Source organism: Dromiciops gliroides, chromosome 3 (assembly GCF_019393635.1).
Source record: "Dromiciops gliroides isolate mDroGli1 chromosome 3, mDroGli1.pri, whole genome shotgun sequence".
NCBI lineage: Eukaryota > Metazoa > Chordata > Mammalia > Microbiotheria > Microbiotheriidae > Dromiciops > Dromiciops gliroides.
In genome coordinates, this window is record NC_057863.1 from 635,741,520 (window position 1) to 635,813,351 (window position 71,832).

General features: G+C 42.8%; 4 protein-coding genes across 5 annotated transcripts; 1 reads left to right on the forward strand and 3 right to left on the reverse strand.

Annotated features, from left to right (window-relative positions):
- Positions 1–22,969: 22,969 nt before the first annotated feature.
- On the reverse strand, positions 22,970–24,103 carry LOC122746585 (actin, clone 302-like). Its single transcript, XM_043992318.1, has one exon. The coding sequence runs from the start codon at positions 24,101–24,103 to the stop codon at positions 22,970–22,972; it is 1,134 nt and encodes a 377-aa protein (XP_043848253.1).
- A 1,840-nt stretch (positions 24,104–25,943) lies between these two features.
- Positions 25,944–28,959, forward strand: LOC122748173 (tubulin alpha chain-like). Its single transcript, XM_043993858.1, is given in 3 exon segments — positions 25,944–25,958; positions 28,488–28,913; positions 28,915–28,959. Coding segments are annotated over 3 exon segments (486 nt in total).
- Positions 28,960–32,964: 4,005 nt separating this feature from the next.
- On the reverse strand, positions 32,965–34,098 carry LOC122745284 (actin-related protein T2-like). The gene has a single exon (XM_043990465.1). The coding sequence runs from the start codon at positions 34,096–34,098 to the stop codon at positions 32,965–32,967; it is 1,134 nt and encodes a 377-aa protein (XP_043846400.1).
- Positions 34,099–35,753: 1,655 nt separating this feature from the next.
- Positions 35,754–45,118, reverse strand: LOC122748917 (actin-85C-like). 2 transcript variants are annotated; one of them, XM_043994975.1, is made up of 2 exons: positions 45,103–45,118; positions 35,754–36,862 (listed from the first exon to the last, which is right to left on the reverse strand). In XM_043994975.1, exons 1-2 carry the CDS (start codon positions 45,116–45,118, stop codon positions 35,754–35,756), a joined length of 1,125 nt encoding a protein of 374 aa, XP_043850910.1. The 2 variants fall into 2 exon arrangements, with proteins under 2 accessions (XP_043850910.1, XP_043850909.1); XM_043994974.1 differs by lacking the exon at positions 45,103–45,118 and having other exon boundaries at positions 35,754–36,887.
- Between the last annotated feature and the right edge of the window lie 26,714 nt (positions 45,119–71,832).

Consider the following 71,832-nt stretch of genomic DNA (forward strand, 5'->3'; position numbering starts at 1 on the left):
AAAGCATGCCCTAGCTGTGGGCTCATGACTCAGAGGAGAGAGCTTCTTTTCAACTGCAGGCACCAGGACCATCCCTAGACATGGGGTCAGGCAAGAGAAGTATAAAGAATCCTACAGTAAGGGAGGGATCATAGAGAAACCATAGCCCATGAGGAAGAAATCAGTATGGGGGACTGCAGAAAGTTGGGGGGCACAGAAGGGGGTGTAGTGGGCTCTAGGAGAGTAGTAGCATCCTGTGGGGGTGGCAATTAATGACATGACAACACTGGGACACTCAAAGGCAAGGGAATGGTAGACTGCTAGAGTGCCCTGCCCCATGTCAGTAACGTGAGGCAAAGCCCCAGTTTCCCAAGTCTAGTTGTTCCTCTGCCAGGCAGGCTGCTGTTCAGTAATGACTGATGGCCTGATGGCTCGTTCTCCTTCTTGAATTAAAGCATTCTGTTCTTGAAGGCCAACTTATTCTACTGTGTTAAATATTTTTTTAGATCTTCTGTTTTTATATCACCTATACTTCCCAATGTATTTTCCCCTTCACTCCTCCCAGAGAACCATCTCTTCTGGCAAAGATAAAGAGGAGAGAAAAAAATCTATCAAAAGCAACTTAACACATTGGAAAAAAACAAAACAAAACCTCTGACATCCCACGCAACGTTCCACACCCATTGTCTCCCGTCTCTGTAAGGAAGAGGGGTGGGCATCTTCTCACATTTCATCTTTGTGCTCAGGCTTAGACTAACCCCTTTTGTTTTTAATACTTTTTTTTTTTAATTTCAAGAAATAAATTACATTGACTTCTCTTGTTTCTTAACTTCTCTATTTCCCAATGCAACTCTCCCTCCACTCCTTCCCAGAGAACTGTTTCTTATAACAAAGAGGGAAAGAAAACAAGTTGGCAAAACTAACTAAAATATACAAAAACCCTGGCATTAGTCAGGAAGACCTGGCTTCTAGTGCCACCTCTGATACAGACTGGCTTTGTGACCCTGAGAAGTCATTTAATGTCACAGGGCTATTGGTAATTCTCTAGGACCCTAAGTTACAGAGAAGGCAGAGGGAATTTTCTCACCTCAGTTTCCAACACAAATAAGATCACAGGTGCGGTCCCTGTCCCAACCCCCCACCCCCACCCCATTCCTGACAATATATGCACTGTTCTACAGGTGTCTACTCAAAACTGTTTTTATTGGGAGGGGGAAAAGTTTAGACCAACTCATTTTAAAAGACAAGGAGGGAAAAGCTTGAGCTATTTGTAAATGGACAATTTGGAGAGTCAGCCAGTTAAAGAGAGATGTGCTAGTGCTGAGCTCTTAACCAAAGCAGCAATGTAGTTCAAAAGGCAGACCCGTTCTGAATAGCAATGCTCCCATCTCTAGTTTAAAAAAAAATAAAGCTTGCCAGAAAGATGTGGATGAACATTATTTGTGGGAGAATCAGGAGAGGGGGGATGTGTCTGTGTGTGTGCAAATGGCCAAGTACCCCTGGAGGTTGCAGAGAGAGCCCACCCTCCCTTCTCCTCCGCCTCACTCTGCCTTCCCAGTTTTGCTGACTCTGGATCTGTGCTGTGTCATTCAGCACATTTCCATCCCACCCATTTGAAAAAGAAAACTACACGGCCAAGCATAAGACAGATGGGGAAAGAGTTTGTCAGGGAGAGATGTGTCAGCATATGCAGTCCTGGTACCCCCAGCTCCAGGAGAATAGTCATGGGCTTCCAGTTTGAGAGAGAGAGAGAGAGAGAGAGAGAGAGAGAGAGAGAGAGAGAGAGAGAGAGAGATAGAGAGAGAGAGACAGAGACAGAGAGAGATAGAGAGAGACAGAGAGAGAGACAGAGAGAGAGACAGAGAGAGAAACAGAGACAGAGAGAGACAGAGACAGAGAGAGACAGAGACAGAGACAGAGAGACAGAGACAGAGACAGAGACAGAGAGACAGAGATAGAGAGACAGAGAGACAGAGACAGAGACAGAGAGACAGAGAGAGACAGAGAGAGACAGAGAGACAGAGAAAGAGAGAGACAGAGAAAGACAAGGACAGAGAGAGAGAGACAGAGACAGAGAGAGAGACAGAGAGACAGAGACACAGAAAGACAGACACAGAGAGACAGAGACACAGAGAAAGACAGAGAGACAGAGACAGAGATAGAGACACAGAGAGATATAGAGAGACACAGAGAGAGACAGAGACACACAGAGAGAGACAGAGACACACAGAGAGAGACAGAGACAGGGAGACAGAGATATGTAGACAGAGAGACAGAGACAGTGACACAGAGACAGAAACAGATACTGAAAGACAGAGCAAGACAGAGGGATAGAGATGAGACAGAGACAGAGAGAGACAGAGGAGAGAGAAACAGAGACAGACACAGAAAGAGACACACAGAGAGAGAAATGGAGAAAGACAGACAGAGACACGGATAGAAAGAGGAGAGACAAAAATGGAGAAGAAACAGAGATAGAAGAGAAAGCCAGAGACAAAAAGAACCAGCCAGAGACAGAGGGATCTCTCTGAAACCATAGAATCCAGGGTTTGAAGGTATCTCAGAAGAGCTCTAGTCCAGCCTCCTAGATGAACAGAAGACAGCTCACTGTAGAGAAAAAGGAATAAAAATTGGAATCGGAAGAGTTGGATTCAAATCCTGGCACTGCTACTTTTCACAGGACCTTGGATTTAGAGCTGGTAGGAACCTCAAAAGTGACTGGCCCAAGGTCCTCCAGATAGCCATAGATGTATGAAGCCTTTCCTGATCCCCCCAATTGCTAGGTCCCTCTTTCCCAAACTACCTCATATTTAACTGATTTGAATTTGTTTATACTTATTAACTATAGATCTATGCTGCATAGATAAACACTTGTTAAGTGCCTACTATATCCCAGGCATCTTCCTAGGTACTGGAGATAAAGCACAAACAATGAAACAGTCTATACTCACAAGGAGCTCCTTCTATCTCCAGTGATTGAATGATCCTGGGTGACTAATTTCCCTTCTCCAGGCCTCAATTTTCTCAAGTCTATAATGAGGGAGTTGAATTACATGGTGTCCTTTCCATCTCTGGGTCTATGCTCATAAGAAAGAACACTGGCTCTGGAGTCAGAAGACCTGGGTTCATAACCCACTGTCTGAGAGGCCTTGGGCAAGTCCCATAATTTTATTTCCTTGGGCCTCAATTTCCTCTTCTGTAAAAATAAAGGGACTGAACAACATGATCTTTGAGTTCCTTTGAGCTCTAGCCTGAGGATCTGAGGATCCCCCATATCATGTGCCCAGATTTTGCCTAAAGCCTTCTGGTGAAGGGGATGGATGCCCAAGGAGTCTGAATTTCATATTCTCAGAAGCTAAGGGCCCCCAGAGGACAGACAGCAAGAGAGTTTCTTGCCACCTACATATCCAGTGCCCCATCAGATAGGGGATGGACTTTGATCTTTGAGACAGGTGAACAGGCCACTCTGGCTGTCAGGTGGCTGGGCCCAGAGGCCAGGCCCTCAGCCCTGATAGGCTCATTAGTTTATTCAAAAATGTTGAAGATATAAAGAAGACCTTCGTCTACCTATGGGGGGGGGCCTCTCCCCCTCCTTTCCCCCACCCCATGAACTTTCCACTCCAATGCCTTGCCTGGAGCAGACAAGCTGCTGCTGGGTAACATGGGTAACAACCCTTGCCTCTTGCCCCAAATTAGTCTCTGTTGGAAGAGGCTGAGATAGGGCATCTATAGTGTCCTTATATCTTCTGGAAGCATCATTAAAATGGTTCAATTGGTTGATATTAGACCTTGAAAAAAATACTGCAAAATACTGCACAGTAAGGCCAGGGAAGCAACCCACAGGGCTGTCCTGAAAGCTGAGGGGAGACATTGTTGGGACCCGAGAAAACTGTGACCCAAGGAGATGGCTGTGTGGGGCCAATTATTTTCCCCACTTAGAATTGTAGTGACTCTGCTCCCAGCCCCCCAACCTTTACAGCTAGGAAAGTGAGCATCAGACAGGTCAGCGGTCTGGCCACAGCACCACTGATGGGGCACATTTCTGGAGGGTGGCTACATGGATAAAATGGTGGCCCCTTGATGGCAGGAATGATTTAACTTTTACTCTGGAGAGGCAGTGACCAATCAGGAGATTAGAGAGTTCTCCAGGATAGGAAAGTGGTGATGGTGGTGGAGGAGGGGGTGGAGGAGGGAGAGGAGGGGGGAGGAGGTGAAGAAAGAAGAGGAAGAGGAGTGGGGCGGAAGAAGAAAAGGAGGAGGAGGAGGGGGGGAGGGGGAAGAGGAGAGGAAGAATAAGTGGGTGAAGTATGGCTGGGCCCTTTTAACCAACATGGTCGTCACACATCTCGATTCACTCTTGGGGCTTCTACTCAGCAGCCACTTTGCCCTCTAGCAAGTACTCCCCATCCCCTTTCTGGGTTCCATTCATACACTGTTTTCTCCCATTAGAAAGTCAGTTCCTTGAGGGTAGGGACTGTCTTGTTTGTTAATACTTGCATCTCCAGCTAAGAGCAGTGCTCAGCACATCGTAGACTCTTGTACAATTCGGTATGTATTTTTTGGCTTTTCATCCCTAGCTCCTCAAAGAGTGCCTGGCACATCATAGGTGCTTAATAAATGTTTCTTGGTTAATTGGTTGATTAATTGTGGGGTCAGTGTGACTCATTTGCAAAGTCTCTGACCACTCAGGATGCTCCTCTTCCTCTGACAGCACCCAGTAAGGATAAACAGCTTAGAATGTGCTCTGGGTATCAGTGTATAAGATCAGCCCTGTCTGTTTCCTTCCACCTATCATTCCTTCACAGAAAAACCCAACTGGGAGAGCCCAGTCAGGAGCAGTGTCAGCCTCTAATAGGGAGAGTTGTTCAGTTGCTGAGTCTTACAGTCCCTGAGTCCTGCCTCTCCACCGCCCCCCCCCTCGCCCCTACTCTCTGCCTGGAGTAGGAGGGGGCAGGGAAGGGCTCTGATCTCAAATTCAAAGCTTAGAATGCCCTTCCCCCTTGCCATCTAAGATAGGAACTTAATTATGGTCTCTGAATTTGATACTATGATACTATGTATACACAACTATATACTATCTATCTATTTATCTATCTTTCTTTTTTCTATCTTCCTTCCTTCCTTCCATACATCCATCTATCTGTTTCTGATATTATAAATAATATCAAATAGGTATCATATATTCACACCTGCATATGTGTATATTTCAATCTAATAGATTTCCTTTATACTCCTATATAGTTTATTACATGCATCAAAAAGTGATTCTGAGAAGGGGGTCTCTGGACTTTGTCAGAGATGGACAAAGAGCTCTATGACATAACAAAGGTCAAGAATCCTCTGGACTAGTAGAATCTCAGGCTTTCTTTAAAACCCAGTTAAGGGGCCACCTAGGTGGCGCAGTGGATAGAGCACTGGCTCTGGAGTCAGGAGGAACTGAGTTCAAATCTGACCTCAGACACTTGATACATACTAGTTGTATGACCCTGGGCAAGTCACTTAACCCCAATTGCCTCACCAAAAAACCTCAAAACAAACAAACAAACAAACCAATTCAGGGACCATTGCCTCCACAATGCTTTTCACCATGTTCCCCAGCTGTCTGTTTCCTCTCTCTTGAAATTCGTTTTTATTACTTTGTACCTACTTATCAATATACATGTTTATGTCTCCCCTAGCCCCAGGAGAAGGTAAACTACCTGAGGGCAGGTATTGTTCCCTTTTTTCCCCTTTATCTCTCTATGGGCTAGTACAATGCCTGACACATAATAAGTGCCTAGTAAATGCTTGCTGAATTCGATTGACTCTAATATTGGTGATGAGGGTCACTAGCTCCTCAAAACATAGAATGTATAGTGGGTAGAATGGTGAATGTGGGACCAGGATAGACCCAATTCAAAACCTGCCTCAGACCTTTACTAGCTGTGTGACCCCTCTGGTTAAGTCAGTTAACATCTCTGGGTCTCGTTTTCCTTATCCATAAAGTGAGCATAATATCACCTACCTAACAGGGTGTGAGATCAAATGAGATAACCTCTATAAGGTGCTTTGCAAACTTTAAAGCACCATATAAATGCTAACTCCTCCTCCTCCTAGTAGTTTTTAGTAGCAAAAAGTGATTGACCCTTTCCAACACATCAACCATCATATCCCTAGTGGTAGAGATATGCAATGGCTCACTGTCATCAAAGGCTTGAGTAATAGGACTGTGATGGGCTCACATGTTTTTCTAGTAAAATCTCCAACCTGTGGGAGGTAGAGAATGGATTTTAAGTTCTTTCTCAAAGTCTTTGATTTATGATCCTTGGGATAAGATTTATGGGATATGCTTTCCAAAGCTCTCTTTGCTATGGTAGAAACATAATCCAAAGTGGGTAGGCCTGGATGGAATTTGTCATTCTTTTCCTCATCGATCTTCATCAGTTTCTGCTCCCCTCATTTAGAATGCTCAGTGGGAGCTCAGTGGGAGACTTACAGCCCACTCTCTTCTCCATTGGCCTTGTCCCCCTCCCCAGGAATGCAGCGACATCGTCAACACGAGCAGGGTTGTTGGTGAGGTTGGTCCTATTAGTGTTTGACCTTGAGGCCTGCCCTTCTCAGTGAGACCTAATGCTTTTGGAGCTCCCCTTTTGGGGGCAGAGAAGAGTCAATGATAGAATCAATGGACTGGATTGGAGCCTTATAGATCATCTAATCTGTTCCACTCATTTTACAGATAAGGGACTTTAGACCTAGATTGGAGATTTGAATTGCCCCAGGGGACACAGCCATTAAACAGCAGAATCAGGACATAGACTATAAACTCCTTGAGGGCTGGGACCATTGCATTTGGGCACATAGTAGGTTTGGCACACAGTAGGTGCTTTTATAGCTGCTTGTTGGTTGTTTGATTTGGATTTCAAGATCAGTGATTTAGAGGTCACCTAGTCTAACCAGCCCCCTCTATTTTACAGATGGAGAAAGTCAAAGAGGTAAGTTAGTATGGCAAGTTTATATAGACAGATAGACAGATTTTAGAGAAAGATAGATGGGTAGATAGACATATAGAAAGAGCTAGACTAGATAGCTGGATAGATAGGTAGATAAAGAGACATACTAGATACAGTAACAGATAAGTGGAATAAATTAAAGAGACAGATGGATATATAGTAGATAGACATACAGAGGCAGATAGATTAGATAGATGGATAAACAGACAAATAGACTAGACAGAACAATAGATAAGTAGACTAGATAGATAGATAGATAGATAGATAGATAGATAGATAGATGGATAGATGGATAGATGGATAGATGGATAGATAGATGGATAGATGGATAGATGGATAGATGGATAGATGGATAGATGGATGGATAGATAGATAGATAGATAGATAGATAGATAGATAGATAGATAGATAGATAGATAGATAGGTAGGTAGATAGATAGTCATACAGAAATAGATGAAGGCTGGATAAAAAGATGGATGGATAGATAGATAGAAGATGATAGATCGATAGGGAGATAGTAGATGATAGATGATAAACATACAATAACATATAGATGATGGATGGATAAAAAGATAGGTGGAAAGATAGATGGATAGTAGAAGATACAGGCTATCAACTCAGCTTCTCTGCCCCCAAATCCAAGGTTCTTCTATAGAACTCCCTACCCCCAGCTGGACTGTGGGAATGGGGAATGTTCAGGGATCAGGAAGCCCTAATGGCAGAAGCAATATAGTCACCAAATGAGAGATTTCAGAGTTGGACCTTTGAGTTCATGCAGTCTGACCTCCTCTTTTTACAGATATAGAAACTGAGTCCCAGAACAGCCAAGTGACTTTCCCCAAGGTCACATAGATAGCAAAGCCAAGATCCCACCCAGGTCCTCCCCTGCCAATTGCATTGGGTTACCCTGAGACCTCTGCCCCCAAATGAGCAGAACTGGCCCAGCATGAGATTCACTTGCCAATCCTAGCTTTTGCTTTTTTTGGCTTCATTTTCCTCTGTCTCTGTTTCTTTGTAACTCTGTCACATAAACACACACACGAGCTTCGATAGAACATGTTCTGAATTCATCTAGAGGATTGTGGGTGGGGTGGGAGTGGGGGCTGGGAGACCCCAGTACCATCAGTCAGCCCGAATGGACGGTCCCACTTTGGCCCAGGGCATGGCTGCCTGCCGCTGGGGCCTAGGGGCGGTACCGCTGTTGGGCCTGCTGCTGTCCCTCTACCAGAGCTGGGTCTGGAACCTAGGACACATATTTTCCTTTATGGCAGGTTTAATAATGGCTTCCCCTTAATTGAATATGAATATTTTACACATTAGAATCAGGATCGACTCTTGTTTGCGCTGGCCGGGACCCAGTTCATCTTCACAGACCCTGAGGTTGCATAACTGTGAGGTGTCTGCTTACAGTCTAGGGGAAAGCAGGCTATTGAAACTGGGCAATAGTCCCTTTGCTGGGAGTGAAGTGGGGCCTCTTCCCTTCTAAATAATCCATACCACCTTTTGGAAGGGGGCCCGGCCTCCTCAGGTAGGCACGGCCCAAGCTGGGCTTGTGAGCGGGAGCCCCTCACTCAGTATGGTGTGTGGGCCTTGGGTGGGGTGGCTGAGTCAGAGAAGAGCCCTGGGGGAGCCCACTGGGGAGTCAGGGCCTGGCCAACTCTGACCACAGTTGGACAGGCCAGACTGCAGGCTGAAATACAGAGGCACAGGACGCTCCCTCCTCCCCACCCCATTCCTCTCAATTTCCTCTCTCTCCCTCTCTCTCTCTCCCTCTCTCTCTCTCTCTCTCCCTCTCTCTCCCTCTTTCTCCCCCCCCCCCCCTCTCTCTCTCTCTCTCTCTCTCTCTCTCTCTCTCTCTCTCTCTCCAGCCATAGTCTCAGCTGTCTCCCCTGGGGGTCATTTTGAGCCTCAGGGTCAGAACGTCACTAGAGAGGAGGGTCAGTGTGGTGGTGTAGAAAGAAAGACAACAGCATGTAGAGTCTAAGGATTTGGTATGGGATCCTAGGGGCCGTTTGGCATAGCAGAAAGACTAGGGCTGGGAGTCAAGAAGATGGGGCTTAGAACTGTGCCCACATACTCTTGCATGATTCTAAGGAAGCCATGTAACTTCCTCAGCTTCAGTTTCCTCAGCTGTGAAATGTGGATAAATAAGGGCACCTCACTCCCAGTGGTGTGGTGAGGATGAAGTGGGATCATTTGTAACAAGTGTCCTATAGGGCAGCCAGGTGGCGCAGTGGATAGAGCACCGGACCTGGATTCAGGAGGACCTGAGTTCAAATCTGGCCTCAAACACTTGACACTTACTAGCTGTGTGACCCTGGGCAAGTCACTTAACCCTCCTTGCCCCCCCCCCCAAATGATGATGATTATGGCTAACATTTACATAACACTTTCTATGTGCCAGGCACTGTGCTGTATGCTTCACAATTATCTTACTTGAATCTCAAGAAAACCCTAGGAGGGAGGGGCTGTTATTATCCCATAGTACTTAATACATTATTTGGCACATAGTAGGCTCCCTGCCTACCCAGTATGTAGTGAAATGCCATACACACAGTAGGTACTCAACAAATATTTATTTCCTGCCCACCCAGTAAAAAATATTAATAATGACTAATATTTATGTAACAGTTACTATATGCCAGGCACTAGGCTAAATATTTTACAATTATTATCTCATTTGATCCTCACAACAGCCCTGGGAGGTTGGAGCTATCATTATTCCCAATTTACAGATGAGGAAACTGATGTTAGAAGACTTACCTGGAGCTACACAGCTAGTCAGTGACCAAGGCCGTATCTGAACTCAGTTCTTGTTGACTGTGGGCCTAGTGCTCTGCCCACTGCGCTACCCAGCTGTCTCTGCTAGTTTTTGGCTGTTTTGCTTACTGTGCAAGTCTCTTTTCCTTCCTGGGCCTCAGTTTCCTCCTTTGTGAAATGAGAGGGTTGGACTAGATTGGGACTGTAGAGTCCAGCAAGCCCAATCTTCTTCCCAGTAAGCAGATGAGAAAACTGAGGCACAGGAGGGCTGCCTTTACTGATTCTTCAAAGATTTTTCTTGCAGGGTGGAAGCCTGTCACTTCACTTATCACCCACCTGGCCAGGTGATCAGTGAGTGATCAGTGTGTTCCCCCAGAGCCAGAGACTTCTCCCTTTCCTCTGTCTCCCTGGCCTTCCCTTGTAGCTTCCACCTGTCCACTGGGAGCCATAGCAAGCCAGGGATGGCTGTGGGACTCCTTTCTAGAAACCCCACTGTTTCCCTGGGGCTGAGAAGCCAGGGTTGGGGTGAGGGGGAGGAAAACAGGATATTTAAATAATGGGAGAAAATTATTATGTACTTGTGTGTATGAGTTGGACCCAACCCTTTTTATTGTGCATGTGATAACAGGGGATACTGTCGGCTTCCATTTCTCCGGAACTGGGAGCCAAAATCGGGAAGCAACAATACCGGTATTGTTCCCCTTAATCAGGAGCCATTGTCCCTGTCTCACATGGCCACATATACAAGGGCGATAAAACATTTAGATTAATAGAAAACGGGGGCCCGACTGATGGTGACTTGTTTGACATTTGGAAGAATGGGGAAAGCTAGCTGGGATTGGAAAACACATGAGAGGGAGGGGACCCGCCAGGGGTGGGTTGTCTTGTTTGCATATACTGCCTAGTGCCAGCCGGGGACCAACCGGCTCCTGGGCCCTGCTCCAGCAGAGGTACCTGGATATCTCAGTGGGCCGCAGCTCAGGGCCGGGAGGCTGGGGTTATCATTTTAAAATTTAAATTTCTAATCATGTTAGCCCCAATCGAGTAGGAGTAGATTTCAGGGACATAGAGCTGAAGGAGACATGTAGGTGTCTAATCTATACTCCATATATACTAAGTCCCAGAGAGGAGAATGGATTTGTGGGGGTGGGAGTGGGGAGCTGGTGGGGGGGGGGGTTGGTCACACAGCTGGTAACAGTAATGGGTGGAGATGGGATCCTGAGCTGAGTCTGCTGACTTTGGAGTTTCAGCCTCAATTGTTCCTCCCTCTGAACTGGTTCAGTCTTCCGTTGGTGGGGCTGGGTCTATCTCTCAGGAAATGGGAAGAACCACCCAGCTTCTATTTAGATATCATGGTAGAGGGGAAGGGGTGTTCTCCAAACCCCAGCTCGGCCACTTATTTCTTGTGTGTCCTTGGACAAGTCACTTCCTTTTTTGTTCCTCTCCTCAATGTCTCCCTGGGTAAAAATGAGGGAGGTGGATTAGACAGTCTCTCCAAAGACGATCTTACTCTCTGGGCCACCAAAAACCCTACTGGGGGTGGGCGGGGGAGAGGATTAAAACAGACTTCCTGCTTCCACCCTTGTTGAGAGAGTCCCTGCTTACAGTGTCCTCTGCTGGCCAGTAGAAATCCTACTGTAGTTCCGAGGGCTTCGAGGACAGGACCGAAGGCACTCGAGATGTCAGAGCTGAAGGGTCTTCTGAGGCCAGCCTCTTTATTTTATAAACGAGGAAGCCAATGCCCAGAAGGCTTCGCTTGAATACCCAAGATCACAGAGATAATAAGACAGACAAGTTAATAAATCAATAATATTACATAGCTCATTAAAGTGGGCAAAACATCTAATAGCCCGTATCTTGTCTGGGCCTTGCCACATCCCCCTTGCAAAGCAGGTTCTATGGGTATTATCCCCATTTCACTTCACCTCTGTTTGCCTCAGTTTCCTCATCTCTAAAATGGGGATACTTGTAGCACCTACCTCCCAGGGCTGTGGTGAAGATCAGATGAGATATTTGTGAAGAACTTAGCACAGTACCTGGCACGTAGGGAGACTTTTATAAATATTAATTATGATCGCAATCTGTGAATGTCAGAGGTTAGACACCAGCCCAGATATTCCTGACCCCTAGGATTTGGACACTGATCCTCCTCTCTGTTTCCTCCTTTGTAAAATGAGGGGGTGGGACTAGCAGGACTCTAAAGTTCCTTGCTCTAAGCCTGTGATTCCCCGGCTCCAAAACCAATGCTCTTTTCACCATACGACAAAATATTAAAGCAGGGAGTCCTACGGTTCTTGTTGTCCAAACGTTCTGTTAAAAGGTCACATAGTCAGTTGATGACAAAGGTAGACAAGGAGGTGGTCTCCTGAGTGGGGTTGAATTTGTATTCAGATCTTCCTGACTCCAAGTTGGGGACTCTGTGCACTATAGTGCCCCCTAGCTCTCTCCTTTTCTGAACTGTCAGGATTTGGTTGGTCATCAACCCATCCACCCTCAGGATCATCCTTGACTTCTCATTCTCATTCACCTTACATATTTTGTCAGTATTTAAGCACTTGTTGTCTCCCTCATTAAAATATAAATTTCTTGAGGGCAGGGACTGTTTCAGTTTTATTGGAAGGGAATATAGTAGGTGCTTAATAAATACTTGTTGACTAACTCATCAGTGGTTGGTTTGGAATTCTGCCACTGGTGTGCAGGAGCCAGCTCCTACAGGCTTTCAAAAGCTGATTGTTAAATGTTCAGTATGAAAATTTATACCTTGGAAATTCTTTCTTTCTTTCTTTCTTTCTTTCTTTCTTTCTTTCTTTCTTTCTTTCTTTCTTTCTTTCTTTCTTTCTTTCTTTCTTTCTTTCTTTCTTCCTTTCTTTCTTCCTTTCTTTCTTTCTCTTTCTTTCTTCTTTCTTCCTTCCTTCCTTTCTTTTTTCCTTCCTTTCTTTCTTCCCTCTTTTATTTATTTATCCATTCATTCATTTTTAATTAGCTAATTAAGTTGCCTTTTTAGGCTTTAGAGATAACTTTTTCTTAAATCTAATATCTAGTTTAATTGATCTTCATTTTTTTTTAATTAATTTTTTTTTTGTGGGGCAATAAGGGTTAAGTGACTTGCCCATGGTCACACAGCTAGTGTCAAGTGTCTGAGGCCAGACTTGAACTTAGATTCTCCTGAATCCAGGGCCAGTCCTTTATCCACTGTGACACCTAGCTGCCCTGCCTTTCTAGACTTTAGAAAGTGATGGAGTAAATGTTAATAAGACACATTAAACTTAAAGTGTGTCCTGCTATTTAGAGAGCTGGTTGTTAAAAATACATCTGTCCTGTGAACTGAATATAAAACTGTATTCTTTCTGTGTTTTAAGTCATCTCTAGTCTCCTTTCTAACATCAGCTCTGGGTGAAGTTAATTCCCTTTGTTTCCATTCCCTCCATTTCTTGATTCAGGAAAATAGAGAAGCATTTCATTCATTCTAGGTCATTAATTCAAAATGCAGGAAGAAAGCTACCTGTGATTCCCTTCTATGCCTTACCCCTAGCAAAAAAGTGACAAAAAGAGCTTCTTCAGCCCAATCTAAAGGAAAACAAGATTGCAGGAAACACTTCACTATGTAAGAGGCTCTACCTGCCCCTCTAAGGAGACATTGGACTGGTCATTAGTCATCCCGATAGGTCTCTTGCCCTCCTTGTTGGTCCTTTTAAATCCTCTGCTTACACAGTCTCTTTCAGCTGGTTAAAACCTGACAGCAGCTCCTTGTCATTGGAGGTATTCAAGTGGAGATTGTGAGAAAATCATTATTAATAATGGATTTCTTGGGGAATTTGAGATCAGTCCTTTCTCCCCCTCACACCAGAAAGATCTGTTCTTGTCTGGGACAGAACCAAGGGAACAAAGGTAATGGAGATAGACTTTTGTTTAGCTCAGTTGAAGGATTGATGGGATCAGATAGATAATGGACTTTGACTTAAGGAACTTGAGTGAGTCTTTCCCTGATGTCATATATAGAGTTCGTTTTTCAATTTAGACCACCCTCAAGTCATGGCAACCAATGGAATTGAATGATGCTAACCACTTCGTTTTGATCAATGTATAATGACCTGCCTCTATGGAAAGAGGATAAAAACTCTGAGGAAGGAGGCAGCTAGGTGGCACAGTGGATAAAGCACGGGCCTTGGACTCATGAGGACCTGAGTTCAAATCCAGCCTCAGACACTTAACACTTACTAGCTGTGTGACCCTGGGCAAGTCATGTAACCCTCATCGCCCTGCCCAAAAACCAAAACCAAACCAAACCAAAACTCTTACGAAAGGCCATGAGCTCTCTTGGCTGGTGCTTGGCTCTGGCTCTCTCTCTCTCTGCATGTACTCTTGGCTGGTGTAGATCTGGTAGGTTTTCTGAACTCTCTTAGGTCTCCTTGAGAAGTCCTGGAGACAGCGTGGGACATTTTGGACTTTTCTTCTGCTCTCTTCCTAACCCGCCATGCCGAAGCTCTCTCCTTGCTTTCTTTACCATGCAGCCTGAGACCATGAGAAGTTAGGGAGACTGGTCCATCCTTTACTGGTATATGTATGTATGTATGCACACATATATACCATTGCATTTATATATACACAAACCAGTATATATGTTATATATACATATATATATAAATGAATAGTAATATGAAAATAAATAAATTAATGATAAATTATAAATTACTGCTCAAACTGGTATCAACAGCAAATAGCAATTAATTTTTTAAAACCACAATGGTAGCTTAATTAAAAAAAACAAAACAAAACACAAGACTCGATGCCCCGTTGAAGGCTGGAGCTTCTAGAGAAGATTCTTGTTTTGGACATGAGGCTGAAATAGATGATGCCTGGGGCCCTGTGTAACATTTATTGTTAAGGCTCAGCTCGATGTCAGGAAGAACATTCTGCCTCCCTGTGACTACCCCCATCCATTGCCACCTTCCCCTCCTCCGCATGGATCCTAGTTCCATCTTCTAGCACCAAAAAGAATAACCTTGTCCATGTGTCATGAGAGGAAGCATATTGTATGTAGGGTATTGGATTGAGAGTCTACAAGACCAGGGTCCGAATCCTGCCCCAGACACTTGCTAGCCTGTGTGACCGTAGTTTCTTCATCTGTTGAACTTGATTGTCCTTATACCTTTAAATCTATGATTTCTTTTTTTTTCTTTTTCTTTTTCTTTTTTTTTTTTTTTTTTTAGTGAGGCAAGTGGGGTTAAGTGACTTGCCCAGGGTCACACAGCTAGTAAGTGTTAAGTGTCTGAGGCCGGATTTGAACTCAGGTACTCCTGACTCCAGGGCCGGTGCTCTATCCACTGTGCCACCTAGCCTCCCCTAAACCTATGATTTCTTAAATAATTTCAGTCTTGCCTTATTAAAAGGTGGAAGTCCCATGAATCCTTTAAAAAGCACCCCACAGCATCTCTTGTCAAAGGGATTTCTGATTCCTACTTTTGAGGACAAATGTACCTGAGCTTCCTCTGGGGGACTGGAGAGACTTTTTTGTGCTCACTCCCCAGTTCTTGGAGAACAGGATTCTTTTTTACTTTCGCTAGCAGTCTTACCCTGTACTGGTTTAGGGCTCTCTGTCTCTCTCTGTTGCTCTGTTGCTCTGTTTCTGTCTCTGTCTGTCTCTCTGTCTCTGCCTCTCTCCTTCCCTCTCCTCTTTTCCTGCCTGTCTCTCTCTGTCTCTGTGTTTTTTCCTCTTTCTTTCTGTCTCTTCCTCTTTCTCTCTCTCCCTCTCTCCACCTTTCTGTCTCTTTCTTCCTTTCCTCTCCCTTCTCTCTTCCTCCCTCTCTCTCTCCCTTTTTTCTTTCTTTCTCTCTCTGTTTCTGCCTCTTTCTCTCCCTCCCCCTTTCTCTCATGTCTCTGTTTCTCTCCTTTCTCTCTCTCTCTCCCTCTTTTTCTCCCCCCTCTCTGTGTCTCCCAATCCCCTCCTTCCTTCTGCTTTTAGATTTTTTTCTGCATTGGATTATAAGAACAGAGTCTAAACACTTAAGCAATGTAAATCCCCTCTCATATGGAAGTCAGTGAGCTGTAAAATATTTAAACTGTCTGCAGTTGTACCTCACTTGTTTACCAATTTCCAGCGCTTGGCTAAAAGGTCCCATGCAGGAAGAGAAATAGGATTGCAGGCCCCTGAATCAGGTTTCATAACAGTTCTTCCGGTGGGCTCCGGACCCACACCCACTTCCCCAGGGAGCCTGGATTCTCCAAGGACTCCATGCTCTGGGCTGGAAGGATGTCCCCTTCTATTATGGGGGTAGATGAAACAACTCGGACTTGCCATTTACAGGAGACACTCTCACCGGTGCTGTAGGAGCATCTTCTCTGTGTCTTCTTCTACTTGTCTGAGTAAGCTTTGGATGCCCCATCCTCCCCAAGTCGGCCTGGTGCACATATAGGTGGGCCCAATGTCTGGTGCTTCAGGCCACAACAACCAAATTCAAAGTAAGCCAGACAGTTACTATTCTCCCTATTTTTCCAATTAAGGAAATTGAGGCTCATAGAGAATAAGTGACTTGTCCAAGGTCATTAAGTATTAAAGTCAGTAACAGAAACACAGGATCATAGACCTATAGAGAAAAGAAACTTCATAGGCCACCTAGGTCCAGCACCTTCATTTTATGGCTCAAGAGACAGAAGTCCAGGGAGGGGAGTGACTTCTCCAAGGTTACAAGTTCTGGGGGCCACTTCTACGGGAGTACGTTAAAAGGATGAAGACTTCTCCCATATAATGGTGTAGATGGTGAAGGCCTTGAGATGGAAGGGACCTCAGAGATTATACCCACTTTATAGAGGAAGAAACTAAGTCTTAGGGGCATTGAGTGACTCAAAGCCGGGTCTTCTGACTTCCAAGTCTATTGTTTGTCCTGATGGCTTGCTCTGCCTCCAAGATTCCACATCACAGATTTGGAGTCTGAGAAGTAGGGGGGGGGCCTAATGGGAACTTTTTAATCCGCTCACCTCATTTTATAGATGAACAAATGGTAAACTTCTCAGAGAGGGGAAATGTTTAACCAAAAGCCACAGAATGACCTCACTGCAAAGCCAGGACTAGAACCAGCCTCCTGATTTCCAGGGCTGGGATGGAATCTGATATGATCTAACAAGCATTTATTTTTGTTGTTTTTTGTTTTTATATTTTTTTTTGGAGGGGCAATGAGGGTTAAGTGACTTTCCCAGGGTCACACAGCTAGTAACTCTCAAGTGTCTAAGGCTGGATTTGAACCCAGGTACTCCTGAATCCAAGGCCAGTGCTTTTTCCACTGTGCCACCTAGCTGCCCCATAACAAGCATTTATTAAGCACCAACCACATGTAGGTCACCATGCTGGGCAGGCACTGGAGAAACAGAGAAGAAGAAAACTAACCCTGGCCTTTGGTACAGGTTAGATACAAAATGCAAACAGATATCCATGTACAGGATAATTTAAAGAGTGGGAAGACACCTCTGATAACCAAGAGTTTCAGCAAAGCCTTCCCACAGGAAGTGGCATATGAGCTCATCTTTAAATGAAATAATGGTTTTGATGACGTGGAGATGAGGAAGGAATGCTTGCAGTGCAAAGCACGGGGCACAGGCTGGCCAAAGGCATGGAGGTGGGAGATGATATGGAGACAATGTGGCAGTGTAGAATGTGTGAGCGGGAGTATGCAATAAACCAGGACTGGAGATAGTCTGGGAAGAGTCTTAAATGCCCCATGGAGAAATTCGTATTGTATCAATGCAATAGGGAGTCTGAAATTTTGGGGGGAATTGATATGGTCAAGTCTGCGCTTTCAAAAGATTAGTTTGGCCGATGTGGAATGGATCAGAGAAGGATGCAGCTGGGAGCAGACTGTCCTTTTAGGAGATAATGGAAGTGGTCCAGGCAAGAAGTAATGAGGTCCTGAACTTGGGTGGTGAATGAGACAAGAAGGGGACAGATGTGGACCATGCAATGGAATAGGATGGACAAGACTTGGTAACTTATTGGTTCTGGGGTTGGCTGAGGGAGAATAAAGAGGATTCATGTTCTAGGAGATCCTTTGGCCCAAGCTATGCACTCTCCTTTTGTTGGTAAATATCTGGACATATCTGGATATGACTTCCTAGCGTGGGTGTCAGTATGAATTAATCAGGACTTTATGGGGAGGATCCTTTTTGAGTAGAAGACATCCAGCCAGTTGTGGATTCCCTTCAGGATTTTGTACTATACTTCAGGGGACTTTGTGAGACAGACAAAGATTGGTGATCTCCTTGGGATGGATGAATCCTCCTCTACCTCACCCATGGTTCCCTACCTCCCACATTTGGGAGTAGAGAGATTGTATTCTGGTAGCTCTTTCCAATGCACAGAACGTGCTGCTCCTTTATGTTACCACTTCCCTCCCCCAGCTCTTAGCTGCTCAGTCAAATAATTGTTTCTCAACACTAGATAAATCTGCTTTGGTTTAGATGGAGGTCTATGTGCCCCACTCCCTGTTGGGGATGGCTTGTGGGAACAGAACAGCCTCTCCTGCAGGTGGTGGAGAGGGAAAGGACTGAGGATTGTCAATGGCTTATACTGGGCAATGTGCACCAGGCAGCAGGAACAAGATTGGCTGGGGGTGGGGGAGAGGGGATATCAAAGGAAGCTATCTCCAACTGGTCAAGGCCAAAAGCAAGTCTTGGAGGCTGGCCAGGACGTTTGTCTTTTCTGTCTGCGTCTCCAACCCCTGTGCCCAAAGGAAGGAGAATGCCTCCATCCCTCCTGTCTCCATCAACCTTTTTCTTAGTGATAAAATGCTGAGAGCAACCTTCTACCCCCTTCCTTGCCTTCTGATTTCTCTGTCTCTGTTGTTCCTATCTCCATAGAATCTCTCTGTCTACCCTTTCTTCTCCTCTCCTCTCCTACCTCCCTCCCTCTCTTCTTCTCCTTCTTCTTCTTCTTCTTCTTCTTCTTCTTCTTCTTCTTCTTCTTCTTCTTCTTCTTCTTCTTCTTCTTCTCCTCTTCCTCCTCCTCTTTTTCTTCCTCTTCCTCCTCCTCCTCCTCTTCTTCTCTCACTTTTCTTCCTTTAAATTTAGGAATCTTGCTTTGTCTGTGTTTCTTTCTTCCTCCCTTCCCCTAGCTGTAGAATCTATGCCTCTTCCCGTCCCTCTCCATTTCTTTTTTTATCTGCCTCTTTCTCTTTGTTTCCTTCTTTCTGTACAATTTCTTTGTCTCCCTTGGTCTCTTTGCCTATCTGTTTCCCTCTGACTTTCTGTCTTTCCAAGGTCTCCCTGTCTTTGACTCTCTGTCTCTGTCTCTCTCTGTCTGTCTCTCTGTCTCTGTCTCTCTCTGTCTCTGTTTCTTTCTGTCTCTCTTTCTCTGTCTCTGTCTGTCTCTGTCTCTGTCTCTCTGTCTCTGTCTCTCTGTCTCTGTCTCTGTCTCTGTCTCTGTCTCTGTCTCTGTCTCTGTCTCTGTCTCTCCCTCTTTTCCCTCAGCTGTGGAACAGCAGTGAGACTTGTGTTTTTGTCTAAGAATCAGGGAAACAATACTGAAAAGCCAAATATTACCCTCTCCTCCCCTCCACCCTTTCCCAGCTGCAGGTTCCCACCCAGATCATCACTGCTTCTCCAAGTCAAATGAATAGCTTTATTGTCATCAGTTCTAGAATACGGCTGTTTTCCTGTCCTCTCCTTCCTATAATCTTGGACATCGCTCAGAAGCATTATACCCATTTTAAAGGAGAGCGGGGCAAGGTACAGCTTTTGAAACAATAACACATTCACACTTTTCCTTTGAAGTATTCAGAGGATCTTTGATGGACCTTCCTTCCTCATGATGTAGGTAGAATAGCAATGATTCCAATTTACCGACTGGGCAACTGATGCACCCTTAGAGGGAAAATAACTTGCCCAAAGTCACACAACAAGGGGAAGGGCAAGTCATGAAATATTTCCCATTTCCCCCAACATTTCTAAAGCCAGATTCATTATTTTCACTCACTAAACTCATCCTTCCTCCAAACTTCCTAATTTTGGTTGAGAGCACTGTTGTCCTTCCAGGCATCCAGTTTTGTAACCATGAAGTCATCCTGATCTCTTTGACTATTCTCTTTCCCAACTCCTCCACCTCCCCCCCCCATTTACAGTCACTTGCCAAGTCTTGTTGATGCTACCTTCAAAATATCTCTCACATCCATTTCCTTTCTTTCCACTTGAAAGATGGTCATTTTGATTCAAGCTTTTTATTACCTCTCACCTGGACGGCTTCTGTAATCTCCCAATCGGACTTTTGTCTTTCCGACTCTTCCTTAGTGTATCTAACTCTCATAGAACTACCAAGATATTATTACTAGAGCTCACGGGTGGCCATGTCACTCCTCTGTTCAGTGGCCAGTGGCTTTAAATGGCTCCCTATTGCCTCTATGATAAGATACCAGTGTCTTAGGTTGACATTAAGGCTCTTTACAAGCTGGCTTTTAGGCTATCCTTTTAGGTTGGTTGTGCATGACTACCATTCACATATTCTGAATTTTAGCCAAATTGACCTCCTTTCTGCTCCCTGAGCATTGTACTTCATCTATGATCCCGTGATCTGCTACCTCTAGGACTTTACATAGTTGGTCTGTCCTCCATGCTTTTGATGCACTCTCCCTTCCCCCTCACCTCTGCCTCTGAGAATCTCTCTTAAAATGCCTTAAAGTTGGGGCAGCTAGGTGGCACAATGGATAGAGCACTGGCCCTGGATTCGGGAGGACCTGAGTTCAAATCCAACATCAGACACTTTACATGTACTAGCTGTGTGACCCTGGGCAAGTCACTTAATCCCCATTGCCCTTCAAAAAAATGCATTAAAATTTCAGTTCATATGCCATCTCCTACAGGTGTGCCTTTTTGGTCTCCCCTCTCTCCTCCATTATTAATGCTTTTCCTTTCCTCCTCAAATTATCTCATAGATGCTTATCTGTTACCATGTTCTGCACCCTCCCAGTACAATGTATGATCCTTTGAGGGAAGAGATTATTCTCTGTCTTGATAATGTAGTGGAAAGATCCCTTGGAGTCCCGGAAGATCTGAGTTTGAATCCTAACTCAAACACTTGCTAGCTCTGCTCCCATGGGCAAATCACTTAATATCTCTAAGCATCAATTTCCTCATTTGTAAAGTAGAGCTAATATTTGTACCTACTTCACAAGATGGGTGCATTTATTAAGTGAGCCATTGAAGTTTCTGATGCACTAAGACTTTTGGGACAGCTTGTATGTAAAGCCTTTTGCAAACCTTAAAGTGAGTGATACATACATGTTAGTTATTATTATTAATAGTATTATCTTTAGGGGCAGAGAGGTGGCACAGTGGATAGAGCACCTGAGTTCAAATCCGGCCTCAGACATTTGACACTTAATAGCTGTGTGACCCTGGGCAAGTCACTTAACCCCAACTGCCTCACCAAAAAGCTCCCCCCCAAAAAAACCCCCAAAACAAAAAATAGTATTATCTTTGTACCCTCAGTGTCTAGTATCACGCAAAGTATACAGGAGGTCCTCAATAAAGACTTGTTGGGGGCGGGGCAGCTAGGTGGTACAGTGGATAAAGCGCCGGCCCTTGATTCAGGAGGACCTGAGTTCAAATTTGGCCTCTGATACTTGACACTTACTAGCTGTGTGACTCTGGGCAAGTAACTTAACCCTCATTGCCCCACAAAAAAAAAAAAAAAAAGAAAAGAAAGACTTGTTGGGTTGGATTTCATCTTGGATTTAAATGCAGTTCTTTTGATTTCCTTCTTCAGGGCTCTGATTTATTCATTCATTCCTTTATTCTCTCAACAAACATTTATTGATATATTTTCTCAAAAGGATACATAAACTTTGTTGCAACAATCATGATAGCTAACATTTATAAAGGGTTACTATGTGCCAGCATCGTACTATGCACTTTTTATAATCATCTCATTTGATCCTCACAACAACCCTAGGAGGGAGGTAATATTATTATTCCCATTATATAGATGGAAAAAAAAACTGAGGCAGGCAACAGTGAAGTGACATGGCCAGGGTCACACAGGAAGTATCTGAGGATAGATTTGAATTCAGGCATTCCTGATTCCAGGCTTGAAACTTTAACTGCCTCTTATAATAAAGCAATAGGACTGGACCAATGATTTCCTGGGATAGGTAAGGAAAGTCCCCCTACCAGTACAGGGTGGCACCTTCTCAAAAACTGATAATGGGGCAGCTAGGTGGTGCAGTGGATAAAGCACCAGTCCTGGATTCAGGAGGACCTGAGTTAAAATCTGGCCTCAGACACTTGACACTTACTAGCTGTGTGACCCTGGGCAAGTCACTTAGCCCTCATTGCCCTGAAAAAAACAAAACAAACCAAAACAACAAACACAAACAAAACAAAACAAAACAACTGATAATGTTTGAAAGTTTCCTGGAGCATCTGCCCAGGGTTACAAAGCCAATATGGGACAAAGGAAGGACTTGAACCCAGATCTTTCTGGATTGGATAATAGTGCTTTATACACTTTGCCCCACTGACTCTCAGACTTCCTAAGATAAGGTGGAATTACGGAAAAAAGATAGGCTGACTTCTGCCACTTTCTGTCATTCATTCATTCATTAATCCATCCATCCATCCATCCATCCATCCATCCATCCATCCATCCATCCATCCATCCATCCATCCACACCATCCATCCATCCTATATATATATATACATATACACATACATACACATACATATATACATATATACACATACATATACATACACATATATACATATACATACATATATACATATATATGTGTGTGTGTGTGTGTGTATATATATATATATATATTGAGCCTGCTGCCTGAAAGGTGCTGTATGCTAAGTATGCTATGCTATGGGATCACAGAACCCCAGAAGGTCTGGACCCTGATCTCAAGTAGTTTGCTGCACTCAGCAAGCACTCAGAAGACTTCTTGTCCCAGATGAGAGGGGGTGCTACCTATCTCCTGCAAGCATTTAGTCATAGGCCAGAGCCCCAATAAGCCCCTTCCCTTAAGTGAGAAGGGTTTCAACAATCAACAGGAAAATGACCTGGCCACTGGACCTTGGAAGACTGTGGTCTCAGACTTACAAGCTGAGGATCTATTCCTAGGATCACGCCAACCAGCTCCCATCTAAAGGAAGCATACTCAAGATCACCCACACACTGCAGCTGTTTGGTTGGAGATGTCTGTATTTTCTTATACTCTGGATGTTGTCTGCGGGCCAGGGATAATGGCCTCATCAGAAGCATTTCTTCTGAATAGCAGAGGGACCAGCCTCATGGTAGGCTGCTCTGGAGACCCACATCTGTTCAAAGGTTGACAGACTCGTGATGACTGAAGCGCCGATCCACACGGACAAGAGGCGATCACTAGGGGCTATGATGTTGACACTCAGGGATCCTTTCAAGAGGGTCTCTAGCTCCCTCCAGAGCCTCTTTTTTAGCCCTGGACACAGGGTAGAACCTCCAGTCAGGATCAGATTCTTCAGAAGGTCCTTCTGGAAATGGTGGCTGCTTTTCATTACACTTTTGAGGACTAATTTGTGAATCCCAGGAGCTGAGGAACCTGCCTTGGAGGGCTGAAAGAGAGACTCTGGTACTTGGAACAGCTCATGCCCAATTTGCACAGATTGACCATCAGGAAGGACATAATTGTACATGGAGGGCTCTATGGTTGGCTCTTTCTTCCGCTCATGGGGGTCAGGTATGACATAGCATAGTCTCTCTTTTATGTCAGCTATAATGTCCTTGTTGCCTGTGTTCACCAGGTGAATACCCTTCTCAAAGAGCAGCCTGGCCAGGTAGTTTGTGACATCCTTCCCTGCAAAATCAGACCTGGATATGCCCTGGAGCAGGCAGCGGTCCTCATAGACAGGGATGACTCCAGTTACTCCATCCCCACAATCCAGAACAACACCTGTATTTTTTCCCGTGGCATACAGCGCCATGAGACCTTGGAGGGCTACATAGAGGGCTGGCACTTGGAAAGTCTCAAAGAAAATCTCTGCCATCTTGGCTCGGTTCTCTGGAGGATTCAGAGGTGCTTCGGTTAAGAGCACTGGCCTCTTCTCGGGGGACTCTCTGAGACCATGTTTGTAGAGATGCTTCCAGATCTTTTCCATATCATCCCAGGAGGTGACGATCCCATGTTGCATTGGATATCTCAATGTGAGGATGCTTCTCCTGTCCTGGGCTTCCTGTCCAACATAACATGCCTTCTCCTCTGTTTTTGCCATAGGGATGATACTTTGGTGATAGCCCAGGACTGTAGCCTGGATGAATCGGGGAGTCTGCTCCCCTGATATGCCTACTTTACACAGCCCTGATCCATTGTCGAGGATGGCAGATGGAATCCTAGTTATTTCAGAGACCATAATCCCCACTAGATGGGAAGCTGGAGAGCCATGAATCCATGGGGTGAGGAAGTGGAACGGAATGCCTGCTTCTTGACATTCTAGAATCTCATCTTCACAAAAGCAGACATTCCAAGAGTCACTTGTTTTGGAGGGTTGGTCGTACACTCAGAAAGATTGTTCTTTCTTTGGACTTCTTGAAAATACTGGGCTGGGGGGCAGCTAGGTAGCACAGTGGATAAAGCATAAGCCCTGAATTCAGGAGGACCTGAGTTAAAATCTGGCCTCAGACACTTGACACTTACTAGCTGTGTGACCCTGGACAAGTCACTTAACCCTCATTGCCCTGCAAAAACAAAACAAAACAAAACAAAACAAAACAAAACAAAACAAAACAAAACAAAACAAAACAAAGGATACTGGGCTGGTGGTTTCCAGATGGAGTAGATATTTCCATCCCTGGACACTTCTTCCTCTGAACTCTTTCCTACCCCTTTCCCTCAATCTTCATTTTTAGGACTATGAGTATCCCCAGGAATGGCAGTGGGGTATAGTGGGTAGAGTACTGAATTTGGAGTCAGGAAGATCTAGGTTGAAAACCTACTTCTGACTATCATAGAGCTGACTAGTCGTGTGACCCTGAGCAAGCAATTTAACCTTTGTTTGCCTCAGTTTCCTTATCTTTAAAATAGGAAAAATAGTAGCATCTATCTACCTTCCAGGGTTGCTGTGGTGATCAAATGAGATATAATTACAAAGTGCTTAATGTAGTGCCTGACACACTATATAAATATTGTTATCACTATTAATATTATTTTTAATAACTCTGTGACTGTGGGCAAGTTGTTGAAACTCTCTGTGCCTCTGGAAACTTCTTAGGACCTATTTACTAAATCATGGAGCCAGTATATTTCATACTACAGAGGTCATCCTAGGGGTTCTAGACTTAGGGGTGGAAGGGACCTTAGAATTCATTCAATCTAACTCTATTATTTCACACATAAGGAAAATGGGGTTGCAGAGGAGGAAAAAGGACTAACCAAAAGTCACACAGATGCCATGGGGCAAGCCTAGGATTTGAACTCAGCTCCTTTAGCTTTAAGTACATGGCTCTTTTCATTTTAACTCTACATTACCATGAAATGGAATAGAAAACAATGATGATGCATTTAAGTACTTTGGGGCAGCTAAGTGGCACGGGGCTAGAGTGCCAGGCCCTGAGTCAGGACAACCTGAGTTCAAATCTGATCTGAGACATTTACTAGTTGTATGGCCCTAGGCAAGTCACTTAACTGGGTTTGCCTCAGTTTCCTCACCTGTAAAATGAGCTAGAGAAGGAAATGGCAAACCACTCTAGTACCTTTGCCAAGAGAACCACAAAATGGAGTCATGAAGAGTCAGATTTGACCAAATGACTAAACAACAACAATGTACTTATTACATGTTAAGTATTAGAGATATCAATAGAAAAGTGAGGCAGCCCCTTCCTATTCTGAAGGAAGTCACATTCTAATGAGGGGAAATAACATATGTAGAAGTTTTTAGTTGAAATCAGATTGATGACAAGGCCAAGGACTCCTTAGAATATAATAACAGGGGAGATGGCAAGGCCTTATGCACCTCAGGGAACAACAGTAGGGTCGATGGGAAAGCCCAGTGGTCCACCAAAGTACTAGGAAGATTGTAACTGGTAACTCCCTATTCATTCAAGCACCATTGACCAGTGACTGTTGGGAAAAGGATAGCTGTCTCAAGGTTTAGAGCAGAAGTGGGGCTCTCGGTTACTTCTGGCATGGTTGAGGGTTGAGGGCATCAGTATTTAGTCATGAAGGAGCACCCATTGTCTAATGAGGATTAGGCAATGCAAGCTGAATTGGTGAGGGGAAGGTCCCTGGATGCTGAGGTTGGCTAAAACCAAAGATACATTGAATCTTTGTCACAGGTACTTCTGGGATTCTAATATTGTCATGTGTTTCAAAGGATATTGAACTAAGAAGAACTGAGTATTTTTATTTCTCTTTCATCAAAATGCTCATGTGTCTTCATACCAAGAAGAATTCCATTCTGTGTATGTGAGAGTTTGAATGTGTTTGGGGGAAAAGAGTGGGGTTAAGGTTGGATTTCTTATGAATAAGAATCAACATGATATGGTGGGAAATTGGGTACGGGTTGGGGTTGGGGTTCTTGGGAATTCCTCTTTAAAGAATTACACCCTCTTGCACACAAAACGTAGTTAGAATAAGGTGATAGTTTATTTAGGAGCAAGGGAAGGGAAGGGTAGGGGGAGGGAAACCATGAAAGAAATCCTTGGACTTTTCATGGGGAGATTTGGCATAAAGCACATGGCTCAGAGGTACCAAATCTCCTCGAACAGGAGACTGGAAGGTACTTTTATAGAGGCCTGATGGGGGTGGACCATCTTCCTGTGGAAAGTTCCTTTAGTGAGGGAGGACCATCCCCCACTGGTGGTAGCTGGGGAAATTGGGTGAGCAGTGGAGGACCATCCCCCACTGGTAGTGACTAAAGGAATTGGGTGAGGGGTGGCTACAGATCCCTCTTCAGAACACAAAGTTCGAAGCCACACCCAAACTTATCTCCCCATGGTAAGGGAGACCAGAATGAAGGGTAGGAATCCGAAGCTAGCACAGTCCGATTTGGTTCCTCTAGGCGTTATCTGTCCTCTGGTTTAGTTTCTCAAGGAGAAGATTCCTCGGTGTGCCCCAGAGAAATTCTGGGGTGCTTTGCGCCCCATGACAAACATTTTTCTAAAATGAGTGGCAGAGGACTTCTAAATAGGAAGGAGACAAACAGTCCAAACCTGGGCTCTCTGGATACCCCTGTAACCATAGATTTGGCCCTTTCTATTAAAACTACTGTTATTGGCGGGTAAAGGCATAGACTGTTTCCTCATCAGATCTGAAGATTGCACAGAGTTGAGAGGGCTGTCCCCAGATAGATCTTACCAGGCTAGGCTGTTGACCTGAATCTAATAAGATGAAATTTAACAAGGATGTAAATGTAAACTTTTAAGCTTTAAAAAGTCAACTTCACAGGTACAGTTATCCCTTCCACATCATGACTTGTTCCATCCTGGTTTTGCTATATCATGGGTTGGCATAAGAAATTAAATGGGAATTTGGGGGGAGTTATGTGGAAGCCACATGTGACATGCCAGTAGATGACATAGAAAAAGTTTAGAAACTTAGACATTCATCAAATATATGAATAGTATTGTATAATATCAACTCAAATTTTATAAGGTACTATAAACACCCCCCCCCAAAAGAAAAAGAAACTATTCAGACTTCTCTGATACAATAAGAGGATCAAAAATTTTACTCAAACTTTCTAGGTCTCAAGGACACCATTCCCCTAACCCCTAAATGGTGGAAGAGCTAACTACATGTTGAAGGAGATAGGGCTTGTATTTATTGTAGTATTATTTAAAATATTGCTGTTGGGGGGCTAGCTTTTTCTGTCTAAATTATTGGGGAACTAGTCTGGGGTTTCTAAAATATTTCTACTTATAAATTAATTGCTATTGTATCCATTTTTGTCACTAAGCATTTATTCTTTTTTTTTTTTTTGGTGAGGCAATTGGGGTCAAGTGACTTGCCCAGGGTCACACAGCTAGTAAGTGTTAAGTGTCTGAGGCCGGATTTGAACTCAGGTTACTCCTGACTCCAGGGCCCATGCTCTATCCACTGCACCATGTAGCTGCCCCCATTTATTCTTAAAGTATATTAAATACTGGAATAACATTGACCACATGACAGTTAACACAAGCTGACTCCTCCTTCCCCCCAGCACCTTACTCCTTGTTTTTGTTTTTGTTTTTGGTAGGGCAATGAGGGTTAAGTGACTTGCCCAAGGTCACACAGCTAGTAAGTGTCAAGTGCCTGAGGCTGGATTTGAACTCAGGTCCTCCTGAATGCAGGGCCAATGCTTTATCCACTGTGCCACCTAGCTGTCCCCAAGCACAGTACTTCTAAGGAAGAGAGCACATGTCCTCAAGCCCTACGTTACCTAATGAGGAGAGCACTCACCAGTACCCGCTGAGAGTCCAGACCAAAAGTGAGTTAGAGATGCCCTCCTATGCTCCTGACTTTTGTCCTCTTGATAGAGGCATGTTGACACACACTGATCAAAGCTTAAATCGGTTCCATTGATTGACAAGACTTGAGGGTGATCCATATTCAAATGAGTTTTACCTATGACCTAATGATGTAATAACCTAATGGGGAAGTGTGTATAGAGACCATCTCTGGAGGGCAAAGCAGATGAAGTCCAGGTGGGGCTAATCTCATCTAGTCAATCTCCATTTCCATGGATCCACCTTTGGATTCCTGGGTTGGTTTCAAAAGAGATTAGCCAAACTTTCTAGGAGCTACACTTTCAAAAGTAGGGACCCTTTGAGCCTGCCAACCAGATGGTGAAATGTAACCCTCGCCATGGTAAATACATGGCTTGCTGCTTGCTCTACCGTGGTGATGTGGTTCCCAAAGATGTCAATGCTGCCATTGCCACCTTTGAGACAAAGCGTAGCATCCAGTTTGTGGTTTGGTGCCCAATTGGCTTCAAGGTTGGCATCAATTATCAGCCTCCCACTGTGGTTCCTGGTGGTGACCTGGCCAAGGTACAGCGGGCTGTGTGCATGTTAAGCAACACCACAGCTGTTGCTGAGGCCTGGGCTTGCCTGGACCACAAGTTTGGTCTGATGTATGTTAAGCATTCCTTTGTCCATTGGTATGTGGGGAAAGGTATGGAGGAAGGAGAGTTCTCTGAGACCCGGGAGGATATGGCTGCCCTGGAGAAAGATTATGAGGAGATTTGGAGCAGACAGTGTTGATGGGGAAGATGAAGGTGAGGAATATTAATTTGTATGTTATCTTTTTCTTTTCTTTTCTTTTCTTTTTTTTGCAAGGCAATGGGGGTTAAGTGACTTGCCCAGGGTCACACAGCTAGTAAGTGTCAAGTGTCTGAGGCCAGATTTGAACTCAGGTACTCCTGAATCCAGGGCCGGTGCTTTATCCACTGTGCCACCTAGCCACCCCTATCTTTTTCTTTATACTAGGTCTGTCTTTTTTTCTGTTCTGTGAAAATGTCCTCTGTGGTCATTAAATGTCAATAAAAGTATGGAAAAACCCCATTATTAATAATTATTTTTTCACATCATGCACTTATTATCTACTAATTATCTTATTAACTTCTTCTTCACTTATTATCTACTAGGCACTGTACTAAAGTCTGGGAAAATAAAGGCAAAACCAGTCCCTTCTCTCAAGAAACTCACAGTCTAACAGGAGAGACAGCAAACAAAACAGTTATGAACCAATAACATATAGGCAGGACAAATCAGGGATAATCTCAGAGGAAAGGTATTAAGATTAACAGACACTAGGAAAAGCTAAGCAAGTATTCATCTGAAAAAAAGATCTTAGGGTTTTAGTGGACCCACAAGCTCAATATGGGGAAATAGCATGCTATGGTAACTATATAAAGCAATTCAATGTTAGGTTATATTGAATAATGTAGTGTCCAGGACCTCCTGAGGGGTAACAGTGCCTCTATACTCTTCCCTGCTCTGGTCACACCTGAAGGGAGTTTTGGGTTCAATCAGAGGGTGATATATTTTATGAAGCATATTGTTAATTTGGAGAACATCAGAGTGGGGGCAAAGTTAGAAGCCTTGGGTTCATGCTGGGTGAGAAGTGGTTGAAGGCTGGTGAACAGAAGATTTAAGGATATCTTCTAGAGTTAAGGGCTGTCTTATAGACAAGGAATTGCCCTTTTTCTGTTTGGTCTCAGAAGGAATGGAAGGTGCTAACAAGAATCTTTTGTTGTTGTTGAGTTGCGTCTGACTCTTCATGATCTCATTTGGGGTTTTCTTGGCAAAGATACTGTAGAGGTTTGCCACCTTCCATCTCTGAACATCTGTGATTTAGAGGTGGAAATGGATGTGCTAGAAAATGGTTAACAACTGACTCTTGGCAGGGAGGGGCAGATCCTTGTACTCACAACACACTTTTAAGTTTAATCTGCACTATTAACATTTTTCTCTATTACTTTTTAAATTCTAAAAATCAACAAAATAAAAAAAAATTCTTAAGCCCTGATGTATTAATGTTTGCTGATTTCTGAGATGCAAATTCTCATACTGAAAATTTAACAATGGGCTCCCCAGCTGTCTGGAGTTGGCAAGTGACCTTGGAGAGCAGCCAGTCCAGTTTCTTCTTTTTACACAAGAGAAAGCTGTAGCCCCAGGAGTTACAGTGAATCGCCCAGGGTCATACACAGAATATGTAGGAGAGCAGGGATTCAAAATCCCATTCTCTGACTCTAGTATTTGTAAAGAGCTTAGCACAGGACATGGCACATAGTAGGCATTTTATACAAGTATTTGCTCCCCTGCTAGCTTGCTCTCATTTCTAAGACTAGTGAGTGCTTCTTCTCCCTACCTCCTGGCACTTTGCCTCTTCCCCACCTCATGCTCTTCTCAGATTTCCACCTCTCTCCAAACCCCTAAGGCTAAAGTGGGGATTGAAGGGACACTCAGATGCAGATCTCAAAGCCATTCCAAACCTCTCCTTCCCAGCTAACACTCTCCTCTCCCCCTTCCCCAGGAGCTTCCTTCAACCCCCAGCTAGATGACTGTGGTCAGAGGTAAGCTAGCCAGGAGTGACCGACTCTTGGTCATGCTGAGAGTCATTCAGAAGTCTTTTCTGAGGTTCTGTGGAAGACTTTTCAACACTGGAATGTTTCAAGAGAGCAGCATGGGCACAGGAAGCCCAGAGAGCAGAGAAACTCAAAGTATACAGAACTGGAGAAGTATTAGCAAGTACCTCTTGAATGAAATTCACACACACACACACACACACACACACACACACACACACACACACACTCGCGCGCGCGCACATACAACTTCTCTCTCTCCTCACACTCTCTCCTTCTCTCTCTTCTCTCTCCCTCTCTTTCTCCTCACCCTCTTTCTCCTTCTCTTCCCCTCTCCTCTTTTTTCCTCTTTCTCCTCACTTTTTCCTTTCTCCTCTCTCTTCCCCTCTCCTCTTTCTCCTCTCTCTTTTCTTCCTCCTCTCTCTTCACTCTCTCTCCCCTTTCTTTCTCCTCTCTGTGTCTTTATCTCTCTGCATCTTTCTGTCTCTGTCTCTCTCACAACACAACTTCTCTCTCTTTCCTCACACTCTCTCCTTCTCTCTTTTCTCTCTCCTTCTCTTTCTCCTCACCCTCTTTCTCCTCTTCCCCTCTCTCTCCTTTTTTCCTCCTCTTTCTCCTTACTCTTTCCTTCTTTTTCCTTTCTCCTCTCTTCCCCTCTCCTCTTTCTCCTCACTCTTCTATTTCTCCTCACTCTTCTCTTTCTCCTCTCTCTTTTCTTCCTCCTCTCTCCTCACTCTCTCTCCCCTTTCTCTCTCCTCTCTCTCTCCGTCTCTCTCTTCATCTCTGTCTCTGTCTCTCTCACACACACACGCACACACACAACTTCTCTCTCTCCTCACACTCTTTCTCTCTTCTCTCTCCCTCTTTCCCTTCACCCTCTTTCTCCTTCTCTTCCCCCTCTCCTCTTTTTCCTCCTCTTTCTCCTCACTCTTTCCTTCTTTTTCCTTTCTCCTCTCTTCCCCTCTCCTTTTTCTCCTCATTCTTCTCTTTCTCCTCTCTCTCACACCCCTCTTTTCCCCTTTCTCTTTCTCCTCTCTCTCTTTTCTTCCTCCTCTCCTCACTCTCTCTCCCCTTTCTCTCTCCTCTCTCTGTGTATCTGTCTGTCTGTCTCTGTCTGTCTCTGTCTCTGTCTCTGTCTCTGTCTCTCTCTCTCTCTCACACACGCACCCCTCTACCTATCAAGTGAAGTCTGACATTTACCTGCCATTGCAAACCTCCCCTCCCCCTTCCTTCCAGCTCCCCTCTTCTAAAGGTCTCGTCCACCCCATGCAACCTTTCCACTGCTCAACCCTCAGTACTTTCTACCCTTCACATCCATTCTTCTTCTTCTTAATTAGGTCATTCCCCAAACATACCATTTATTTCCCCATGTCCATGTAAAGTTGCTCAGGTATGTTCCCACTACCTGGAAAGTCTGCCTCACTTTCTCCAGCTGTTCAAATCCTTCCTCTCCTTTATGGCATAGCTCAAATGCCACCTTCTCCAGGAAGTCTTGCCAAATTCTCTCATCACCCCTCCTCTAAATCTTACAAACACTTTCTGGTAAGTGCCCTAAGAGAGGGACTGAAATATTTGTTTGAGAGGTCTTTGAGTCTTTATTTTTGCAAATGAAGCTGATAGCCAGAATGGAGAAGCTGATTTGTTCAAGGTCACACAGGTGCACGAGGTGGAATCTGAACTCAGGTCCTTTGCCTCCTAGAGATGAGGTGCCTCCTTCCAGCAGAGTCTAAAGACCCATTCTTCCAACTCTTACTAGCTGTATGACCTTGGAAAAGTTATGCAGGCTCTCTGAGTCTTAGCCAACCCATTATTTTATAGGTAGTTTGAACATATCACAGAACCTAATCTTTGCATCTTTTAGTGACCCTTGCCCAAGGTCACACAGCTAAGTGGGCAGAATCAGGATTTGAACCCAGGTTCCATCCCCTGCCCTCCACAGGAGATCTCCTGTGGAGGGCAGGGGCTATTTTGGCTTTGCTATGTCTCCCTAGGGCTTAGCACACAGTAGGTACCTAATAAGCTGGTTGTCTCCAAATTTGGTGAACCACAAATGAGTTGAAACCATGAAATAGAGAAGGAAACCCCGCCCCAACACTTTTCATCCCTTTTTTTTTACATTTTATTTTATACCTAGTCACATAAGCCTTTGCGTGCTTCCTCTAAGAAATGTGAGAACTGTCTATGATCAGTTGGTGCATCAAAGACTTTTAGAAGCATCTTCTTTGGATCACAGATGTCCCAAATTCTCTGTAATCCATGGCGGTGACCCACATCTGCTTGAAACTGCTCAGTGATGTCACAATAGAGGCCCCAATCCAGGTGGAGAACCATCGATCTGGAGGAGCCATGATTTTAATGGACATGCCTTTGGGGGCTTGCTCTTCTGTTTCTTTCATCAGTCGATCGTCCAATCCAGGGAACAGGGAAGAACCACCAGAAAGCAGAATGTCCCCAAACAGAGACTTCTGTATGTCAGCATCACATTTCAAGATACTGTTGGAAATCATTTTGGAAATCCCCGGAAGATGTATGCCGAGCTGTTCCGGGGCAAAGAGAACCTCAGGTGCCTGGAACAACTGGTCTCCAAAATGGATGATGTGTCCATCGGGAAGCCTATAATCTCTCATGACTTCCTCCGGTCTCCTGCTCAGCTCCTTCTCTGGGTTTAAGGCCACATAGCATAGCTTTTCCTTGATGTCATCTACCAATCCTTTGTCTAGCTTGCAAGGAAAGGACCGCCCACTGTTGATCAACAATCTCAGGAGATGCTCAGTGATATCCTTCCCTGCCACATAGAGTTTGGAGACTGCATGAGGCAAGGAATACCCCTCAAATACAGGCACTGTGCAGGTGACGCTGTTGCCGCTGTCCACCACGAGCCCTGTCACACAGGCTGAAGCATAGAGGGCCAGGACTGCTTGGTCAGATAGGTAGAAAGCCGGCACTTTGAAGCTCTCAAACATCACCTCTGCCGTTTTTTCTCGGTTGTTCCTGGGGTTCAGAGACGGCTCCGTCATGAGCACCGCTCTCTCAGAGGGCTTAATCCCGAGTTCCCAGTCAAAGAGGTGTCTCCAGAGCTTCTCCATGTCTTCCCAGGATGTGATGATGCCTCGCTCGATAGGATACTGCAAAAATAAGGACTCTGACTTGTACAAGGCCTCCTCCCCCACGTAATACAGCTTCCGGTTCTGCTCCGAGCCTCCCATTTTGAATCTGGGATGCCCGATGACTGTAGAGATGACATGGCGAGGACCTATCTCTCCCGACACACCAGCCTTACACAGCCCTGACCCATTGTCGAAGATCACAGCAGGCGTCTCTAACACGTGTGGGTTGAACATGCTTGGCTCATTCTCTGCTCACCCTATCTCCTGGGTGCCCACTCGCCAAAATAAAAATGTTTTCTTTTTCCCCCTCCCTGTACTGCTTTATGACAACTGGTAGGCTTGTGGAATGTTGGTGGATGCAAGCTTCTGGGGTCCCTTGCTGTGCTAGCACAGAGATTGGTTGGTAAGTCCTGAGAGCTCTGGATAGGCTCTCATCTTTCATCCCATGACCCAGTTTCCTTCAGTCCCTTTGAGGGCTGGTCCTTTTCAAGGCTGATTCCCCCCTCCCCACCCCATGTAACAATCAAGGCTAGGCAACCATCGTCCTGGGAGACGCTCCTCTCCCCACCCCCTCCCCAGCCTATTGTTCAGGGGGGGAGTCAGATTCAGAGCAGGGATGGATGCTCAACAGAGGGGCTCTCCCAGTTTGGTATAAAAGTATCTCAGAGAACACCATTGAGACAAACTGATCCACAGGTCCACCAGGAAGTTTGTGTAAAAGTCCCTTGTCTTCAGGGACCCTACTAGCATGATATGCATAGACATGAAAAGAGAAATCCTATTAAAAGGCAAAGAGATGAGAAAAATAACATCATTTTAGTGTGTTGGAAGGAACCTCAGAGGCCATTTTAGTCTGACCCAAACTCTAAAGAAATTCTTACTATAACATAGTCATTCAGTGGCATCCAATCTCTTCTTAAAGATTGCCAAGGGTTGGGTGTGTGTGTGTGTGTGTGTGTGTGTGTGTGTGTGTGTGTGTGTGTACCTTCATAGAGGAGTTAGAAATTATCCATTCTTTTGCTAAAGGATACTGGGAAACATAAAAGGAAAAATAGTCTGGACCTGTCATTGGGTGATGTGCATTCAAGCCCTGACTCTGAAACTTCTTTGGTTGTGGGGCCATTGTCAGGTCTATTGACATCTCTGAAACTAAGGCAAAGTTGCCTATGGTTTGTTTTTGTTTTTTGGGGGTTTTTTTGGGGGGGGTTATTGTTCAGTCATTTCAGTTGTATCCAACTCTTTGTGACCCCATTTGGGGTTTTCTTGGCAAAGATACTGGAGTGGTTTGTCATTTCCTGCTCCAGCTCATTTGATAGATGAGGAAACTAAGACAAACAGGGTTAAATGACTTGCCCAGGGTCACACAACATGGAAGTGTCTGAGACCAGATTTGAACTCAGGAAGATGTCTTCCTTACTTCAGGCTCAGGAGTCCAAGCCACCTAGCTGCTTTCCCTCAAAACCACCCTGTGCGTTCCATATGGCCTTCCCTGTTTTACAGATGAGTGAGCCAAACCTCAGGGAGGTCATATCTGACTTGCCCAGCATCACACAACTCAGAAATTTTCATGAGTCTGGATCTGAACCCACATCTGACCCCAGGTGCTGTTCTACCATAGTGCCCCACCCTCCTCACTCATCTACTCCTAAGGAGGCATTCCTGAATGAAAGGCATGCTTGTGTTCTGGTTGGTTTCAAATCTTTATTTTTCTTTAAACTTTGTCCAGCTACCTCAAATATCAACGGCGGCGGGCGACATGCAGGTAGTTCACTGGTCCGCAGCTTCCTGAGACAGACCTTTCTGATCTCCTGAGACTTCACTTGTGTGTGTGGTGGGGGTTTGGGGTGGGTGGGGGTGGGGGAGGGTGGGGAGGAGTTTCTTGGCTCTTCTCAGAAACATTTCCGGTGAACCATGGTGGGCCCAAACTCCTTGTAATCCGAAGTCGTGATCCACATGTGTTTGAAAGATGTGAGGGAGGTGAGGATGGAAGCTCCAATCCACACACAGTACTTCCGTTCTGGTGGGGCGATGATCCTGACGGAGATTCCCCCAGGAGCCTGGAGCTGGATCTCCTTCAGAATCCGCTCATCCAGACCATGGAAGAGCGTGGAACCTCCAGAGAGCAAGATATTACTATACAGGTTTTTCCGAACATCAATGTCACATTTTCGAATACTGTTAAAGAGCATCTTGTGGACCCCAGGGGCTTCGATGCCAATATTCGCTGGCACAAACAGGGTCTCGGGGGCTCGGAAGAGCTGGTTGCCTATCTTGATAACGTTTCCATCCGGCAGCTTATATTCTTTGAGGATTTCTTCTGACTTAATTTTCATGGCCTGGATGGGGTCGAAGGTCACGTAGCACAGCCTCTCTTTGATGTCTTTTACTATCTCTCTCTCGGCAGTGCTTACAAAGGAATGCCCACTTTCCAACAGAAGCCTCATGAGGTACTCGGTGATGTCCCGGCCCGCAACATCAAGTCGGGAAACTGCGTGGGGCAAGCAGTAGCCCTCATAGATGGGGACGGTGTGGGTAACCCCATCTCCACTGTCCATGACTATCCCCGTGGTCCGGGCTGAGGCGTAGAGGGCCAATGTGGCTTGGACAGCCACATACATGGCGGGCACCTTAAAGCTTTCAAACATAATTTCTGTCATCTTTTCTCGGTTCTGCAGAGGGTTGAGCGGAGCTTCCGTCAGCAGGACCGGGTGCTCGTTAGCCTGGACTCTCAGCTCGCACTCGTAGACGTGCCTCCAGATATGCTCCATGTCATCCCAGGAAGTCACAATGCCATGATCGATAGGATAATTCAGGGAAAGCACCCCTCGCTTGGACTGGGCCTCTTCTCCGACATAATACTCCTTCTGTCCGGCTCCCAACATGGTGGCTTTGGCTTTGGAGCGGCCAACAATGGCGGTGATGACTGACCGGGGGACGTTGTCCCCAGCAATACCTGCCTTGCACAGTCCAGAACCATTGTCAAAGATCACAGCAGGGACTTCTAGGACTTTGGGGTCGAGCATGGTCAGGGAGCTTTTGCTCCCAGGCGAGATGGCTTTGGGTGAAAATTAACTGGCTGGAAGTTTGGAAGGCTTGAAGTTCTAGACTGTTTACATCACACAGGGCCAGTCTTTTCAAAGGGACTTAGTTGGAGTCTGCTACATTGTCGCCCCAAGCCTAGACTGTTTCCTGGGGGGACTTTCTCTTTCTGGTTTCTAACACTTTTGTCCTCCGGGACACAACAATGGGTGATGAAGTAACAAAGCTTTGGGTGACAGGGAGGTAAGACACAGATATGGTCAGACTTGTTGTCTCTGTCAAAACTAGGAAAGACCTACTCTGGGAGGGGTGTGTGTGTGTGACTACTGTCTCCACAATGGTTGGCTTATTGCAGGGGCTTTATCTATTTACTTAGGAACTTTCTTTTCTTTCCTTCCTTCCTTCCTTCCTTCCTTCCTTCCTTCCTTCCTTCCTTCCTTCCTTCCTTCCTTCCTTCCTTCCTTCCTTCCTTCCTTCCTTCCTTCCTTCCTTCCTTCCTTCTTTTTCTTTCTTTCTTTTTCCCTTGTTTCTTTCTCCCTTTCCTTTTCTCTTTTTCCCCTTTTTTCTGTCTTCTTTCTTTCTTTTTCTCTTTTCTCTCCTTTTCTGTTTCTTTGTTTCTTTTTTTGTTTTCTCTTGATCTATCTATCTATCTATCTATCTATCTATCTAATCTAATCTATCTATCAAATATAAACTCCTTGAGGACAGGATCTGTTTCCTTTTTGTCTTTGTATCTCAATCCTTCTCCTCCAACTCCTCCTCCCCCACCCCTCTTCCTCATTCTTCTCCTCTTCCTTCTCCTCATCTTCTCTGTCTCTTTCTTTGGTCTGTCTCTCTGTCTCTCTCTGTCTCTCTCTCTGTCTCTCTCTGTCTCTCTCTCTCTCTCTTTCTCTCTCTCTCACACACACACACACACACAAATGCTTATCTACCCATCTCTCTAGGATAAATCTGTGTACATATCCTAACCTCAGAAACTTATTAGTTAGGTGACACCCTCACCCCCACCCCAGCAAGTTACCTCTGCCTCAGTCTCCTCATCAAAATATGAGGGCATTGGTTTGGTGGGTTCTAAGAGTTCTTGTGGCTCAGCCACAATCAAATTGAAACAGGTCTCAAGGAAGGAGGGGAGGGAAGTCAGAGGGTTTAGAAATTAGAATCCCACATAATTTTAGAGCTAGAAGAAACCTCAGCTGTTTTCTAGTCCAAGCCCCAGATGAAAATCTGTGCTATAATATTGATTTAGCCCAGGCTGTGAGCAGGAGAAAAGATGCTAACCTGCATTAGTGGTCGAAGGAATTTCCTCAATTCCCTGTGCCAGTGAAATCACAGGTCAAGCCCCTATATCTACTATTATTCTTAAGTTATGAATGAATGAGTTTGAGCCTGCTTTCATCGGTATTCTAGGACATTTCTCCTTAAGACAGATATTCTACTAGTTTCTGCCAGGGCCCCAATAATCATTCCCCCTATTTGCCCCACTTCAATCTCTCTTCCGTAGTTAAACACAGGTTAGCGTTAAACACGGAAATAACTTTTTTTTTTAGTAATTCCTCTAATCCTCTTAATATTTGTATATATGTATGTGTGTATATAGATATATATGTTTCTGGGAGTGGCTCACATATTTCCCTGCATAATTTGGTATTAATGTCAACAGGTGTCCTAATCACTCAACCGGGACGTTATATTCATCGCAACAGAAACACTATTTAGTACAGCAGGCCTCGCTAGGTGCTTACAGAGGAGTATTCATCTCGCATGTTATGTTTGTTATTAAAACAAGGACATTTTCCCTCTCCCGGCTCCAATTATAAAACAGTAGTTAGCCTGAGCCTGAGTCTGCCCCCCTGCGCTGGTCCTCGCTCATAAATTGCTTGAATAACTTCATAGGCCAACTCGCTCCAACCCCGTCTTTCTCCTTCCCAGTGTAATCCTTATTATAGTGATTATTTTGAATAGTAATCATTTTCGTATTATAAAGAAAAGTTCCCCATTATGGCTGTAATTGTAAGAAAGCTGTGGCAGCCCACCATCTTACTCCTGACTTCCTATCTTGCCACACGCTCCACAGACCCCTTGTCTCTGCCCACTATCCTCCTTGGTACCAGATATGGGGTCAACGTCACCAGGGGCTTGGTCAGCATTGGAACAATTAGGAACTTGCAGTCCGGTATCCAGAATGTAATGAAGTTCCCTCCCAAAGACACATGACTCCCGCTTGAACTTTGGAAGAAGGAGGAGGGTTTATGTTCCACCTTGCCCTCCCTGCCCACCCCCCCAGCCCTAGTCACCAGAGTTGAGGGTGTTTGCCAATTAGAGCCCAGTGAGACAGGCTCATTGAAGGGACTTGCACATCTGGCAACCAGACCTTGTTACAGGTTGGGCCCTGAAGGACAACAGAAAAGTGGAACTGGGGTAACCCTGTTGGATGAGGGGCTGCACCTGGGGCCTGGGAGGGAAAGAAAGAGTCAGTGATTTTCCTAGCTTTGCTTTCCAGGGGGAACATATGGGGTGAGGGGCTGGGCATCATGGCTTCTTACTGAGATCCTGATGGTGAATTGCACTGAAGCATCTTGCAAAAGGGAAATGAATCTGGCCTCAGTGGGTCCCTTTGGATAACCTAGTCCTTCCCTGTGGACAGCCAGCCAGCAGAGTGAAGCTTCCTACATGTAATAGCTGTGGGATTTGGGACAAGTCGGATCCCCTCCCATGCAAGCCCCTTCCATTCCCTCTTCCAGTTGTTAGTATCTCATTGCCATGTCTCTAAATTTCTTTGTACCTATCTTCATTTATGCAATGTACATGTCTTTCCCTTTCCCCCTTCTAATAGAATATAATTCTGTCCTTGTGGGCAGGGACTAGACTTTTTTTTTTAATTTTTAAAAAAAAATCAGTCAATTGGGGTTAAGTGACTTGCCCAAGGTCACACAGCTAGTAAGTGTTAAGTGTCTGAAGCCAAATTTGAACTCAGGTCCTCCTGACTCCAGGGCCAGTGCTCTATCCACTGTGCCACCTTGCTGCCCCACCCCTACACTAAAAAAAAAAAAATTTAATGAGATTATCAGGATGTCGGCTCCTTATTCATCTTACAGAGGCAGCTAGCTACGTGGTGCAGTGAATAGAACACTAGGATCTGAGTGAAGAAGACCTGAATTCAAATCCAACCAGATAATTCAGATAAACTAACAAAAGACACATTCCTGGACTATAAATTCAAACTTCAAAATAGACTCGAGCATTCAATAAGTATGTTTTTACCAGAATTGTAAGGCAGCTAGTTGGCACATTGGATACAACACTGGGGACCCTAGGCTCTTACTAGCCAAGTGACCCTGGTTAAATAATTTCACCTCTCTCTGCTTCAGTTTCTCAGCAGTAAAAGGGGAATAATTACAGTTTACAACAACAGGGTTGTTGTGAGGATCAAATGGGATACTATTTGTAAAGTGCTTAGCATGGTTCCCTCCTCTCCTCCCCTCATCCTCATTAGACTCACTGAAACTTTTCTTGGGACAGCTTCATGAACAGATAGAACAACAGGGATAGTTTTAAAGATATTCTAGCTAAGATTCAGGGCAGCTAAGTGGTGCAGTGCACAGAGCATCAGGCCTGAAGTCAGGAAGACTCGCCTTCCCGAGTTGAAATCCAGCATCAGACACTTCCTGTGTGACCTTGGGCAAGTTACTTCACCCTGTTTGCCTCAGTTTCCTCATCTATAAAATGAGCTAGAGAAAGAATGGTAAACCATTCCAGTATCTCTGTGAAGAAAACCCCAAATGAGGTCACAAAGTGTCAGACATGACCAAAAAGAACTCAACAACAACAAAAATGGAGACGCTAAGTTTTGAAAGCGTTTCATTCCAAATTGTAGTTTGGAGATAATGAGTACTTGACATGGTAGTATCTATTTAAATGGTATTCTTAAAACTTTTAAGGTCCGTTTACAATGTATTTTTCTATCTGTTTTTTATGTATGTTATATAACATTCCAAAAAGAATATTTTTCCTGATTGAGAAAAGGATACAAAATGCAAAACCCACAATTTTGATAACTGAAAATTGCCAATTGTTTCGCAGTACTTTATTATATTGAGAGTGTTTTCTTGAGCTTTTAGTTAGCTACTGAATACATACATTAGAAACATTTCGGTTTTAGTTAGAATTTTACATAGCTTGCATTTCAATTCTTTGGTTCTTTGCTGTTTCTATTAACCCATAACATTATTTTAATAAATGTTATAATGCCAAACTAAAAAAACCCCAAATCAGTGTCATGTCTGGGTGATTGCGGTCAATAGCACTGTCCACAATGAACCTCTAGGAGTAATAGTAATAACAAGAATGATTAACAATAGTTAACATTTTTTATAGTGCTTTAAAGTTTTTAAAGTGCTTTTTAAAATCAATATTATCCCATTTCATCTGCTCAACAACCCTAGGAGGTAGGTACTATTATTATTTCCATTTTACAGTTGAGGAAACTAAGGCAAAGCTAAAATGACTTATCCAGGATCACACAACTAGTAAGTGCCTGTGGTCATATTTGAAAATAAATCTTCCTGGCTCCAGGCAGGGCATTCTGTCCCTTGTAACACCAGCTGCCTCACAGTTCCAGTAAAATATATTTGTTGAATTCTCAAGTATATTTTGATGTTTGAATTTGCAATATAGCAATTTGTCTTTTCTTAGTTTATAAAGGATAGTGTGTTTCTTGTGTCAAATTATAATACAGGTTCTAATTATTATCAATTAAATGAATAAGAATTTATTTTATAAAATTATTTTTATTGCTATCTTTTATTTTTACATAGCCTAAATTTCCTCCCTTTTCTCCTTCCCAAAGACTCAACAAGCATTTATTAAGCACTTACTATATGCCAGTATCTATGCTAGGTTTTAGGGATAACAAAGACAAATATGTGTATGTGTATATACATATATAAATATATAAATATATATATATATGTATGCTCATAACCACATACACAAAAATATATACATGTGTATGTACATGTATTGTGTATATCTATATTCATCCCTCCATCCACTCAATAATCCATCTATCCATCCATCCATCCATCCATCCATCTATCTACCTATCTACCTATCTTCCCTGCCCTCAGGGAGTCATTCCACTAGATCAAGGGTTCTTATTATTCTTTCTGGGCCCTGGACCCATTGGCCAGTCTGGTGAAGCCTATGGTTTCCTTCTCAGAATTACATTTACAAATGTATATATACATTTTAAATATAGGAACACAAATATAACCAATGATATTGTAATGCAGTTATCACTACCTCTATCCTTACCTCTATCTCTTTCTTTGTCTATCTCTATCTCTACCTCTATGTCTCTGTCTCCAGCTGAAAGTCATGGATCCTAGGTCTAAGGATGGTTGCTACTGAGCTATGATTCCATCAGTCATATTTAACAGATATGGAAATTTAAGCTCTGCAGGTAGCACTTTACCCATAATTCCATAGCTAGTATACATCAGACAAGAGGTTTAAATCTCTATATTTCTGATTCTAAGTTCACTGCTCTAACCACTATGTGACATGGTCTCTCTACATGTCATCACAATAATAGCTGACATTTAAAAAATATATTGCTATTTTTTATATTATCAGGATTTCCCCCCCTTCTACCAGAGAGCCATCCCATATAAGAAAAAAAAATTTAAAAAGGGAAAAATCAACATAACATCAAAATGTTGAAAAAATCTGACAATATATTCAGTGTTGCATTCTCAGGGACCTCCCCTAGCTGCAGAGGGGTGTGTGTGTGTGTGTGTGTGTGTGTGTGTTCTCTCTGGCAGTGACCAAATCCCAAACTGCCCCCAGACCACGAATCCCTGAAAAGACCAAACACCAAACAACGTGCACTCCTTTCAATCCTGCTATGTCACTGCTAAGTTCACCGCCAGAGAGAGAACTTCCATTCCTGCCCTCACTTTTAGGTCGGCGTCCAGGAAGTTCCTGGCGTTCTCCTCCCCAAAAGGGAGGTACTTCAAGAGCCACTTCAGTAGCATGCGCAATCTCTCAAATGAATCAGCTAAAACTTCTGATATATATCTTTATCACAAATAATTTTTACCACAGTTTATTTGTTTGTTTGTTTTGGTAGTGCTTGTTTCTTTCCATGCATTCACATTTTGTCAATGGAATATGTATATTGTTTTCCTTGGTTCTGTTTTCCTTCACTCTGCATCCAATCAGGGAAATCTTTCTGTGCTTCTCCATAGTCATCATTTTTGTCATTTCTTACAGAATAGTCATAATCCATTCCATTCGGAGGTGTGATGGTCAGTGTTTAACAACCGACTCTCTGGTTGAAAAAATACCACGACACACTTTAAAATTTACTCTGCTTATTTTTAACATTCTCTTTATCATTTTCTTATGTCTGGACAATAAAACAAACAATAAATCAAACCCTTATTTGTAGTGTTTGCTGATTTCAGAAGTGTAAATATGCTCATGTGGAAAAGTTCACAATCAGAACAACTATGAGACAATAAGAGCTGGCCCCAGCACACCCTTAAATTCATGCACCATAGTTTGCTTAGCTATTCACCAGTCAATGGATGTGTATTTTAATTTTCACTTTGCTTACACAAAAAAGCTGCTATAAATAGAGTGATCTATGTAGAAACCTTCTTCTTAGTCACTAGGTAGCACAGTGGATAGAGTGCTGGACCTGGAGTCAGGAAGACCTGAATTCAAATCCAGCCCCAGATACTGACTAGCTGTGTGACGCTGGGCAAGTCTCTTAAAATAAAGGCTGTCTGCCTCAGTTTCCCCATCTGTAATACTACCTCCCCCCCCTCCCCCCACCAGGGTTGATGTGAGGATCAAATGAAATGATATGTGTGAAGTTCTTAGAACATTGCCTGGCACATAGCAGGAGACCTATAAATGTTGGCTATTATTATAATTCTCTCTCTTTACTAATTTCCACCTGCTGGTTTCCCTGGTTTCCTCTGAGTCTCATCAAGAAGCCTTTCTCAGTCCTCCTCAGCCTCGGTGCTTTCCTTCTTGGGCAACTAGGGGGTGCAGTGGATAAAACAGATTACTCCTGGAATCAGGAGGACCTGAGTTCAAATCTGGCTGTATGACCCTGGGCAAGTCACTTAAGCCCAATTGCCTTAAACATCCAGGGCCATCTCCAGCTATTCTGAGGTATATCTTGCCACTGGACCCAGTTGGCTCTGGAGGAAAGAGTGAGTTTGGTGGCCTTGCACAGCCCTCCCTCACTTAAATCCAATTCACTACAAGTCATGACATCACTCTCACTCTCCCTGTGTCAGAGAGAAAGAAGGACCAACAACAACAGCCTTCCCTCTTCATTATTTCCAGTTTCTCCTGTCAATATCTTGTTTGTACATAATTGTTTATATATTTGTCTCCTCCCATTAGACAGACAGCTCCTTGAGGGTTTCCTCCTCCTCCTCCTCCTTCTTCTTCTTCTCTCCTTCCCCTTCTCCTTTCCCTCCTCCTTTTCTTCCTTTCCTCCTCCTCCTCTTCTTCCTCCTCCTCCTACTTCTGCTCTTCCTTCTCCCTAGTCCATCACAGTGTCTCTTCATCTTTCTGAAACTCAGTTTACTCATCTTTAAAATATGGATGACAAGGATTGCAGTGAAGAAAGTGCCTTTTTATACCCAACGCAAATCTCTCTATCAAAGGAAACAATGCTTAGTGCCTTTAGCTAAGCTTCCATTCACTTATCCTGTCTCTTAGTCATTCAACCCAAGTTGGAACATGACTTGGATTGATAGAACATTAATGGAAAAGGATGAGGTGATAGGATAGATCCTGAAGGTCCCAGGAGCTTTCCCTGGTTTTTACTTTTTAAGGTGAAGTGGAAAGGAAAGGCAGATGGACCATAGTACTTGGACTTGGGGTCAGAAAGACCTGGGTTCAAATTCTGATTCAGACATATACTAGTTGTGTAACCCTGGGCAAGACACAACCTCTGCCTCCCTTTCATTTCCTCTTTTATAAAATCCCTGGGATAGTAATAGCACCTTTCTCCTAAAGGCTATGTGAGGTTTAAATGAGATTGTATATGTGTATGTCTATTTATGTCTATCTGTTGATCCATATATCTCTACATCTGCCTATCTATCTATCTATCTATCTATCTATCTATCTATCTATCTATCTATCTATCTATCTATCATCTGTCTATTGAACTATCATCTCTATCCATCTATCTCTACATCTGTCTGTCTGTATATACGTATCTACCTATTTGTGTCTACATCTCTCTCTCTACATCTATTTCTACTGTAACTCTATCTATCTATCTATCTATCTATCTATCTATCTATCTATCTATCTATCTATCTATCTATCCATCCATCCATCCATCCATCCATCCATCCATCCATCCATCCATCCATCTATCTATCTATCTATCTATCTATCTATCTATCTATCTATCTATCTATCTATCTATCTATCTATCTTTCTTTCTTTCTTTCTTTCTTTCTATCTATCTATCTTTCTATCTATCTATCTATCTATCTATCTATCTATCTATCTATCTATCTATCTATCTATCTATCGATATATCTCTCTAGGTATAAATATCTGTAATAATCCGAGGAGGCAGATACAGCTGGGGGCTTTGGGGGGATGGGGGAGTGGGGTGGAAGTTAAGTAGACGTTCCATGGATCTGCCTACGTGTCTGCTGAGGATCCCTACCAGTTCTCAAATTCTATGATTTTGTGAGACTTTCCAGAATTTCTCTCCCCCCGCTTCACCCACAATTTCATTTGGATCCAACTGGGCCTTGAGTTTATTGGGGTAGCCTCCAGGCCCTTCTGGAGTGTTGCCCCCCATCCAATGGCACATAGCACATTTACGAACTGTGGCCTCCCTCTGCAAAGCAGACCCCAGAGTTTACAATGAAAGGGCTTGATTCATAAATAATTGAACACCCTATTTATAGGCCAATTCTTGCTTACTTTACTCAAAAAGTGCTGAGCGGACTGTTTCCATATAAAGTGGCCCTGATTGGTGATATATTAAAGTCCCCTCATTCACTGCAACAGAGTCCCCTGAAGCCCCGTCCCCTTACCCAGTTTTCCAGATGGACAAATCCTACCCTGGTAGCCCCTTTGGTGGTGTGTATGTGGTGTGTGTGTGTGTGTGTGTGTGGTGGGGGGGAGTTGGAGTGAGTGGTATCTGTGTCTTCCAATGAAAAACTGAAAGGGAGTGGCACGTGGCAGCCATTGAGAGAGAAGACCTCCCCATCAGACTTCCAGGAAAGATGGTGTTAGTAGCCCTCACTCCACCCCTCCCTAAGCCCCATTTCCCAGCCATTTTGAAGGAAGAACATTGATGATGGTGTGGTGGAAAGAGTAGTGAGTCCCCAAATCAGAGGACCCAGAACTGAGTTCCAACCCTGCCACTTAGTGCTCTCTGTGATCTTGGAAGCATAGGTCACTCCAGGTCTCAGTTTCTACATCTATATAATGAAGGGTTGGACACAATGATAACAGTAACTAGGATTTATTTAGCCCTTTAGGGCTTGTGCGCTCTTCACATGCTACATGTTATCTCATTTGATGAGAGGAATAGCCTCCAAGATCCCTTCCAACTCAGACACCCTAATCCCAGCTGACACCTAAGGAGGAAAGAAAGGCCAGATGGTATTGAAATAAGGCGAAGACTTGGCAAAGCAGGGCTGTGCTGAGGGGAAAGTGGGATGCGCCCACGGCTGTTGACTAAGAACTTGGGGTGGGAAGATAAAAGCAGGCATCAGCACCAGGAAAGAGTGGACCTTGAGAGTAACAACTCACATTTATGTAGTTTAAATGTTATGTAGATTTAAATGTTTAAATGGTATTCCTCTTATTCAACAGATGAAGAAACTGAAGCTTACTCTTGTTTCTACACTGAGTAAGTGGCTGAGGGGCATTGCAAACCTGGGGCATGTGGAACTAGATCCAGATTTCTTTGCATTACAACCAAAATGATGAGCCTTCAAAATATATTCTGCAGGGGCAGCTAGGTGGCACAGTGGATAAATCACCAGCCCTAGATTCAGGAGTACTTGAGTTCGAATCCAGCCTCAGGTACTTGACACTTACTAGCTGTGTGACCCTGGGCAAGTCACTTAACCCACATTACCCGCAAAAAAAGAAATATATATATATATATATATATATATATATATATATATATATTCCATGGTCTGTCTGTCCTAAGTCTGTATTTGGGATTAATTTTTTAAAAAAATTCATCTAAAAAGTTTATTTAAAAATCTTTATTTAAATATAATCAATTTCCTTTGCAATCCTATACATTTGTTTATTTTTTAACATTAGAAAAAACTTTGAGCTCTGAATTTTTTCCCTCCCTCTAACTCTGCATCTATTCACATCAAAGGCAAGTAATAGGAAATATTTGGGAGTAATCTAGGGTAACAGCAATACTTTTTTTTTTAATATTTTTTTTTGTTTGTTTTTGTTTGTTTTTGGGATGGGACAATGAGGGTTAAGTGACTTGCCCAGGGTCACACAGCTAGTGTCAAGTGTCTGAGGTCAGATTTGAACTGAAGTCCTCCTGAATCCAGGGTCGGTGCTTTATCCACTGCGCCACCTAGCTGCCCAATTATTAAGCATCTACCGTGTTCTAGGCACTCTGCTAGTCAAAGCTGGGGACATAAAAAAAGGTAAAAACAGCCCCTATCTTCAAGGAATTTCTATTCCAGAGTGAGAGACAACACCTAGATAATTAGTACATACAAGATACATTCATAATAAATGAACAATAGATGAAAGATGCCCCTTTCCCACAAGGAACTGATCCAATAGTTTACTTTGCACATGATTACTATTTATGTTTTTGTTTACATGTTCACTTAAGCTCCTTCAAGGCAGAGGTTGTTTGGATCTTTTCACAGACTTCTCAGCACCTAGTATTGTTCATAGTACCTACAAGTAGCTTGAGAAATACACACTGGACTGAATGTTATCAAAGAGGTCCCCAGAGTTAGAAAGAGCAGCATCAGCTGTCCCAAAAATACAATTTAAAAACATCTGCATGAGGCCTGACTTCTCTTGGAGAGACCACTCAAGAATGATGCCTTGTATGCAGAAGAAGCCTAACAGATGCCCGGTTGAGTGGATCAGCTTTTTGTTAAATTAAGAGTCTGGGTATTTGACCCTTCAGTGCCAGATATTCCAAAGCTGGCTACCATGTCTTTGTTTTCTTCTCCAATGGAACCAGCGGGGATGGTCCAAATCCTGCTCTGACACTAACTACTGGTCTAAGCACTTCTCTTATGTGAGCCTCAGTTTCCTCCTCTGTAAAACAAAGGAGTTTGGACTGATTGGTGTCTGAGTTTCCTTCCAGCTTGAGCTAGGATTCTATTAGAATTCTCTCCTGCCCCTGGGCCAGCTCTGACCTATTCCATCCCCCGCTTCCTGCCCTGGTTCACCATCAGCAAGTAACCACTCTCTGCTGCCTAATACAATCCTTACGCCATCTCAGCCACATTTCTCTGAGCCCAAAGTGACATATCCATCACCCATTTGACAAGTAGTGGGACAGATTGGCGTTCATTTCCCTCCAAAGTAACAAGTGGGGCTTTGTCGGACCCAGCGGAAGTGTCGGGGTGGTGGGAGGCCTTGGCCTCCTTGGCCCACTCCCCTCATCTCTCCTGCTTTCCTATAAAATGTTTATTTTTGAATTATAGTTTCCATGTTTACTTTTATGCATGGGGGGAGCAGGTCTGCAATTGTCAGGCGGGAAAGGCTTGTTTTTATATTTTATGTCTGGGATAGTGTGCTCCAAGACAGGGTGATTGATAGGCCTTTCAAAATGGATTAAGCTACAACTCAGAGGCTTCAGAGAAATTGCATTTCTGGAGGAATGGTGATGGGATTGGGAGTGTCCTCATTAGCTGATGTCCAACATTTCTGGCCTTCAAGCTTGCATAAGCATCTTTATCAACAAGCTAGCTCCTTTCCCTTGTCCTTGGCATGGCTTGAGGTATTGGAACCCTTGGGAAGTTATCCAGCATTTGTTAAACACCTACTCCCTGACCAGCTACCAGGGGCAGCTAGGTGACTCAGTGCATAAAGCACTGGGCCTAGAGTCAGGAAGACTCCACTTCCTGAGTTCAAATCCAGCCTTAGATATTTCCTAACTGTGTGTGACCCTGGGCAAGTCACTTCAATCTGTTTGTCTCAGTTTCCTCATCTGTAAAATGAGCAGGAAAAGGAAATGACAAACCACTCCAGTATCTTTGCCAAGAAAACCCCAAGTGGGGTCACAAAGAGTTGGACATGACTGAAAAACCACCCAACATGTTGAACATACTATCTGGTCAGTCACTAGATTAAGTCCTGGGGACACACAAAAAACATGTTAAAAAAAGCCCCTGATCACAAGGATTTCTTGGCCTAATGGAGGAGACAACATGTAAAGAACCACATGCAAACCAGATAGAAAGGATAAAATGGAAATAACCAACAGTGGGAAGGTGCTGGAATGAAAGGGGACTAGGTAAGGATTCTTGTAGAAAGTGGGATTTCAGCTGGGACTTGATTGGAGTCCGGGGAAGTCAGAAGGTGGAGATGAGATAAGAAATGTGGGATAGCCAGAGAAAATGTCTGGAGTTAGGGGAGAAGGAATATTATGTTCAAGGAATGACGAGAAGGTCAATGTCATTGAGTCACAGAGTATTGAAGTGTGTGTATGTGGATGAATAAGGTTTAGGAAGGCTGAAAAGGTAAGGAAGTGTCTAGATTATAAAGGCTTTTGAACACCAAACTGGGCTTTATGTTTGATCCTATAGGTGACAGGGAGCCACTGGAGTTATTGAGTAGGTGAGTCGGGGTGGGGGGGTTGATATGGTTTGGCTTTCACTTTTGGAAGATCTTTTTGATAGACGTGTGGAGGATGGATAGGAGTGGGGAGAGAATTGGGGCAGGGAGACTCACTAGCAGCCATTTCCACAGTACAGGGATGAGATGATGAGGACCTATGCCAGGGTGGTGATAGTGTCAGAGTAGAGAAGAGGGTGTATTTAAGACATGTTCTGAAGGTAGACATGACAAGACTTGGCAACTGATTGGCTGGGCGGGGGGGGGGGGAGTGTGAGAGCGAAGAAGGGAAGATGCCATCTAGGTCTTGGTTGCCTCATTTGTAAAGAGAGGAGGTTGTAAGAGATGGTCCCTAACGCCTAAGAACTATCATTTCATTGGTCAAAAGTACTGGTTCATCAGCCTCCTCATAAACAGATGACCAGATGGATAGATAAATAGATTAGATAGATGGTTAGACATATAAATAGAAATAGATAGATGATAGATAGATAGATAGATAGATAGATAGATAGATAGATAGATAGATAGATAGATAGATAGATAGGATAGATTAGAAATATGGACAGATAGGAAGATAAATAATTGATAAGTGAGAGATAGATGGGTGAAAGATACATAGGTAGATGGCTAGATTAGATTAAAAGGATAGCTAGGTAAATAGATGACTTGATAGATGAGAAATAGATGGATGATAGATAAATAGATGACTAGAGTACATGGTTGGATTAGAAAGATGGTGGATGGATAGATGAATAGATGGAAGAATAGATAGATGAAAGATAGAGATAGATAGAAAGACATAGATAAAGCAATGTAAGTGTTTATTAGGTACTGTGCTAAGTGCTGAAGATATTAAGCAAGAAAGTTCCAATCTTTTTTTGAAATAATAAACATTTTAATTTATGCTTTTGAGCGCCAAATTTTATCCCTCCTACCTTCCCTCCCTCTTCCTCCCTCCCTGAGGTGGTAAGTAATCAGATATGGGTTATACATGTATGATTATGTAAAACATTATCATATTAGTTATTTTATACAAGAAAACTTGAATAAAAGAAAAAATGAAAGAAAGTGAGAAATAGCCTGCTTCAGTCTGTATTCCATCAATATCAGTTCTTTCTTTGGAGGTGGATAGTATGTTTCATCAATAGTTCTTTCGGATTTTCTTGGATCATTGTATTGCTGAGCATAGTTAAGTCATTCACAATTCTTCATCAAATAATATTATTTTCTCTGTGCACAATGTTCTCTTGGTTCTGCTCACTTCACTATACATCAGTTCATACATGTCTTTCCAGGCCTTTCTGAAATCATCTTGCATGTCATTTCTTATAGCACAATAATATTTCATTACCATCATATACCACAGTTTGTTTAGCCATTCCCCAGTTCATGGGCATCCCTTTGATTTCTAATTCTTAGCCACCACAAAAAGAGCTGCTATCAATATTTCTGTTCAAATAGGTCCTCCCCCCTTTTTTTGATGTCTTTGGGATACAGACCTAGAAATGGTATTGCTGGATCAAAGGGTATGCACAGTTTTATAGCCCTTTGGGCATAGTTCCAAAGTGCTCTCCAGGATGGTTGGATCTTTTCACAACTCCACCAACAGTGGATTAGCGTCCCAGTTTTCCCACATCCCCTCCAACATCCAATGTTTCCCTTTTTTGTTATATTTGCCACTCTGATAGGTGTGAGGTGATAACTCAAGAGTTGATTTGATTTGCATTTCTCTGATCAATAGTGATCTAGATTATTTTTTCATATGATTATAGATAGCTTTGATTTCTTTGTTAGAACATGTTTTTTATAAGACTACAGATAACTTTGGTTTCTTCATCTGAAAACTGCCTGTTCATATCCTTTAACCACTCATCAATTAGGGAATGACTTGTATTCTTATAAATTTGACTCAGTTCTCTATATTATTGATAAATCAGAGATACTTGCTTCAAAAATTCAGAAAGTCTCAATCTTAAAGGAGCTTACATTCTAATTAGGGCAGACATAGCATAGAGCAGACCTGGAGGGATGAGTGAGGGTAGCAAGAAGGGGAGGGAGTAGAGGATGATAAAGAAAAGGGAAGAGGAAAAGAAAGAAGAGGAGAAAGAAGAGGATGAGAATAATAAGAAGAGAAGGAAGTGAACTCTCGAAACATCTAATCCACCACCACCTCCTTTGACAGGTGGGGAAACTGAGGCCCAGGGAGGTTGTGTCACTTAGGAAGAGGAGGAAAAATAATAAAGGGAAGGAATAAGGAAGGGTGGGAAGGTGTGGCAGGAAACCCAGTGGAGGAAGTCAGGGAAAACATGAGTACCCTGTTGGGAGCCATTGGGTCCCTGTTTAATTCAACCAGAGATTGGGTGATGGCTTCTGGGATGATATGAGCAGGTGACAGTTAGAGTGGATAAAGTGCTGTGCCTGGAGTCAGGAAGACTTGAGTTCAAATCTTCCCTCAACTATTTCACTAGCTGTGTGACTTTGGGCAAGTCACTGAAGTTTGCCTCAGTGTCCTCAATTGTAAAATGGGGATTAAAAATAGCATCTAACTCCCAGGGTTGATGTGAGGATCCAATGAGATAATTGCAAAACACTTAGCATAGTGTCTGGCACCTATTAAGAGCCATATAAATGTTAGTTGTTTATTATTATTATTGTTGTTGTTGTTAATAATAATAATAATAATAAGTAAAATGAGGCTAATAATAGCATCTATCTCCAAGGGTTGTTGTAAGAATCAAATGAGATAATAATTATAAAGCACTTAGCACAGTGCCTAGGATTAATATTTAGCTATTATGCTGTAGAGCGGATTCTTGTTTAGGTAGGAGTTGGGCTTGGTGGCCCCTCTCATTCAGAAATTCTGTGCTTCTTGGATTATAAATTGCACAGTGCAATGGTGACAGACACACAAAGTCATACCTGCTCTTTGTGACCATTTTGAGGAAGATTCTGACTCTGGAAATTTCTCCTAAGTGTGCTCTCTGAACTCCACTGACAAGTAATATTTCCCAGCATCCCAGAGAGTCACCAAGGTGTCACTTATTCTGTCTGAGTCTCAGTTTCTTCATTTATAAAGAGGGGATAACAAATGAAGAACACTTACCAAACACTTAAATTTGGCTATAATATTCCTGGAGGCTTTCCTTTTGGGATCTCTTTCAGGAGGTGATCGGTGGATTCTTTCAATTTCTATTTTAGCTTCTGCTTCTGGAATATCAGGGCAATTTTCCCTCACAATCTCTTGGAGGATTGTGTCTAAGCTTTTGTTTTGGTCATGGTTTTCAGGTAGTCCAATGATTTTTAAATGATCTCTCCTAGATTTATTTTCTAGGTCAGCTGTTTATCCAAGGAGATATTTCACATTGCCCTCTATTTTTTCATTTAATTGTGTCTTGGTTTCTCATAAGGTCACTAGCTTCCATTTGTTCAGTCCTAATTCTTAGGCAGTTCTTTTCATCAGACAGTTTTTTAATCTCCTTTTCCATTTGACTTTTCAAACTGTTGACTTTTTTCTCATGACTCTCCTGCATCGCTCTCATTTCCCTTTCCATTCTTTCCTCCTTTTCTCTACATCTTCTTTCTATTTTTTCTACTTTCTCTTCAAAGTCCCTTTTGAGAGCTTCCATGGCCTGAGACCAGTTCATATTTTTCTTGGAAGCTTTGGATGTTGGAGCTTTGACCCTGTTATTATCTTCTTCTTCTGAGGTTGTATTGTGGTCTACCTTACCCCCAAAGAAGTTTTCGATGGTCTTCTGCTTTCTCTGCCTACTCATACTGGCTTACTGTTTCTTGGCTTTTAACTCCTTCTTAAAGTGTGGCACTGCTTCCAGGACACACTGTTCAAGCTACAGCATGGTAAGGGCCATGGTTGGGCTTCTTCTCAGCCTTCCTGGCCTCACTTTCATTTGATTTTAAACTCTCCACTGGGCGGCGGTGGTGGTGGTGGGGTGGGGGGTGGGGTGGGGCTGCTTCTCAGCTCTGTTCCTGTTCTCAGCTTCAGAGGGTCCCAGGTGTTTTGGGTTGAGAGGAGGCAGTCTTTAATCTCACCTGACCTATTCTCAGGTCTGGAGATAACCTCAGGCCTACTTTACTAAGCAACCAACCAGCAAAGCTTTCTGTGGTGTGGTTCTCAGCTTCCGATGAGACTGCTCCCCTGCTCCCGATGAGACTGCTCCCCTGCTCCCCTCCCCCACTTAGGTCTCCCGCCACTCAGGATTTCTTCCTGGTTCCCTGCTGGGGTGGGTCAGTAGAGTCCTTTCCCCCAGTCCACTGGTACCTCTGCACTTACCCCCCCCCCCCGCCCCCCCGCCCCCCCGCCCCAGGCCAGCCGTTCAGTCGGACTGCACGCTTGGTTCCAGAAGATGCCGGCGCTGCAGTCAATTCAGAGGCACTGGGGCAAATTCCTCTGGGGAGTGTCTGGTGTGTCAGCCCGATTGCAGGGTTAGGCTTTATTCATGGCCCAGCACGGCCCCCTAAAATCTATCTATAGCTGGAAAAAACTCTCAGCCCATATTTTTGTGTGTTTTTCTGCCCCAAGGGTTCTTTTATTGCTATTTTTGGGGTGATTGTATAAGGAGCCTTGTGGATTTAATGTCTTTCCTCTGCCATCTTGGCTCTATCCCCACAAACACCTAAAAAACCAACAAACAAAACAAAAAAAACCCCATGATTTCATCAATGTAAGGAAGTCCTAAGGAAGAACTTTCATTACCAAGGGGGATCATAACCCATTCCCTTCCTTCCAGATCAAGTGACTTCCATAGCATCATTCAGCTAGTGCATATCGGAGGAGCCTTCTTTACTTGGAATTGGCTCTCCATCCTCCAAGGTGAACTATTCAGTTCTCTCAAATTATTATCACACATTTACTATGAACTTAATAATAATGACAATAAGAGCACTTGTCTCACCAGGTTGTTGTAGATTTATATGATAATCAAGTCTGCAAAGCACTTTGTAAATTAAAAAAAAGCTACACAAATGTCAGTTATTGTTATTATGTTTATTATGATGATTGTTATTGTTGTCGCTATTGTTTTATCTTTCCCTGGATTTCCAAGCCAGGGAGACTTGTATTTCTTCCTTTTCACTTGATTTGTGATGGGAGTTGTTTAGTTTCAACCAGATGGTCACCACCAACTTTTGTTCCACCAGTGACACCTACAGAACCTTTCCACCAGGAGTGGAAAGAAGGAAGGAAATGAGCCCTTATTAAGGGTTTTCTCTATGCCAGGCACTGTGCTAAGTGTTAGGGATGCAAATACAAGCAAAAGGAAAGACAGCCCCTGTTCTCTTTCTTTCTTTTTGTAGGGCAGTGAGGGTTAAGTGACTTGCCCAGGGTCACACAGCTAGTAAGTGTCAAGTGTCTGAGACCGGATTTGAACTCAGGTACTGCTGAATCCAGGGTCAATGCTTTATCTACTGCACCACCTAGCTGCCTCAACAGCCCATGTTCTTAAGAAGCTTCTGTCCTGATGGAATGAGAGGTGGTGCTAGTGGGAATGCCTGAAGACAGCTCATGACTAGCGTTACAAGCAAAAAAAGGGGAGTTAGCTTCCTTTGGGGACCCATTAGCAAGCTAGGTGGTGCAGTGGATAGAACACTGACCATGAAATCAAGAGGACCTGAATTCAAATTTCACCTCAGACACTTACTAGCTGTGTGACCCATGGCAATCCGGGGCCACCTCTAGTCATCCTGATATGTATCTTGCCACTGGACCCAGATGGCTTTGGAGGAAGGAATGAGGTTGGTGACTTTGCACAGTCCTCCCTCACTTACATCCAATTAGGTTCAAGTCATGACATCAGGACAGAGTAACAGAGAGATGGAAACAGCAGACACACAAGGAGACAGGGGGACACAGTGACTTTACCAGGAACTCTCTACACCAAGGAATCACAGGTTTAGTTATACATCACAATAATAAAAGTTTATCTTTTAAAGTGCCTTAAGAAATGCAAAGTACTTTCTTAAAACCCACCTCTAGAGGCAAAGGTATTATCATCACTTGAGATATGAGGGAGGCTTTCTTAGTCTTTATGAAGTTACAACACCTTATTTGATTTCATCAGACTCAAGGACTTACCTGTCTCAGAGGTGGAGTATTGTTTTCCTCTTAATTGAAATGCATTTTAATTTTGAAGATTTTTCATAATATTCCTAACAAATCATGGAAATTGATAGATTATGACTGACAGAAAATCAGGGTCAGGGATCACAGTTGTAATTTCTAGTTAACACGAGGGCATCTAGGTGGCACAATGGAGAGAACACTGGATTCAGAACCAGAAAGACTCATCTTCCTGAGTTCAAAACCCACCTCAGATGCTTACTAGCCCTCTGATCCTGGGCAAGTCACTTAACCCTATTGTGAGAAAATGAGTAGTTGTCTCCTCTCAATGAGGATATGACAGTCAATCATACTCCTCCTGACCTGTTTTTAGGTCAAAGGTCTCAGATCCCCTCCTCCCCGTCTGGCTAACAAAATCACATGGTTCAAGGAGCCCTGGTCTCAATAAGGTCCTGTCCTGAGTTGTGTCCATATAAGGAAGAATAAGGTCCACTCGTGAGTTATTCCCATATAAGGAAGGGGGATGGGAATACTGCGTTCCGATTAGCTAGTTTTTGTGTATAGATTTTAACCCTTGAGTAATTGGACCAATGATAAAAAAGGGGAGGGTTCATTCGAGTTAGGGACTATGGTTTAAAAAAGGGCCTGCGAGCCCCCTTTCTTTGCACTCATCTGCTGTACACTAGGGTGCCTCCTTCTCACGAGAAGGAAATACAGGAGCCTTTGTCACATTGCTGCTGAGTTCCTGAGAATTATTGAGAAGAGGATTGTTTTCTCTCACACCTATGTACCTCAGTTTCTTCATCTGTAAAATGAGTTGGAAAAGGAAACAGCAAACCACTCCAGTATCTCTTCCAAGAAAACCCCAAATGTCTCTGTCTTTCTCCCCCTCCTGCTCTCTTTCCCTCCATCCCAAAGACAGAACTGTGTCAGAATGCTGTTATTTTGTACCCAAAAGTTACTAGATAGAGGAATCAGAGGAAGCTTTGGAAGCAACAAGTTGAGTCCCCCGCAACCCAAATATTCACATTTTATTGCCATTTAAAATAAGTGCAGTTACTACTTTTTAAAAAAATTATAATAAACATTTTTATTTATAGTTTTGGGTTCCAATTTTTATCCCTCTTTTCTTCCCTTCCCTTCCCCCTCCCTGAGGCAGCAAACAATCAGATATGGGTTATACATGTGAGATTATGTAAAGCATGACCATATTTGTCATTTCATACAAGAAAACTTATTAAAAGAAAGTGAAAAATAGCCTGCTTCAGTCTGTTCCATCAATATCAGTTCTTTCTTTGGAGGTGGATAGTATGTTTCATCAATAGTCCTTTGGGATTGACTTGGATCATTGTATTGTTGACCCTGGGCAAGTCACTCCTCATTTAGAGAGAGAGAGAGAGAGAGAGAGAGAGAATGAGAATATTCAAGTCATTCTCAGTTCTTCATCAAACAATATTGCTGTCTCTGTGCACAATGTTCTCTTGGTTCAGTGCAGTTCTTGCAGGTGAATTTGAGCACAGTTTATTTCCACAATTGTTTATTATTATTGTGTGAATTTCTTAATGATAATAATAATAGTTAACATTTATATCATGTTTTACAAATATTTCATTTGATCCTCATAACACCTCTGGGAGATAAGGCCTATTGTTATCCATACTTTACAGGTGAAGAAACAATTGCAGACAGAAGTCAAATGACTTGACTAGGGTGAGGTAGTTAGTATGTCTGAGGCTGAATATGAACTCAGGTCTTCCTGACTCTGAGAGCAGTGTGAAACCATCAAGTTGTCTAACACTAGAGAAGGGGCCCACTATTCATAATCTTATTTCTTATCTCAGTCTTAAATTCATGATATTTATTCTTTAAAATAATAAATTTAGAGCTAGTATAGCTCTTAGAACTCATCACATTCAATCTCCTCATTTTACAGATGGGGAAACTGAGGCTTAATAAAGAGAGATTGAGTAACTTATCCAGGGTCACACAGGTAGTAAATGTCAAAAGAGAGACTGAAATCCAGGTCTTCAGATTTCCAAGTGATCTCAATTTTAGGGGAAACGAGAACCTTTGTTTTACTGTGTAAAGGAATGAGACTTTAATCAAGCACCCCCTTTTTTTCTCCCTTAACAACCTGCTGGCCAAGAAAGGGCATACACACAAATGAATGGCGTTCCTGCAACCTTCCTTACTTTTCTCCTACCCACTCTTATCTTTAGCCCCCAGGGAGGTACATTTTGTGTCCTTCACTACGCCCCCTGCTGAAACCTCAGGTTGAACTGTTGAGGAGAAAAAGAAAATACCCTCTCCTCCCCCAGTCCCCACTACCAGGAGCTCTGTCTGTAGAGGTTCCAGGACAAAGGACGATTTTTTAATTTGTTCTCCATCGGAAACACAGGAGGAGAAAAATCAATTTTTGCTAAATAGGCAAGAAGTCACCACCACCTCTGTGGGGAAAAAGGCTGATTTCGAAGTGGATTAAAAGCGTTAGCCAGAGGACAGCATGGCCCAATTATAAAGTCAACAGAAAAGCTTCGGACTGTCTCCCCTGTTAGGTGGAAGCCACAGCGTTATGTGGGTCCAGGCCGTGAATGATGGTAAACCAACTTAGGAACTCCGGGGATAAATGGGCCTGGGACACCATTCTTCAAAGGATCATGGGAGATGTTAGAAACTCAGCTGGTGATAAATACTCAGGAAGGCACCCCCTTCCCCTCCTCCCAAAAAAGATTCAGGATTGAATGCAAATAATTTAAAATTGGACTTTGAAAGAGAGCTTGACTCCCTCAGAGCCCGCTATTTCCCTTCTGGAGAAAGAAAAGCCTTTGTATTCTGAGAAAAGTTAGGGGGAAGGGGCTGGCCCAGAGAACCTTAAAATACCTGCAGGAGAATGCAGGCACATGGTAAAAAGGTTAGTGTGACATTTTTCACATTCTAAATGGCAGGCATCCCTTCTGAAAACCAGGGGGGGAAGGAAAAGATTTATTATCTCGTTATCGTTTCCACCAAAGGTAAAGGAATTTTCATCAGTGCCAAATTCCCCTTCTAACAATTCTCAATAAAGTGTGAGGAAAAGGGTTGGAGTGAAAGTGGGTCTATAGGAATCCTCAGATCATTGGCTACTTGGGTGTGAAAGGGACTCTGGGAGATCCAGTCCAGTCCAGTTCCTGCAGAACACTGGCCCTTTCACTATGGAAGACTGATGACCTTCATCCAACTCCCCAAGGAGGGATTTTTAAAGGAGAGCAGGTCACCTATCCCTGACCTAAAAAAAAAAAATAAATAAAAAAAATAATAAAAAATAAAAAAAATAAAAATAAAAGCAACAGAGACACCAAAAATAAAGCAGATTCATGCTGTGTCTGTGCACTCAAGTGGGGAGGGAGTTGGTCCCAAACCAGGGACAGCTATAACTTCCAGGTGATCCAGTGTCCTTCAAGATGTTGTGACCAAAGTGATCCTCAGTTGTCTGTGGGTTCCTGTGGCGTGGGATTGATATGATTTCACACAAATTGAGTGAGGCTCAGAAAAAAGACTTGAAAGTAAGTCCTTTTTTTTTCTTTTTTTTGGTGAGGCAATTAGGGTTAAGTGACTTGCCCAGGGTCACACAGCTAGTAAGTGTCAAGTGTCTGAGGCCAGATTTGAACTCAGGTCCTCCTGACTCCAGGGCCAGTGCTCTATCCACTGTGCCACCTAGCTGCCCTGAAAGTAAGTCCTACATAGTTACTCATCGAGGAAATGGGATGACACAACAACAACAACAACAACAACACCACCACATAAACCAATATACATCAAGTATAATGTTATGATGGGTACATCTATAGCTGAAAATCTTAAGAGACTCACTGGCATCTTGAAATCGAAGTGATAGGAAGAACAGATTGAAGGCTCTTAACACCTATGTTGGAATTCTAAAGTGGTCCATAGTAGATTTGGAAAGAATTATAAAAAAACCTATACCAAATAAATGAAACACAGGACCCATAACCCTAAAGCAAGTATAGAAAGATGACCATGAAGGAGAAGAGGACTATATCGTGACATATGTACTTATTGTCTCCATTAGAATGTTAAGTATCTTTATCAATCTGTTGAGTATCTCATAGTTGCTTTGATTTGAATTTTTCTAATTATTGATTATTTAGAGCATTTTATTTTCATATGGCTATAGACAATGTGGGTTTCTTCTCTTGAGAACTGCCTATTCATATCCTTAGACCATTTATTAATTGAAGAATGGCTCTTATTCTTATAGATTTGAATAATTTCCTTGTATATGTCGGAAATATTATCTTTATCAGAGAAATTTGCAAAGATTTTCCCCCAGTTGTTTCCCTTTCAATGTTAGGTGTTTTCTTTTTTAATTCTTTTTTCAATGTTAGTTTTAATGGATTTGTTTAAGCAAATTTAAAAATGTAATTAAGTTGTCCATTTTATCTTCTGTTATTCTCTATCTCTTGTTTGATCATGGACTTCTCTTCTATTTATAGGTCTGATAGATAATGTTATTAGTTTTGCTTAATTTACTTAATAGATTTACTTTGTTCTGAGAGACCTTTTACAAGATGGGATAATTTGGAAATTTATTTTATTTTTACAGGGCGATGAGGGTTAAGTGACTTGCCCAGGGTCACACAGCTAGTAAGTGTCAAATGACTGAGGTCATATTTGAACTCAGGTCCTCCTGAATCCAGGGCTGGTGCTTTATCCACTGCCATCTAGCTGCCCCCAATTTGTATATTTTTATAATGTAAAAGCAAAACACACTTATAACCCCCCCCCCCAAAAAAAAACGTGACTCAAGAAAAAGGAAAAAAAATCATTCCCAATAAGTCATTAAGTGATTACACTGTGCTAATTGTTTGGGATACAAAAAAAGTCAGAAACAGCCTTTACCCTGAAGAAGATCACATTCCAGGAAGAGAGACAAATTTGTATCTCCAAAACCTAGGCACTGAATAAACGTTTATCAATTGACTGGTTTAGTTAAGGAATCCAAAAATGTTTTGCATCCAAATGGAAATGACTCAGATCTAAGAGTGAACTCAAAAGATCCTTCCTTCATGAGCAGTGTCCAGGTGAACTCAACCTACAAGGAAGCATGATACAAATGGCTGAGTCAGGGAGATTTGTTTATAGAAATGAAGAAGTATACAGTAGCAACTCAGGATCCTGTCATTGCTATCAGAAATTACAGAAGGGTGATCCTTAAGGAACCCAGATTTCAATGAAAATTATGTAGGGGAACTAGAACAACACATGTAACATAGCGCTGCAAGTGGCAGATATTTGGAACATAGTGAATATGGGGAAAGACATGAGAAGGTGACTGGGATTATTTACCAGAGGGTCACTATTCTTTATAAACAAATGGCAAGGAGGGTCAGCTAGGTGGCGCAGTGGATAGAGCACTGGCCCTGGAGTCAGGAGGACCTGAGTTCAAATCCAGCCTCAGACACTTAACACTTACTAGCTGTGTGACTCTAGGCAAGTCACTTAACCCCAATTGCCTCAAAAAAAAAAAACACAACAAAATAAAGAAATGGCAAGGGGTCAGCTAGGTGGTGCAGTGGACAGAGCACCAGCCCTGGATTCAGTAGGACCAGAGTTCAAATTTGACCCCAGACACTTGACATTTACTAACTGTGTGACCCTGGAAAGTCACTTAACCCTCATTGCCCTGCAAAAAAAAAAAAAAAAAAAAAGCCCACAAAACAAAACAAATGGCAGGTGTCTGTACTATATAAAATATATATACATTACATAAAAATAAACTAAACAAAGTGTATTAGGAGAGAGACATCATCAAAGAAAAAATTGTTGTTTTCCACTACTATAATATAACAAACCCATACAAATTTTAGAATATATGTATACATATATATGTATCTCTTTCTTTCTCTATATAAATACCCTATTGTCCTGTATGATCCCATGGTTGTATCAAAGATGTTACAAAAGATAAACTTAAACTCCAATTTTTTTATCTTAATAGTATTTTATTTTTTCCAGTTACATCTAAAGAGTAGTTTTCAATACTTGTTTTTATAGGATTTTCCGTTCTGAATTTTTCTCTGTCCCTCCCTTCCCTCCCCCGTCCCCAAGACAGAAAGCAATCTGATATAGGTTATATATGTACAATCACATTAACATATTTCTGCCTTAGTCATGGTGTGAAAGAAGAATCAGAACAAAAGGGAAAATCCTCAAAAAAGAAAAAAAGAGCACAAAAAAAGAGTAGAAATAGTATGGTTCAATCTGCATTCAGATTCCACAGTTCTTTTTTCTGGATGTGGAGAGCATTTTCCATCATGAGTCCTTTGGAATTGTCTTTACACCTCAATATTTTATTCAGTTACAAGTATCATTCATTTTATCTTTTCTGTTGCTGTTCAGTAATTTTCAGTCGTGTTCAATTCTTTGTGCCCCATTCAGGGTTTTCTTGGCAAAAATATTGGAATGGTTTGCCTTTTTTGCTCATTTTTAAAGATGAGGAAATGGAGACAAACAAGGTGAAGTAATTTTCTCAGTGCCACACAGCTAGTAAGTAACTAAGGAAGGATTTGAACTCAGGTCTTCCTGACTAAAGGCCTGGCACTCTAGCCACTGTGCCACGTAGCTGCCTTATTTTATCTCCAGTGCAAGATTTCATTGATCATTAAACATAAAAGAACAGTAGTGAACAGTAACTTGTCCAAGGATGACTTCTGTCTGAACTTGATTGAATATCAGATGAAAATAATGAAAATAACCACAATAACTGCCAGAGCAATAATAATGATGACTACGATTCACATTTAATAGTGCTTTAAGCCTTGCCAAGTGGTTCATATACATTATCTCATGTGACCCTCTAACAATGTAGGGCTCTTATGCTATCAATCTTGTTGCTGGGGAAATAGGTCCAAAAATATCTTGGTGTCATATAGCTAGGACAAAGCAAGGTCTGACCAAAAATTTATATTCAGGTTGTCCTGAATTCAAGCTTACTGCTCCTAAATTGAGGCCATGTTTCCAACCTCTGCAAGATGAGGAGATGGGACATGACTAGTGTAGATAGCCATACTCAATGGTCCAGGCTTCCAAGTCCTAGTTTTTAGTTTGGTGTTCACATCACTTTGGCTGTCCACATGGATTGTCGTTGTTGTTATTTTGTCCTTCGTTCTTTTTTTCTTTTTTTTGCAGGGCAGTGAGGGTTAAGTGACTTGCCCAGGGTCACACAGCTAGATAAGTGTCAAGTGTCTGAGGCAAGATTCGAACTCAGGTCCTCCTGAATCCAGGGCTGGTGCTTTATCCACGGTGCCACCAAGCTACCCCGTTGCCCTTCATTCTTGAAAAGAACCATGACATCAGGATGATGAATCCAGTGAATTGGATTTTTAAGTGGGCAAGGGTTGTGCAAGGTTATATAGAGTACTTTCACCCATAGTTGTTATTTTCAAAGGATTCTAAATAAGATTGCTTGGTGACTGTTATCTCTATGCCCTCAGGATATTCTCCTACTTTAATGAGTTCAGTGTTTGGTCTTTCCACCCCAATCCTGGACCTCACATTAAAGGATATCAACATAGATAATTATGTTCCCTCAGGTATCCTAACTTCACAGTTCCTCAAACTATTCAATTTCTGTGACCTATTCTTCCATTCTATCCCATTATCTCAAGACATTAAGGCATCTCCACCAACTTCTCCTTCATTCTGCTCTCAACTGGTCTTTTTCCTTGTCAAGTTCAACCCCGGGCAGCTGGATGGCACAGTGGATAGGGTGCCAGCCCTGGATTCAGGAGGACTTGAGTTCAGATATGGTCTCAGTCACTTGACACTTACTAGCTGTGTGACCCTGGGCAAGTCACTTAACTCTCATTGCCCTGCAAAAAAAAAAAAGTCAACCCTCTACATATATGTACCCTTATTCATTCCCTTCCTATCTTCCCTAGAATATTGTCCCTATTATCATCATCCTCCTTTCTCTTATCTCCATTCTCTCCCTATCTACTTGCCCCTTCCCTGTTGCCTACAAAGATATACATCTCTTCCAATCCTTAAAAAAACCAAAACAAACAAACAAACAACAACAACAAAAAAAACCAGGGGGGCAACTAGGTGGCCCAGTGGATAAAGCACTGGCCCCAGATTCAGGAGTACCTGAGTTCAAATCCGACCTTAGACACTTGACATTTACTAGTTGTGTGACCCTGGGCAAGTCACTTAACCCCCATTGCCTCACAAAAATAAATAAATAAATTTTCGCCAGCTAAGTGGCGCAGTGGATGGAGTGCTGGCCCTGGATTCAGGAGGACCTGGGTTCGGGTCTGGCCTCGGACACTTGACACTTGCTGGCTGTGTGACCCTGTGCAAGTCACTTAACCCCCATTGCCTGCCCCCCCCCAAAAAACCCCCCCAAAAAAACACAAAAAAGATTTAAAAAAAACCCAACTCAGTTGATCAGACTATTTTAGTTAGCTATCATCTCATAAGTCTCTTCCTCTTCATGGCTAAACTCCTGGAAAAAGCTATCTCCACCCAGATCCTGTATTTTTCTCTCCTCCTGCTTTCTTCCAGACCCTTTGCAATCTGGCTTCTGAGGACCTCATCCTTAAATGGAAACTGATATTTCCAAGACCTAGCCATCATCTGTGAATTTCTGGATTTAATGGTATTTTCTCAACCTTTCATTTTTCTAGACATCTTTGCAGTCTTTGATATTCTTGATTGCCTTCTCCTCTCTAAAGATTTTCATAACACTGCTACATTTTGCTTCTCCTCCTATCTGATTGACTGTTCTTTCTTAATTTCCTTTCTATTTTTTCATCTATGTCTTCCCTTCAAACTGTGGATGTCCCCAAGACTCTGTCTTGGTCTCTCTTTCCTTCCACCTCTACACTATCTCCATTAATTCCTATGGCTTTAATTATCCTCTTGATGCATAGGATTCTATATATCTATATACCTAACACTAACCTCCCTCCAGAAAGTTTTCCCCCTATCAAATCAACTCCCTTTTGGACATCTCAAAATGGATGCTCCATAAGCATCTGAAACTCAACATTCTGAGACAAAACTCATTGTCTTTCCCTCCAAAGCTAGTTTTCTTACTACAGTTGAGAGCCCCATTCTCTCTCCAATCCCTCAGGCTCAAAACCATAACTTTATCTTCACTCAAACTCAGTCATGATATAGCCAATCTTTTGCCCAGTCTTGTCATTTTGATTTGCACTTCTCTCATATACCCCTTTTTCTTTACTCCCCACACTCACCACCCTAATTCATGTCCTTATCTCTTAAATTGAATTTTTCAGGTTTTTCTTTTTCTTTTCTTTTCTTTCTTTCTTTCTTTCTTTCTTTTCTTTCTTTCTTTCTTTCTTTCTTTCTTTCTTTCTTTCTTTCTTTCTTTCTTTCTTTCTTTCTTTCTTTCTTTCTTTCTTTCTTTCTTTCTTTCTTTCCTTCCTTCTTTCTCTGTTTCTTTCTTTCTTTCTTTTTTTTTTTTTTGGTGGGGCAATGAGGGTTAAGTGACTTGCCAAGGGTCACACAGCTAGTAAGTGTCAAGTGTCTGAGGCCAGGTTTGAACTCAGGTCCTCCTGAATCCAGGGCCAGTGCTTTATCCACTGAGCCACCTAGATTCCTTGAGGTTTTCTAAAATCATCCTGCTTGTCATTTTTTATGGCACAATAATATTCCATTATCATCATATACAACAGCTTATTTAGCCATTCCACCATTGATGGGTATCCCTTTGATTTCCAATTCTCAGCCTGCACAAAAAAGAGTTGCTATAAATATTTCTGTACAAATAGGTCCTTCCTCCCCTTTTTGATGTCTTTGGGATACAGACCTGGATCAAAGGGTATACACAACTTTATAGCACTTTGGGCAGAGTTCCAAACTGCTCTCCAGAATGGTTGGATCAGTGTCTCAGTTTTCCTACATCCCCTCTAAAATCCATTATTTTCCTTTTTGGTAATTTTAGCCACTCTGATAGGTGTAAGGTGGTACCTCAAAGTTGTTTTAATTTGCATTTCCATGATCAATAGTGATTTAGAGCATTTTTTCATATGACTACAGATAGCTTTGATTTCTTTGTCTGAAAACTTCCTGTTCATATTCCTTGACCATTTCTCAACTGGGAAATAGCATATTTTAGTAAATTTGACTCAGTTCTCTAAATATTTGAGAAAGAAGACTTTTATCAGAGATACTCCTTGTAAAATTTCCCCCCAGTTTCCTGCTTTTCTTTTAATTTTGGTTGCATTGGTTTATTTATGGTGCTTGTTTTTTTTTTCATTGTTGTTGTTGTTGTTGTTTTTGTTTTTTGCAGGGCAGTGAGGGTTAAGTGACTTGCCCAGGGTCACACAGCTAGTGTCAAGTGTCTGAGTTCGGATTTGAACTCAGGTCCTCCTGAATCCAGGGCCAGTACTTTATCCAGTGCGCCACCTAGCTGCCCACAGTAGAGCTTTTTTTTAAAAGCAGTTGCTATGAGAAAATAATTGTTTTGGGACTCCCCAGAGGCCCCCCACTGAGCCTGGCCTGACATTTCTTAAGGTCAGCCCAGAGTCAGGAAGTTACCTCACTCAAAACCACACCTACCTGAAAGCCTTGTTCTCTCCCACCAGAGGATCTGTTCTCTGGGTTCTGACCTCAACTGGGCTGAACTGCCCTCAAATCCAGTGAACCAGTAGATTTGAGTGATGCTAGCTAATTAGCTTTGAACAATGTGTATGGGCGGGCTCTGCTCCTCCCCTCAGCAAGCTTGGCTAGACACTCACTCTTTGGCTGGGGGGCGGGGAGGGAAGGGAAGGGCTGGGTGGGAACAGACATAGTCCATTAGGGTTCCCCATTTTCTCTCCTCTCTTCTGTTTCCTAGCTAGGCTTTCTTATCTTTCAGAACCATGTGTGCTCTCTTTACTAATATTTAAGATACTTTAATAAATGCTCAATGCCCCCAGACTGGTGCAGTAGCCTCTAATTTCTAAGTAACAAATATATGATAAACCACAGCTAATTGTCCCTACACTTGGGACAGAAATAGGGCGACCACATATAGTTTTACTAGCTGCATTGCTTAATAAGTACTTTTTTTTGGGGGGGGGGGTAATAATGAGGGTTAAGTGACTTGCCCAGGGTCACACAGCTAGTAAGTGTCAAGTATCTGAGGCCGGATTTGAACTCAGGTCCTCCTGAATCCAGGGTTGGTGCTTTATCCACTGTGCCACCTAGCTGTTCCCTTAATAAGTACTTTAAAAAAAACAGTGCCTAACTCTAAATCTTATGAAAATGAATGTTGAAAAGTACCCTTACATGTAACTGGAAAATAAAATAAATGTTTGTTGCTAAAAAAAACAAACCACAAAAACAGTGCCTGACACATAATAGTCGCTTAATAAATGCTTGTTTTAAGCAGTGCCTGGCATATAGTAGGTATTTGATAAGCATTAAAATAAAATATCGGTGCTTGGTATATAGTAGGAACTTAATAAATGCTTACTGACCGACTGATAAAATACTGGTCTAGGAGACAGGAAGACTTAGATTGAAATCATACCCTTGACATTTATTTATCATGTTATAGGCTATAAGCAAATAGCTTAACCCCTGTCTGCCAGTGTTTCCTTCTCTTCAAAATGAGGATAATATACAACAGAGTTGTTGTGAGGTTCCAGTGAGATAATGTTTGAAAAGCACTTTGCAAGCCTCAAAGCACTATACAAACCTTAGCTGTGAACATGACCCTAGGATATTAAAGATGGAAGGGAATTTGGAAACTCTTAAGCCCCTTCTATTTTACAAATGAGGAAACTGGCCCAGAGAGGTTGTGATATGCCCAAGGGCACACGAGTTATTATGTAAGTCTTCTGAACTCATATCCAGTGCTTTTTGCAAGTATGTAACCTACCAATGTATGCATTTATTGTATTTAACAAAATCCTTGATATAATTTTAAAATGTCATTGAAGATTCAAAACTGTAAGAACTTGCAAGAGGAAGGACTCATTGGATCCTGATGTAGGGCTAGGAGGGACCTCAGAGGCCCCCTACTCCAACTTCCTCATTTTATAGATGAGGAAATCGGCACCTAAGGAGGCCAATTGACTTATCCAAGATCATACAGGCAGCTGTTGATAAAGGTAGGATTTAAATTCAGCTTCTTTGATACCAGAGTAAAGCTGCCTTCATATCAGAGTCTTCAATGTTCCAGACTTCCTTTTCTAACTCTAGGGATGAGATAAAATGGATGCTTACTGTTCTGTCTTCCCATTTGAGCACCTCTAAGCATGTGTAGTCTGAAGGACACTGAAGACCTGGGTTTGAGTCCTAGCCTCAGATTCTTTCTGCTTGACCCTGGCTGAGTCACTTCACCCTGTTTGCCTCAGTTTCCTCATCTGTAAAATGATCTGGAGAAGGAAATGGCCAAACCACTCCAGTATCTTTGCCAGGGTCATGGAGAGTCAGACATGACTAAAAGCAACTGAACAACAAGAAAGTAAGCTCACTGAGGGCAGGGTCAGTTTTTGTATTTTGTTTGCATTCTCAGTAAATATCATACAATAGGAATTTTAATAAATGTCTGTTGAACTGAATTGAATCACTAAATATTAGGCAAGGGGCCTACCTAGTCAGACTCTACTAGAGTTAGGCTAAGACCTGGGTTGTTAGTGATTCATTAAATAATATTTTATTTTAACTGATGTGTTTTGTTTTTGTGTCACCTTCATTTCTAAATGTATATCTCTCTACTCCACAAGAAGCCATCTGTTTAATATGTATCCTGCCCCCATCGGTGTGACCAAAAGCAAATTATATAAGAAATAATTTTTTTAAAAAAGAAAGAAAAAAATACAACAATAACAATTAATTTGGCTAAACTAACCGCTTTTTTGAGTATTTATTACATAGGTTTTCTTGAAATAGAAATATGTCCTTTTCCCTCCCTTTCCCCCCCTTTTCTCATTTTGTATGTGAGTTTAAAATAAAGGAAGAAAAAAATGACCGAAAAAGAAAATAAACTAAAGAACTTATCAATGTGTGTGGCAGTCAGTATAAGTAGTATCGCTCACCCACAGTCCCTCACCTCTGGAAAGAAGGGAGGGAGGGGCAGTTTTTCTTTTCTTCCTTGGGGAGGGGATGACAACTTAATATATTTTTAAAATTTTTTACCCCAAAAGTAAAAAAATTTCTAAGGTGTTCTGTGATCAATATTAAGGTGAGCAACAGAGCCCCAGTAGCGGGCACACCATCCCTGGATGTAAGCCAAAGGTGTGGGGTCAGAATGAAATCACACGGCCGGTTCTTTGCTCGTGAATATCCCACAAACCCAGCTAAGCAAACAGTGCCCTACACAGGGTGCCAATTGTCCCCTCCAGCTGGCAGCTTGGCTGGCTGCCTTGGACGGTACACCATCCTGCCCTTTGGGGAGGTTATGAAAAGTTTACTAATGAAAAACACAGCCATTTCCCTGGGCTATGCCACAGCGCCATGAGCCCCTGCCTGGCCTGAGCGGAAAGTCTGAAGCATTGGTCGCCCCCCCTCCTCGCTCCTTACCCCATCAGAAGCCTCTCTTCTCTCTCTCTCCGGTTTGTTTACAAGTCCTTCTGACTTGGTTCATCAATGTCAATCCTGCTTGCTGTTGCTGTTTATTTTATGTTCTCTAAATATTTAAAACCACCTCCAAAAAATTAAAAGGGGAACTTTTTTTTAAAAGGCTGTGTTGTTCCCCTACTTGTTGGTCCCGGACGACCTCATGCCACAGAAACCTGGAGCTGGTGACCCGGGAGGGCAGTGGGCCGGCTGCTCGCTCAGGGCACCCAGAATCCTCTGGGCCTTGGCCACCTTTCCAAAGAAAATAACTGCAGAATGATCCTATTGACTATTACCAGAAGATCCATTCGGAAATAAAGTTCCCTCGGCCTCCTAAGCGAGGGCGAGAGGGGGAGTCAGCTGTAGGCAGGCCTATTTTTAGAGGCATATAAACACACCAATCCAAAGAGACTCCATTCCCAAACTCAGTAATAAGTTATAAACTAATCTAATCCAATTCTCTTTAAAGGCAAGATATTACATTTTGGATTTTTACATTTTCCCACATCATTTTGCCAATGGTTTGGCCCCCCTGGGTATCATATGTGAAACTTTTATGATATTTTTTTTCATTCTTTTAATGTTTCATGCCTAGAACTGCTGGACTTTGTGATTCTAGGCAGCGTGAATGCGTGTGTATGTGTGTGTTTGTGTGTGTGTGTGTGTTCATGTGTGTGGTGGGGTAGAATTAAAAGGCTCTCCTAGATTGAGTTCAGTTCATTTAATGCTGGTTAATTGTTTACTAGCAATTGATATGTCTATGACAATCACAACAAAGCCAATTCTTGCTCTCAGACAGCTTATAGACTGGTAGGGGGACATACGATCATGGAATTACGGGAGTTTTGATCCAGAGCTACAGGGGACCTCAGAGGCTATCTATTATGACCTGCAACCAAAATCATAGAAATAGTATGAGAGATGGATTAATACAGTCATGGATAGGGGGCAGCTAGGTGGCACAGTGGATAAAGCACTAGCCTTGGATTTGGGAGGACCTGAGTTCAAATTCAACCTCAGATACTTGACACTTACTAGCTGTGTGATCCTGGACAAGTCACTTAACCCTCATTGCCCCACCACAAAAAAATACATTCACAGATAATGATAAAACAAAATAATAACCAAGTGCCTATTAGAAGCACAAACACAATGGTCCATTAGATTGGAAGATCCTTGAGGGAAGGGACTGTCTTTTGCCTCTTTTTCTATTCTCACCACTTAGCACAATGCCTGTCACATAGTAAGTGCTTAATAAATGTTTATGGTACAGTAGATGGAGAACTAGTCCTGAAGTTGGGAGGACCTGAGTTCAAATCTCACCTCAGACATTTATTAGCTGTGTGACCCTGGGCAAGTCACTTAACCCCAATTGCCTTAAACATCCCGGGATATATCTTGTCACTGGACTCAGACAGCTCTGGAAGAGACACAGTCCTCCTTCACTTAAATCCAATTCACTGCAAGTCATGACATCACCTCCCAATGTCATGGTCCTCTTCGAGAATGAAGGACAAACAACAACACTGATTGAGTGGTTCAATGTTGGGAAGGCTATTCTTAGGGGTGTGAATGTGTGTGTGTGTGTGTGTGTGTTTGTGTGTGTATGGGGGGGTTAAGACTCTAGAAAAGCTTTTCAGAGACTGTAAAGGCTTGTCATTAAGAGGTGGATAGACATTCAACAGATAATGGAATGGGGGAAGGCATTTAAGGTATAGGATATAGTGAGAACAAAGGTGGGGAAATATAATACATGTTCTGGGACCCTGAAAAGTCCATTATAAAATGTCTTGCCACATCTCCCTTCCCCCTACAGAGAGATGAGGGACCACTGAAGTAGAATTCAAAATATTTTTAGGCATAGTCACCAGGGTTGGTTGACTTTACTTAATGTTTTCTCTCGTCAAGAGGAAGGAAGAGTTTGGTGGTTGGGGAGGGGTTAAGTGGAAAGAACTTAGGGGATCAAAACCAAAATTGAGAATGCAATTTTTACCAATCAATCAAGGATTCAAAAATCATTGATTATGTTCCTACTTCATGCCAGGTACTAGATTCAGTGCTGGAGATATGGAGACAAGCACAAAACAGTCACTGCCCTCGATTTTATTTTTTAGAAGTAATAAATGTTTTATGAATGCATTTTTATTTGTATAACATATATATCTCTCAGTAATTTCTCCTTCCATAAAAGAAATAATGGTGCAACAAAAGAGAATAATAGATAATAGTGACTAACAATTATCTATATCAATAATAGCTGGCATATATATGTGTATATATATGTGTGTATATATATATATATATATTGTTTTAAGGTTTACAAAATGTGTTATCTAATTTGATCCCCAAGACAACCCTATGAGGTAAATAACATTCTACCCCCTTGTTTCCCTGCCTTTTTACCAAGAGGAAGGCAGGATGTTCCAACATCA

Excerpts from the sequence above, each read along its gene's own strand:
- LOC122746585 (XM_043992318.1), bottom strand. The coding sequence starts at position 24,103 with ATGGTCTCTGAAATAACTAGGATTCCATCTGCCATCCTCGACAATGGA.
- LOC122745284 (XM_043990465.1), bottom strand. The coding sequence starts at position 34,098 with ATGTTCAACCCACACGTGTTAGAGACGCCTGCTGTGATCTTCGACAAT.
- LOC122748917 (XM_043994974.1), bottom strand. The coding sequence starts at position 36,887 with ATGCTCGACCCCAAAGTCCTAGAAGTCCCTGCTGTGATCTTTGACAAT.